The sequence below is a fragment of the Cupressus sempervirens genome, chromosome 9 (genome assembly GCF_028749045.1).
Source record: "Cupressus sempervirens isolate cs-2001-9-10 chromosome 9, ASM2874904v1, whole genome shotgun sequence".
Lineage (NCBI taxonomy): Eukaryota > Viridiplantae > Streptophyta > Pinopsida > Cupressales > Cupressaceae > Cupressus > Cupressus sempervirens.
In genome coordinates this window covers 48,010,423-48,082,511 of record NC_143126.1, presented here as the reverse complement: position 1 = coordinate 48,082,511, position 72,089 = coordinate 48,010,423, and the positions used below count along the sequence as shown (strand labels likewise).

Sequence of the window (72,089 nt, the reverse complement as noted above, 5' to 3'; positions counted from 1 at the left end):
ATATAGTTCTAGCTTATTCAACAATTTTAGAAATTGTTTTCATGCATCCTTTATGTATTTGTTTCAAGAAAGTGAATAAAAGTGCCGCAACAAGTTTTATCTTCAGTCTAAATCTTGTCTTCCATTCATGATGTGTGTAATCTTTTGTGTTTTGTGAACAAAGAGCATGAAACTCAGTTGCTATCTATTATAGGTTGTGTATGTTGATATATTTTGGTTATGATTCAAGGAGTCATGTAAATTCTTATTTTATCATCATAGGGTTGCGTATTTCATGAAGGGATAAGTTGTGTATGAGATTCAGAAGTGACATAGATGTCTAATTCACAAGGTGAATGGATAGATTTGGAAGTCCTAATACATGAAATGTCTCAATGATTTTCAAGGATTTATGTCAATGATTCGTGGAATTTCCCAATAGATAATGTATTGATAGGCTACAAGATTGATGTGTTCTGTTGTTCATATCTTGGTTATGCTGAAATCAATTTTATAATAAAATCCTCTTCCCTTTCTATTTAGGAGTTGAAAAGAGTTACCCCCACTTAACTTGTCAAATTCATGTGTTATGTCATTAGCAATTTCATATCCATGATTATTTGTATAAGTGTTAGAAGATTAATGGTATTATCTTCTTTGCTAGATTCAAGTGAATGCTTTAGCATTGGTACCATATTAATGAATCTGAGGTACACCAACCTAGGTTTTGCAAAGCCTGAAGTAGAAGAAGGGTATCACCTTATAGTTGGCCCTGACGTTTGAACGGGTATGTTGTAGATGGGAATTAGCTGACCCTAGATGTATTTTGTTCCAATCATTGGGTTTTTTAACATGATTTTTTGAAATACCAACAAAAATGGTGACTCTACTAGGGAGAGACACAAGGAAACTACTACAACAGTAAGGAATTGTAAGTTGCTTCTCATATCCCTGCTGGATTTGTGTCTCTCAGTTATACCATATTCTTGATAGTAGTAACTTTGAAGATTAGTGATAAATAATGTTGTAAGGTCACTTGTGAGTTCTCATATTTTAGTCCACGTAAACGCAAAGTGCTGCTATAAATCTAAGAGGCAAGAATATAAGTTTCTTTTACTTTGTCAAGGGTGTGAAATTCCAAGGTTGTTGTGTAAGTTTGTCAAATACCTATTGTAAATTCTAGACCAGCTTGTTGTCTTGTGCAAGCTGGGAAAATAACTGAGTGGCAACTCGAAGTTATATCTCTGTACCAGTGCATTGTGAATTTGAAGGTATTATGAAGGATACAACAGTTGGAATGCAGATTTTAAGAAGTGATCTCAAGCCTTGGGCAATGGTTGAAAAGATTATGTTAGATGCTATGCAAGAGTTACTAAATCAAGACAAGATTTGAATCTGCTATTGTTCACAACATTGAAGAGGTTTGCAAGAATCACACTTAAGGTACTTTTCACTTTCATGAGATTTCTTTTCCATGAAGGTAAGTTATACAAAAGTTTCTCTAGATGTTTTTTAGCACTAAATAGGAGAGTTGTTTAATGCATCTCGACATACTCTATGAAAGATATATTCAACAAATGTGTTTACATTTTGGAGTATGTTAGAGATTAAATTGGTAGATGAGTTTTCAAATCTACTGCAAGTTATAAATTCTAAAAGTTGTTCTATTTCATCTTAGAATGAATTAAATTCAACCATCATGCAACAATTTGGGGAAAGAGTAAGCATCTTTGATTCTTTTTAGAAGTTCTTGAAAATTCAAATCAGGAATGGTGAACTTATTCCTGATTTCAATATCAGATTTTCAAGAGCCTTGGAATGAGATTTCTGAGAAATTTAGACTAGATGATCAAGTGTATTTAGTAGTTTATCTTGATGCATTTGATACAAAAATGAGTTATCAATTTAGGGATAAAGAGCCCGAGACTTTGTATCAGGCATTCATGATAGTAATAGAGATTGAAAATATTGTAAGGTATGGACTAACTAAGAGTCATTTCTCTAGAAATTTTTGCTTGCAAGATGAAGTTAAGAAGAAAAACTAGTGTCATGTTGAGTGTTCAAATCCAAATTAGCATTTAGGTTCCCCTACTATTGTAAATAATCTTGTTAAAAATTTAGAATTAGAAATATGTGAAGATGGAGTCCCTTTGCTGCAAAGGAGAGTTGATCCTATTCTTATTGAACAGAGTGCATATGTTTGTAGTATTTCAGCAGTAGATGATAAATTTTATTCACTTGATAAGTTATATAAGCAAGATTTAATCTCAGTCTTTCCTTCTCCTATTGATGATGTGCCTTATGTTAAGAATCTTACCAATCCTGAATCTAAAAGACATTCATCGTAGTTGTATAAGGATAAAGAGGTTTGAAGTTCTATTTCAAGTGATGAGAACAATGTTGTTGATCCAGTGTATTATGAAGAAGCATCATATGAAGCATATGATGAGAGTGGTTACTTGATTCAAAGCAAAGACAATGATGATACATATTCATCTTCATATGAGTTTGATGCAAATTGGGAAGAAGAGAGCAATGATGGAAGTGAGTGTTTGATGCACCGCAAGGCCAAAGAATCCCCAAAGGAGATATCCTTGCCTCTAGCAAATAACCACATAGAAAAAACATAATAACAATACAAGATCTAATACCAAATTACAATAATTTATTCATAAAATAAATCTTACATGCAATGTGTCTTATTGTAAGGCCTTCCTGGTTACAACCAGATACAAAGAGCAATTAAAAAATGCAAGATCCCTTAAGATCCAACCCAAACACTATCCCAGCTAGCCTTGATCTATAACGTAATAGCAATCTGGAAGAAGCCACCAAGGAAATCTCAACTTGTGCCTGCAAGCCCACAAAGCAATCTCCTTGTTTTCCAGTCGCAGCCCTAGCTCTACTCGCACTTTATCCAAGATCTAAGTGTAAACTACCTCACATTCAATGCTCTATCCACACACTCATAACTCCATCATAATTCTGTTGTAAACTGCCTCACATTCGACGCTCTATCCATAGACTCAAGAAAACTTGCCCTTTAGTTGCTCCCACATTCACTCCTCCTCCTCTGAATGAATCACTCCATCATGAATGAATAACAACTTCACCACAACCCATAATTATACCAATCTAAGCCACAAGTCAGCATAGAATGCCAAAAACTAACATTAAATACTTGAAGAGCCACAAGTCGGCCTGCAACAGAAATTAAATGTCCAAAAATTGATACCCGAGCAAAATCATGATATCTCCTAGCCCCAATTGAATTAGAATTTGTGCTTTGAATTGAAGGTAGAAATATAGGTTCTCTACAACCCTTGAAATGCACAAAGGCTGATTCATCAAGGATATCTATGCATCCATCCTTAAAGCCATGCACAGAAACCTATCGCTCAAACTGCCATAAATCGATACTCCATGAGAATTGCCATATCTCCTAACTTATAAAGAAATAGAACCTGTGTCTTTGAAAAAAGGAAGTACTTTAGGCCCTCTTAAATCTTTTGAATACAAATCCTCTATTTGTTCTACAAAATTAGTTACATGGCCTGTAACAGGCACCCAGAAACCAGAAAACATAGTTCTAGCAGTAAGGCAAAAATAACTCAAACTTCAACTCAATCCATCCAATCTCTATGCAATCATGAGGAAAGGTTCTCCAATGTGTATCCAAGACATCCCTAACTATGAAAAGCATAATTGCATCAAAATCCAAGCTCAATGCTTCTATATCAGACTCCCTAGGTAAATAGAAAAGTATGTCCCATACTTTGATGCCCAAAGAAAGATCTACAACCAACTTCATCTTTACCAAAGGCTTCCACTTCATCAAGGTCAATAAAATAAATATGAAAATCAACCATCTATGCTTCATCCACTGAAACATCAAAATCAAATATATATCAGCACCTCAATCAACATGATCACACCCAAGAACAAACTAAACATAATGCTTCAACAACAAACCCTCAACCACATCAACAGCTAGCGAATCCACACCAATAGCAACAAACTCCATATTAGCAACAACATGTAGATCTCCATCAACACATGCCAAACTCACAACACCAGTAATCTGATTTCTCACAACAAGATGCTCTACAACATAAAACTCATCGCCAACAACAACTGAATTATCCATGACCAAGTGCTTTGCAATTTCTATGTCAGTCACAACCGACTAATCATGAAAACCAATGTCTACCCTAGCATCAACAAGGTTAGGAATATCTTTAGAAACAACCTCTAGCTTCTCTGCAAGTTTTGTATTAGACTTCACAAACTTATCAACAAAACCAACCTCTTCCACCTCGACCTTGTCATGTCATCTTCTCTCACAAATAAGTGTCTTAACCGGCCAAACAACTCTATTCCATATCGGTAGACTCTAACTCCACAAATATCTATGAAATTCCTTCCTCATCCTTTCCTTATCTTGATCAGCCCAACTAATTTCAAATTGAGCAACCACCTTCTTAGTTCAATCAACTAAACTAGCTTGAACCCGAGCAAACATCTCAGAAAACCTCCTTTCTGGCACATCATAGAGATTTGCAATCATCTTAGGGTAAGATCTTCGCAAACTCTCTAAAATAAATCACCAATAAATCAATCTTTTTGAAGAAGATCAACCTTCCATCTTCACAACCATAGATCCATATGCAAGCCCTCTACAATTGCAAGTTAGAGCCACAATCTACCACCTTGAAACCATGAGATCTAGGACTCTAGAAAGAAAATCCACCACCATATCAAGATCAACTCAGGTCTACTTCTCCAACCCATGTCATGGTTCAAACTACCTCAACTTCAGCTATCTCTCTACACACTCAAGAACAACCTTAGCTCTGATACCACCTGATGCAGTGCAAAGTCAAAGCATCCCTAAAAGAGATGTCCTAGCCCCCAAAAAATAACCATACAATGGAAATAGAATAACAATGCAAGATCTGATACCAAATTACAATAATTTATTCATAAAATAATTGTTACATGTATTGTACCAGTTTGTAAGTCCTTCTTGGTTACGGCCAAATACAAACAACAATTACAAAATGCAAGATCCCTCAAGATCCAACCCAAACACTATCCCAACTAGCCCAGATCTGTAACATAACAGCAATTTAGAAGAAACCACCAAGGAAATCTCAACTTGTGTTCGCAAGCCCACCAAGCAATCTCCTTGTTTTCCAGTCACATCCCTAGCTCTACTTGCACTTTATCCAAGATTCAAGTGTAAACTACCACACATTCAATGCTTTGTCCACACACTCACAACTCCATCATGATCTTGTTGTAAATTGCCTCACATTTGGTGCTCTATCCACAAACTTAGGAAAACTCACCCTTCAGTTGCTCCCACACTCACTCCTCCTCTGAATGAATGAATCACTCCATCATGAATGAATAATGATTTCACCAAAACCCCTACTTAAACCAATCTAAGCCACAAGTCGGCCTAGAATGCCAAAAACTAACATTAAATACTTGAAGAGCCACAAGTCAACCTCCAACATAAATTAAATGTCCAAAAAAATATACCCGAGAAAAATTGCGATATCTCCTAGCCCCAATTGAATTAGAACTTGTTCTTTGAATTTAAGGTACTACTTTAGGTCCTCTACAACCCCTAAAATGTGCAAAGGTTGATTCATCAAGGATATCTACACATCCATCCTGAAAGTTATGCATAGAAACCTGTCGTGCAAATTGCCAAAAATTGATACTCCAGGAGAGTTGCCATATCTCCCAATTTATAAAGAATTAGAACTTACACCTTTGAAAAAAGGAAGTAATCTAGGCCCTCTTCAATCTTTGAAATAAAAATCCTCTCATTCATTGCACAAAATTAGTTACATGGCTTGCAATAGGAACCTAGAAACCAGAAAACACAGTTCAAGCAGCAAGGTAAAAACAACTCAAACTTCAACTCAATCCATCCAATCTCTATGCAATCATGAGGAAAGGTTCTCCAATATGTCTCCAACACATCCCTAACCATGAAAATCATAACTCCACCGAAATCCAAGCTTGATGCTCCTACATCAGTGTTCTTATTCAAGTGAAGGTATGGCTCTTTCTTCTAAATCTAAAAATAATATTTCATCTTTGATTTGTATGAATCAACATGTAGTTGAAAGATTTGAAGAGGAATTATCTATACAATATGAGGATAAGGAGATTATTTACAAAGATGAATTACCTAGTTGTGTAGATAAATGCCATGAGACTGCAAGTAGTTGAAATCATCAATATGCAAGTAATTCTAAGGTTACTACATCAACACCTATTGATAAAATAAAAGATGATTGGTGATCCAATCATATGAATCATCTTAGAGAAGACAATGCAAGTAATATTGATTTAGAATCCATATGCTTCATTAATAATGTGGATGATGTGTCTTCATGTATTGATGATTCTGATTTTTCCTCTTCACATGCCAAAAGTATTCCTGAAAATGATGTTAGAAATGGTTTCAAGGTTTTCACTAATCTGTTGTATGGTGAAGAGTTTGATGTTGATCAACACATCACTTGTTGTAACATTTACAAGGGAGCTCTGCATCGAATTATCAACCCACTTTTTGAAGAGCACATGGAATGTTCAGATTTGGTTAAGGCTGAGCTTGATGGTGATAAATTATCTTACTATTGTAAGAAATCATATTGTTCTTCTTCTAGGTGTGACAATGATTGTAATGATGATGTTGCATTTTGTGATGATGATAGTGAGGTGTTAGATGAAGTTGTTATTGAAGATCAGCTTGCACCTTGCAAGGAATTTCATGATGAATGCTCTAATACGATGACTAATTCATTTGCTAATTGTGAAGAATCATTGGAGAGCCCTGGATTAGTTTCAGATATTGACATGGATGACATTTGTGAGTATAAATGTATTTTATAATTGGAGTACCATTCAGTTATACATGAAGATACACAATTTCAAGGTATGTGTTTTTTTCCCCAAGTTGAATATGAGTCTTTCATAGTCAGAATTGATAGCATGCATAATTGATCTAATGAAGAGGAGTTTTAGTTTAATTTTGATATATTTGGGCATGTTGATCCACTTTTTCATACTAAGTATTATGTTAAGAATGTTCCTAATATGCACTATGAAAGTGAAGAGAGTTATTTTGTTTTGCCAACTATGCTAATGAAGAATTATGATGTGTGTGGTGAACTAATGGAAGTGATAATGGTAGGTTACCTCATGAAAATGGGAATGAAAATCATGTGTTTGACAAAGATGAGAAGTTTTGAGAAGTTTTGATGGCTCGGGGCCTTTGCCTTGTATAATTAAAATAGGTTTCCCTATTTTCAATAAGTTGTTCAAGAGAAATTTTTTTGAGTGGTCTACTTCCTCTAGAGATCTGAATCCTTGCCATGCCCACAAGGGGCATGCATCCCCAGACAAAGCCACTGATAGCCCTTATTTTCACTGTGCCAAAATTTTTAAAATTCATTGTGAAAATATTTTAAACTAAGTTATATTATTAGGGTTATATGTTTCATTTATTTTTAGTTTCCAGAAAAACCCTAACTTGGTCATTTTTTTCCTATCCCAGAGCTGAAGATCTTTCCCTAAGTGGAATAATGTGATATCCTAATGTTGTGTCTTCACCCTTGTCATGAAAAATTTCATTAAAGTTTGCAATCTCTTTACCCTTACCCTAGGTTTTGTTCTAAGTAGGAGATTATATGTCATTCAAATCATGAGACAAGATCTTACGACCAAGGGTTTAGGCATCTAATCATAAGCTTAAAATATCCCTCTCCCAATGTTATGGTATAAGGGTTAGTAGAGGATTACAGGGGTAAAGTTTAAAACTCCCAATCTTAAGATATGATATATGGTAGTAGCATCACAAGTGTTCAAATTGAAGTCTCTGATCTTATGATTCCTCTTGTGTCATGTCATCTTAAGTATTTGATGGAAAGGTTTTAAAACCAAAGCGTATGATGTTACAAAAAATAGGTGATCATGGGATCATAAAAATATACATGGAGGCTCATGACCATGCAATAAAGTGGTGAGTGTAAGATCACATTGGATATAAAAGTTCAAAAGGTTAAGTAAGTCTCGATCTTACAACAAAGGGAGAATCAAGGATTCATGAAGGTTTTCAAGAAGACTTCCGAAGATACAAAAAGGTCATGATTGTAGGATCGTGAAAGGAAATTTTAGGATGTTCAATCACGTGATAATAAGACGATCATAAGATCGTAAGGATCAAATGATAAAGTAAGGTGGGGCTAGGAGCATTTGCGTGAATTTTTAAGACATGTGGCAAGTCATATCTTCTAATGTTACGACAAGCAGTAGATTGTAAGATCTCAAGGGAAAATTCAAAGCTTTATGAAGCTACAAAGCAATGCTATATTCTGAGGTCGTGAAGATGAAAGTTGATGCTTCCAAGGCTACGATAAAGAAAGGGTAACCATCGTCATGTGGTCGTAGGTCAATGATAGCTTCTTAAGGTAACCTCTAATGCTACGAAGTTAGTTTAGCGAATGTGGCCGAGAGGTCATAAGTAACAAAAAATGAAGACACTGCGTTAGACCAATGTTGTGCTTGTAACATCGTAAGGGTTTGAGGTGTAATTATCGAAGTTATAAAATGGTCAACTAAACCACAATCGTAAGATCATGAGACAAAGGAAAGCAAGATAAGATGCTACACCAATGTGTCTAAACTGTGTCTTGTGAGATTGTAAGAGACTTAAAGGTAGGCTCGGATGTCATGGTAATAGTGTATCGTGAGATTGTAAACCTTAGTTTGACATGAAAAAGTGAACTCTACTTTTTTGAGCTAGACACAAAAGAAACAAAGTTGAGAGATGAGTTGATGCTCAAGCTTCACAGCCTTAATGGCGATTAGATTTTTAGGTGGAGTAAAGCTAAAGGGAAAATTAGATAAAATCATATTCATGGAGTGGCAACCAAGAAAGAAGTAAATATTTTGAGTGTAGTTGCATGTAATAAGACTATATCGGCGGGAGACGTTTGAGGAATTTCATGATTATAAGGCAGTAGAAGATAAATTGAATTAAGTTGAGGACTCCTACAATAAGTGCCTATTGCTAGATTTGCAACTACTTCTCTGAGTTTTTTCTAAGTGTGGAGAATGTTTGTAATGTAACAATGTAGAAATATCTTAGTAGTTTTGTTTCTAGTCAATTTTTGACATGTTTCCTCCTCTCATTTGTAGCTTGTCACAATCCTTCTCTATATAAGGATTTCCAGGTTGAGAAGGAAAGGAGTCCAATTTTTTGGTCAAGAGTCTCCCCACCTGTTGTGATACTGAATGAGGTTCTAGTTTTTACTATTGCGATCACAAGGATGACTCCAATTTTATGGCTATGATTCCACTATTCTTCAACATTTCCCTCATGTAATGAACAACCAGTTAATAACAATATAGATAGTTCTAGTTTATTCAGCAATTTCAAAAGTTTTTTTAATGCATCCTTTATGTATTTGTTTCAAGAAAATGAATAGAAGTGAAACAACAAGTTTTATCTTCAGTTTGAATCTTGTCTTCCATTCGTGATGTGTGTAATCTTTTGTGTTTTGTGAACAAAGAGCATGAAACTCAGTTGCAATATGTTCTAGATTGTATATGTTGATATGTTTTTCTTGTGGTTCAAGGAGTTGTGTAAATGCTTAGTTTATCATCATAGGGTTGTAGATTCCATGAAGGGATAAGTCAAGTATGAGATTTAGAAGTGATGCAAATGTCTGATTCACAAGGTGAATGGATAGATCTAGAAGTCCTAATACATGAAATGTCTCAATGATTTCCAAGGATCTATATCAGTAATTTGTGGATTTTCCCAATAGATAAGGCATTGATTAGCTATAGGATTGATGTGTTATGTTGTTCATATCTTGGTTATGTTGAAATCAATTTTATAATCAAATCCTTTTGGCTTTCTATTTAGGAGCTAAAAAGAGTTGCCCCCACTTAGCTTGTCAACTTCATGTGTTATATCATTAGCTATTTCATATCCATGATTGTTTGTATAAGTTTTAGAAGATTAAGGGTATTATCTAGTTTGATAGATTCAAGTGTATGCTTTATCATTGGTATCATATGCATGAATCTGAGGTACACTGCCTAGGTTTTGCAAATCCTGAAGTAGAAGAAGGGTATTACCTTATAGTTGGCCCCGATTTCTAAATAGGTATGTTGTAGATGTGAATTAGCTACCCCTAGATGTATTTTGTTCTCATCATTGGGTTTCTGAAACATGACATTTTGAAACACTAACATGGTCAACAAAGTAGAATTGGTTAACTCAAAGATAATTAAACATTCAAAATTTTAAATTCTTCCATTGAAGGTGGATAAAAAGTTCATGGAAGGAGCATTGTCATTATTGCCACCAAACATCCTACTTATAGAGAATATAAGTGCATACTAAAAGTTAAGAAGTGAGGAACTTGGTGATAAAAGTATTCACAATCTGACATAAGGAGGGCAAGAAGAACTAGGGCCAAAGGCACACCCAGCAATCCAAACCAACCTTGCAGAGTTAACACAATGAAAGCAAACACACAAAGAGAACATTACCACCCACACACACACACACACACACACACACACACACAGAACAATATTCTTTTATTAAATCATCAAATGATCAGCATACATGCCCAATTGTAAGGCCTTCTGGATTAAGGTCAGATATAATATACATTCAAGATCCAAGATCCATCTTTAAATTCACACTTCTAGACACATATGCAACAAATTTTTTCAAACCTCTTAGTTTTTCCCTAACTCTAAGCCTAAACACCCTATTTATGCTTACCAAAATGACTTACAAAAGATTCTAAACCATTACAAAACATAAAGGCCATCGCTAAAATGGTCTACACACATCTCAAGACAAGATCTTATCATAAACATCATGATCAGAATTAATTTGCAAGTTGGCTCCCATCAAAAATGTAGAAAACTCATCAAAAATGTTGACACTTGACATCAACAGGAACACTCAACACATGAAGGATCACTCAGCACACACTACAAAGTGAGATGGGATAACACACTAACCTAAGTATTAACATGATGTGGGATAACTTCAACTTGGATTATACTACAAAATTACTAGCACTCGACAATTGTTGGAACTCAGTAATGACTACAACTGGCAGAATGAACACAGATTAGCAGGATAAGACATCAACCTAGGATGCTCTTACATCTAACAACCAATGTAGAAAGAAATGATTCCCCTAAATCATTGAGATGTCATAACCTGAGTTGAATCTAACTCAGATTGAGAAATCCACATAGCATCTTCAACTGGTTCATTCTTCCACTTTACCAAATATTCATAGTACTCTTTTCCTCTTGTGCTTTTACCAACGCTCTAATACAATATCTATTCAACATCTTCAATCTACTTCTTAGGATAATCACTATGTACAACAACTTCATCATCTGACTCATGATACTTATACAGATAAGCAACATTGAATATAGGAGATATATACATGTCATCAAGTAACTCAACTTCATAAGTATTTCTATTGTCAAACTTCCTCAAGATCTTACAAGGTCCAAACTTTTTCATCTTCAACTTACTATATGTTCCAACTGGAAATCTTCCTTTCTTCAAATGAACTATCACCTCATCACCAACTTCAAAAACATGATGTCTTCTAGACTTATCAACATTCTCCTTATACTTCTGATTACTTTGTTCCAACTTTGGCTTCACTTCCTTATGTAAAGACTATATAGAATCAACAAATTCTTCTCTTGCAACACTTTTCTTCTCTTCACAAGCAACATCCTTTAAATTTGATACTCCTCTAGGCTTCATTCTAGTAACAATCTCAAAATGTTTCTTCCCTCTACTTCTATTCATAGAAATATTATATGCAAACTCAACTTGTGTTAATACCAACTCCCAATTATGTGGTTCATTTCCAACTAAACATCTCAACAAATTACCCAAGCTTCTATTCACAACCTCTATCTATCCATCAGTCTATGGATGAAATGTAGAACTAAACTTCAACTCAATACCCATCTTCTTCCACAAAATTCTCCAAAAATAACCAACAAACTTATTATCTCTATCAGAAATAATACTTCTTGGTAATCGATGCAATCTAACAATCTTTTTAAAGAAAAGTTTAGTAACATGCTCAACATCTGATGTCTTCTTACATGGTATAAAATGAGCCATTTTAGAAAATTTATCCACAACAACAAATATAGAATCATACCCCTTTTGGTTTTGGGAAATCTAGGAACAAAATCCATACTAATGCCACTCCAAGGTTTCTCAAGAATAAAAATAGGTGTATACAATCTAGTATTCTGACTTACTCCTTTTGCAACTTGACGAACTCCACAACTCTTCACAAATTTTTGAACATCCTTATACATCTATGGCCAATAATACTTTTCCTTTAGCAAACTCAATGTCTTATCAATTCCAAAATGTCCAACCAATCCACCACTATGCTTTTCCTTAATCGGATCAACTCTCATAAAACTTCTAGGAATACACAACTGAATACCTTTAAATAACATACCTTCTTGAGTAAAATATTCATCATACTTACTGATGCAATCTGTTAGATTTAGTTCTTTACACTCTGTTAGATTTGGTGCTCTGCACTCTCTCATTCAACAAAGGATGCCTTCTACTGAATGCATCAACAACTTTGTTAGTAACTCCACTCTTATGCTTAATCACAAATGTAAAACTCTGCAAATACTCAACCCACTTCATATGTCTTTGATTCAATTTATGTTTACTTCCCAAGTACTATAAAGCTTTATGATCAATATACAACACAAACTCCTTAGGAATCAAATAATGTCTCCACTTCTTTAATGCTTGAATAATAGCATAAAACTCTTGATCATACATAGAATACTTCCTTTTTGCATCATTCAACTTCTTGCTAAAGAAAGTAACAGGTTTACCTTCTTGGCTCAATACAGCTCCTATTGCACTACCACTTGCATCACATTCAACTATAAATACCTTATTGAAATCAAGCAAAGCTAATACAGGTAACTCAACAACCCTTTGTTTTAAAGTCTCAAAACTGTCATTAGCTCCATGTGTCCATTTGAATTCCTTTTTATCTCCTCTCATTGTCCCAGTCATAGCATTACAAATAGCACTGAAATTCTTTATAAACTTCCTGTTGAAACTAGCCAAACCATGAAATGCTCTTACCTCAGCCACATTCTTAAGTGTAGGCCAACCCAAAATTGCTTTAACCTTCTCAAGATCCATTCTCAAACCATTAGATGAAATCACAAATCCCAAATATACAATATCTTCCTACATAAAAGAACACTTTTTCATATTAATCATCAACTTCTCCTCTTTCAATCTCTGCAATACTTGTCTAACATGCTCAAAATGTTCTTCCTTAGTCTTACTGAATATCAAAATATCATCCAAATAAACAATCACAAACTTATCCAAAAATCTTTTGAGAACTTCATTCATCAACCTCATGAAAGTACTAGGTGCATTAGTCAAACCGAAAGGCATAACCAACCATTCATAAAAACCATTTTTTGTCTTGAAAGTAGTCTTCCATTCATCACCTTCTCTAATTCTGATCTAATGATAGCCACTCTTCAAATCAATCTTGGTAAAATACTTTGCTCCACTTAAACAATCCACAATGTCATCCATTATCGGCATAGGAAACCTATATTTCACTATGATCTTGTTAATAGCTCTGGAATTAGTACACATTCTCCATTCTCCATTCTTCTTAGGTGTTAATACAATAGGTACAACACATGGACTCAAACTTCCTCTGATTAATCCTTTCTGCAGAAATTCATGCATGTGTGTGTTAAGTTCTTCATTCTTTGTAGGTGTCAATCTATATGGTGCTTTGTTTGGCAAACTAGCTCGAGAAATTAGATCCATACAATGACTTATACTTCTTACTAGAGGTAAACCACCAAGAATATCCTTAGCAACAATATCCTTGTATTCATTCAGCAATTTTGTAATTTCTTCTAGTACTCGGCTACCACTATCTGTTGTCAGTCAGGCATTACCAGCTTCTACTGTCACTTGGTCATTACTACCCAAACTTGGTCCTCTAGGAATTATGACAAAATAGACTTGATTATTCTTTACTTCTTTTTCAAATTCTTTCCCATTAACTGTGCAAACTCTCATAGTAGTTAACTTAACCTAGTCTAGATTTTCAGTCAAAGGCAACAATATTTGCTTCTTCTTATTTACCCAAATAGTATATTGATTCAATCTTCCATTATGTATAGTATATGTATCATATTGCCAAGGTCTACGAAACAAAATATGACAACAATCCATAGAAATAATATCACATAGCACTTCATCAAAATAATGTCTAATCTTGAAATTCACAATGCATTGCTCACTTACCAATATCTTATGCTCATCATTGATCCATGAAACATGATAGGGTTTAGGATGCTTTAGCCTCTACAATTGTAACTTTGTAACTAGCTCTTTTGATGCCAAATTTTTAGAACTTCCGCTATCAATAATCACCTTGTAGCATTTTCGAGCCATCTTACATCTAGTTTTGAAAAGGCTTCTTCTAAGAACAGGTTCCTCATCACTTCCCTTATTACATAAGGCTCTTTTCACCATTAGTTTTTCTCCAACCTCAGGTCCACCCAGTGAACTCTCAATGTCTCCTTAAATAGCAACATTTTTATTACTTTGCCCACTTTTAGAGGATCTACATTCAAAAGATCTATGCCCTTCTTTACCACATTTGAAACAATTACCACAAAACCCACCTCTAGAATACGAATGACCCCATCCTTGATAAGAACCAGTACCTCCTCGATAAGAACTACCACCTTTCCACTCAATCTTGTCTTTGCCATGATTCTTCCATTCAGATTTGCCTTTATCTTGTACAAAATTGTCAAATCTACCACCTTCACCATAAGATCTACCTTTGCCTCTCTAGAATCTACCACTTCTACCTCTTTGTCTTTGTCCATGCTTCTTTGTCAAGATCTCCTCATCTTTCAAGGCATATTGATATGCTTCTTCCATATTTTCCAATTTCACAAATCTTATCTCATCTTGAATTCCAAATCTCAATCCATTTAGATATCTTGCAATTTTCTCAACATCATCATCCACATGTCCAGATCTGATGTCCAATCTATATAATTCCTCAGTATACTCTTTCACAATCATGTCTCTATGTCTCAAATTTTCATATTTCTTGACAAGATAACTTGGTAATCAATAGGAAGGAATTTGTTCTTTACCTTGTTCACCATCTTTGGCCAAGTCTTGATCTTCTCCTTTCCTCTCCTTTGTTTATCAATTTGCAAATGCTCCCACCACAGTGAAGCATGACCTTTCAACCTAGTAACTGCAAGTTTCACCTTCCTATTATCAGGAGTGTTTTCATACTCAAATAACCTCCATATCAAAGATCCAATCCAACACAACATTGGTGTCTAATTTCCCATCATAAGGAACAACTTCTACAATAGGCTTAGAATGTGCCCTAGATAATACTCTCAGCAATCTTTCCTCATCTTGATCTTCTTTAGGTTCTAGATTAGGGTTGGTGCTACCGCTTCATCATCACTCACATCCTCAAGATGCACTGCTGTCCTCTGGGCTATCTCCACAGCATCTAATTTGGTTGCAGTTTGTCTCAATGTATCCAATATGGCATTTTTGACATTTCCTCTACCATGAACCATCTTTACAAATCAGGTTCCTGCAAGATTCTGAACCTCTGCAAGTTATAGGTCAAATCTGCAGATCTGCAACCGTACAACCAAATCCACTTAGGTTTCTACATGATCTAATCTCCACAAGGATGAACCTTGAGCTCTAATACAACCTGACACAAGGAGGGAGAGAAGAACTAGGGCCAAAGGCACACCCATCGATCCAAACCAACCTTGCAGAGTTAACACAATGGAAGCAAACACACAAAGAGAACATCACCAGAGAGAGAGAGAGAGAGAGAGAGCGTAATATTATTTTATTAAATCATCAAATGATCAGCATACATGCCCAGCTGTAAGGCCTTCTGGGTTACAACCAAATACAATATACATTCAAGATCCAAGATCTAGCTTTAAATTCATGCTTCCAAACACATATGCAACCAACTTTTTCAAACCTCCAATTTTTGCCCTAACTCTAAGCCTAAACACCCTATTTATGCTTGCTAAAACAACTTACAAAAGATTCTAGAACATTACAAAACATAAAGGTCAACCCTAAAATGGTATGCACACATCCCAAGACAATATTTTATCATAAAGATCGCGATTGGAATTAATCTCGCAAGTCAGCTCCCATCAAAAACCTAGAAAACTCATCCAAAATGCTGACACTTGGCACAAGAAGGATCACTCGACACACACTATGGAACTCAACACATGCTATAGAGTGAGATGGGATAACACACTAACCTGAGTGTTAACATGACATAGGATACTTTCAACTTAGCTTATACTAAAAAATTACTAGCTCTTGGCAATTGTTGCAACTTGGCAATCACTGCAACTCGGCAACAACTGGTAGAATAAACACAAATGAGCAGGATAACACATCAACCTAGGATGCTCCTGCATCACAATCTATTTGTAACATCTTACAAAAAATGACATTTTGAAGGCACAACATGTGCATGTAGAAAAGACCACATTGCATCGCATTGTGGGTATTCTTGAATTCTTCCATGAAGATTGGTTACATTTGTACTGAGTGTAGTACATGACTAGTTTATGTAGCTAGATTGACCATAAAAGACCACTAAGGATGTGATCTAGAAGGGTTATATGTTTTAGTGGCACTAAGAGAACTTACCATAAAAAAATTTCCTAATTCCTAAAGTAGTAAAGCTAATTGGAGGTTAGTGCACTATAAATGGCACTCCCTATCTAGAGATTAAATTTGTAGGGATAATGATCACTTATCGGATCTACTACTCAAAGTAGAGAGAACAGTGTACCAAGTGGTGTTGCATATGACACTTACTAGGTCATTTAAAACCATGCCACACTTGACCCAAGTGGGTGGCTTTACTAATAATCAATGACCAATTTGCATAAGATCAAGAAGAATTTTAAGATACATATTTTGAAATATGGATCCATACTAGTAAGCATGTTCTTTTATTTTATAAGAGAATTTCTTGAGTACCCAACCTTCAAATGGGACAATGAAATACCCATGACAACACATATTAGTAAAATATATAGGAAAATGAGTGACCAAGGAAGTGACATCTTATGGTCATATTTTAAGAAATTCCAGTAAGACATGCACAAGAGGGAGAGGATTCCCTTTATCCTTGTTGAAGAACACAAGAAGGAGTTGTGCTTTCTTGCAAGCACAAACTATTGAATGGTGGAGGTTGTTGAACTACATACTCACTAGTTAATAGCGTTCTAGTATGAACTGATAGAGGAAGTGGAAAGGCCACACATTGATATGTTATAGGCTATACTAGCAGACTCAAAATTGCCCGGGTTTGGAAAAAGCATTGTAATAAAGAGTACATTTATCAAACAGAAGGGGAGTGCAAAAACAACCAAGAAGAATGAAATAAAATCTAATAGGAAGAGGAGCACCAAAGAAACTGAGGAAAAAGAAACTGAAGAAATGATTATTGAGGAAGAACTTGAGCTCACTAGTGAATCCCATAAAGCCCTCAAACATAGGTGAATGTTGAAGAGAAGTTGGAAACAGATCAAGATTCATCACCTAACATTGAAAGTATTGCTAAGGACACTAGGAAGGTGTTGGAAACATCCACCTAGCTAGATATGATCAAGACATAAAAGAGGAAGGGGAGTGAAAAAGAAAAATGAAAAGAAGAAATCATCCTCGATAAACTACAAAGACATAGAGTCAGCCTAATCTAAACTAGAAGTGGAGCTAAGAAAGATGATGAAGAGAGGTAAACAATAATTTGCTTCACTCTAAATTGATGATATCATAAATGACATTGTACATAATGAAAGCTATAAAATATTGAGAAAAAGATTTTCATAACTTAATGAGGAACATAAGAAAAACGTAATTAGTGTTCTACTAAGTATGAGGACATACAATAGGATTCATACTAAGATACGAAATAAATCACTCCAAGAAATAGCAACAATTATACATAAAAAAGAAGGAAGATTAGGCCAAGACACAACAACCTACACAATCTAATCCAAAAGGAAAAATACATTGCAACTAGAAAAGAAAATGAATATAAAAGTGATTAGATCTAGCAAAGATGAAGATGAAGAGGAAGAGGGATACATAAAAGAGATATTGGAAGTACCAACCAATTTTAACCCTCTTACATCACCAAGGAGATAAGTAAACAAAATTTCCCAATGTGTGTAGAGCTCATAGAGAGAGGGGTTACTAGAATTGATTAATCATCCAAATGATTCAACCAAGGAGAAACTAAAGACAATAATAGAAGAAAAGTCCCATAAAAGGGAAGGTAAGGAGAAGGATAGAGAAAGTAAGGAGGGGGAAATGAAGGAAGCCTCACTAGTTAGATCAGTCTCACCAATAAGGTTAGACTCTCAAGTAATAGCTCATCCATCAAGGAGACTCAACAAGAAGAAGTAAACATTGTTGAACAAATAGAAATGGTTAAGGAAAATGGTGTGGAAGAAACATAGTAGAAAAAGAAAACCCAAGAGCAAGAAGTACAAATAAAGAAAGCACCCAAGGTGGGAGAGAAAAATGAAGACTCCCAACAAGTAATTGAATAAGAGAAGGAGTCAACATAATTAAAGGAAATAGGTAACACAAAAATACAGGTTGTAAAGGGAACTCAAGGTGAAGATGCTCATGTGCCAACAAGAGAGAAGAAACCTAAGAAGATAGATAAGACTATTGAGACTACAAGAACCATCTTGAATTAAAATGAACCATAAAGGGAGAAGATCCTCATTAAGGAGAAAACTCATTCACAATAAGAGATACTAATACAAGAGGCAAAGAAAGAACATTGTTATAAATTTTACTATAGATTGTCATGTAATAAAGGAAAGACTGGTATATTTGTAAATGAGTTTCAAACTTACTACTATGTGTAAACACTCATTAATATTGATTTAACCACTTACCATTTATGTGTTCCTTGTTACCACAACATGGGAGAAGAGACTATGTGTCATGAAGTGCATACAAGAGATCTCATTTATACAAAGTTGGTGTATTAGGGTAATATATATTTCTAGACTAACCATATTTCCTACTTGAAATATGCAGAGTACACATGACTTGTTGCATAGTACTATCCTAGTAGGGAGGAAGATTCTATATCTTGTGTAGGGAGCAAGGGAGGCCATATAACATGTGGAATAAACTCAGCTTAAACCTACTCACACTTCCTTGTCCATGGTTTCACATGGAAGCTAAATGCACAAATTATATAACCAAAGAGAACACAAGGCCAGATGCAACGTATTCATAGGTGTAATGATTTAACTTCACATACAAAATAATAATATGCTCGACTCTAAGGCCTTCTAGGTTACAGCCTTAGAAAAACATAAGAAGTACAATTTCAGAGTCGTAACTTGCATCTCTTTCTTGTTATTCCTCTAAGCATTGCCCCTTTTCCTACATCTAACCAACCATCTTATATAGCCAGCTAAGCTACAAGTCAGCCAATCAGGAATTTAATTATAATATAGGTGCAGTCTTGGAAGAGTAAACCAAAACCCAAGCAAAGGACAATATAAAATCACACATACTTAAAGGTAGGTCCACACGTGTGTTAGGGCTCATCTTGTTGGAAACTTACATTTGGAACAATTGTTGTTATCTCATTTATGTCAAATCTATTGATGAGACATATTTCTATCTAATCTAGATGTCATATCTATTTGACTAATGAAGAGGATTTGAGAGATTGCTCATAACAAAAATGCCTAAAGGAAAGGTTGAGTTATGGAAAGGAAGCTACAATGGACATTTGATTAGTTAGACTTTGACATGATAAGTAATTGTTTATATCAAGAATGTAAAGCTAAGCTAAGTAATAGAGTAAAAGATTAAGGAATTTTGTGTGATGCTAGTGTCAACTAAGTGTCAGTATCGACCAAGCAAGTTAGTTGATGCTGAGCCAAGAAGTTCTAAATTGATAGAGTGATTACTGATGACTGAGTGTTAGAACTTAGTGATTCTCGAGTGATAATATGTTAAATATATTTTAGGAATCGTGATTTCCAGCTGTCTTAGTTGATTTCTTGGGATATGTAAACTGTGTTGAAGATAAGATTGATGACTTAGGTCATTAAATTCAAGGAGAGGATTAGGTAAAGACCCAATAGATAGATTTCAAAAAAAAAATTGAGGATGATCAAGAAGGTGGATAGATACAATGAATATGATGAACTAGATCTTAAACCCTGAGATCTATGGTGATTATGGAAAATGACAAAGAAAGAATTACCTATTTAAAGAGGTATAGAGCCAAACTTTATATGTATGCACACAGAGAAAGGTGGAACAAAAATGCACAAGGGTGAACACAAGTGTGAGTGTGAGGATAAAGCAAAAGGATTGCTTACACATATGTTGTTGATGTTGATAAGTAAATATGAGCAAAAGGCTTAAGTTTTGATGTGAAGGGGAACAACTGCTTGAAGAGTTGTTGAGTGAGTTAAGAGACTGAGTTGACAAGGGAACTTATCAGTGAACCAAGACATGAACTGAAGAGTGATCTAAACCTACAAAAGTGAGTTGTAATCATATAGATCAAAATCATACTTTTTTCTCTCTAAACATTGTAAAAAAATTATATTGTAATCCTTTTAACCAAAGGTTGAACTAACAATCATTTGAAGTACTTAACGATCTATGTAAATCCTTTAGCAAGGTGACATTCTAAATGGAATGATCAAATTAATATGAAAAGGCCACTCTTAATAGGGTGATTATATCCTCTAACTAGGTCACATTTAATAGTGTGTATTGTAACCTTTAACAGGGTTGGCTCCTAACAAAGCTCACTTTGAAAGAGTGAAAAAGTGGTGACATGTTGTCAGTGGTTTTTCCCAAATTAGGTTTCCATGTACAATCCTAGTGTCAAACTTGTGTTGAACATTTTATATGTTTTACATTTTCCATTTGATGAAGTTTACATTCAATAAAGTATGTTATGTTTAGAACAATAATTTTGTTTACCGGTACAATAGAGACCGAGCAATAGTAGGATAAGCAGAACTATGAATGTTTGATGTTTAGTTGTTCAAATGGTACTTATGGACCTTGAGTAATTGATTCACCCTCCCTTCTCAGTTATTCTAAATATTTCTAACATTTGGTATCGGGGATGAGTGCTTACAAAGAAAAGTTTTAAGGTACTTGAAGCTAAAGATCGTGACTCACAAAAGAGAGGTACCAATGCTCAACAAGGAAAACTTTCCATGGAAAACTTTGATGAGACTGTACATATCCAATATCAGTGATGTTATTATCAACTTTGTGGAAAATGATTATGTGAAATTAACAACTACTCCTCTGATAACTGAACAACTGAAGCAAAAGCAAGAGCACAATCAAGAAATGTTGGAGATTGCCTTAGCCCTAAGTTATTTCAAGTTTGATGATATAAAAGAATGTGACAGTGCAAAGAAAATGTGGGACAAATTGAAGACCATATATGGAGGGGATGACAATGTTTTGAGAGCCAGATCAGAGAGCTTGAGAGGTAACTTTGATGACATGAGAATGATGGAAGGTGAGAACATAGTGCAATACTGCATAAGATTCAAAGAACTTGTTAATGTTATTCATGTTGCAAATGGAGAAATCAAAGATGAAACAATCATAAGTAAGGTATTGAGGACCCTACTCCCTATATATATTCTATTAGAGTATCTACAAGTCAAGAAGTGAGATGCACACTAGGTAACGCTTTGACCTTGGAAGGTGTAATTGGAAAACTTACGGTTAATATAAAGGTAAACTACCTATTATTTGTTTTTCATGCAACAAGTTTGGTGATATTGTTGCTAGGTGTCCTGGCATATAAGATAAGGATGAAAGAAAGGAAAGAAAGTACAAAGGAAGAATAGATGACTAAGAATACAAGAGAAACAATGATGACAAAGGTAAGAAATCTTATTATATTTCTAAAGAAGATACTAACAATGAATCTGAAAGTAATGATGATGAAGTTGTCTATGTTTCTATGAAAGAAGATTCTGATGAAGATGACAAAACTGTGTTAATTTCATATGTAAACAAAAGTGATAGATGGATAATTGATAGTGGTTGCTCTAATAATATGACTAGTGATAGAGATAAATTTGAGGATATTGGTCTATACAAAGGTGGATGTGTAAAATTTGGTAATGATATACCATGTGTTGCAAAAGGTAAATGGACTATTCAATTGATTGACAAGAAGAATATGGTATGTAAACTGAACAAAGCTCTTTATGGATTGAAACAAGCCCCAAAAGCATGGTATGAAAGATTGCATCATTATTTGGTGAAGATTGGTTTTGAAAGGACAAATGATAACAACAAACTACATTTGAAGATTGGTAAGAAGAATGAAGTCTATTATCTAAATTCATTGTTGTTGACATTATATTTGGAGGAAAAGAAGCATTATGCAAATCATTTACTGATGAAATGAAGAAGGAATTTGAAATGTCTATGTTTGGTGAAATCCAATTCTTTGTTGGATTGCAAGTATATCAAATGAAGTTTGGTATTTTCATTACTTAGTCAAAATACATCAAGGAGATACGAAAGACTTTTGGAATGGAATATTAAAGACCACTGAGTACACCTATGTCTATAGGACATAAGTTATCTAAGAATGATGAATCTACTAATGTAAACCAGGCATTATACGTATCCATAATTAGAAAATTGCAATATGTTGTTCATAGTAGACCTGATATTGCATTAGCAGTTGGGATAATTGCTATTTTGTCAACAAATCCTATAAAAAATCGCATGATTATAGTGAAAAGGATATAAAGATATCGGAAAGGTATAGAAGACTATGGATTGTATTACAATAGAAGTGATAGGTTTGAACTAAAGGTTTTCATTGACTCTGATTGGGCAAGAAATATTGATACAAAAAAAAACAATAGTGGAGATGCATTCTTTCTAGGAAAGAGATTGGTGTTGAGGACAAGCAAGAAACAAAATTGCATTTCCCAATCAATAGTTGAAGCCAAGTATGTGGAAGTTTTAGTGATCTATTCAAACATTGTGTGGATCAAGAAGTTACTGAAAGGAATGAACGAAGAGATTACAGATCCAATGGTTGTCTATTGTGCTAAGACAAGTGCTATTAACATTTCAAAGATTCCAGTGATGCACACAAAATCAAAGCACATTGATATCAAGTATCATTACTTGAGAGAAATAGTTCAAGACAAAGAAGTGAAGTTAGAATATGTGCACACCAAAGAACACATTGCTGACATATTCACTAAAGCCTTACCTAAAGATGGTCATGAATATCTTAGAGGTAAATTAGGGGTGATTCCCCTAAGTAAAGCTACTCAAAGAGAAAAGGTGCACTGCATCAAATGTGCTACTTAGAATATCCTACACATTGATGAAACCAACTCTACTTTGGGAGATGCCTAAGGTAGAAAGTGAAGATCAGTACAATAGATCACTCATAATTAGATGAAATAGAATTCAGCCAAACATGCATATATCTACATAATTTAGATGTATGAAGGGATTAAAGTCATGAATGCTAAATGCTTTCGATATTGTTGTCAAAGAGGGAGAGATATAAGAATACAAAAGAGGAGGATATAAGACTACAAAAGAGGGGAGATACATATACTACTGAAGGAGAAATGAACTAAGAGAAAAAGGGGGAGAGATGTACGAAAGAGGGAGATATGATAAAGGAAACTTCTAAACTTGCAGAGATGAGAATCATAATGAAAATAAGGATATTGATCACTCATGATAGTGAAATATTTTGGGTTGCATGGTAACAAAGAAGGAGATTGTTGTAAGCATATCAATCTTAAGATATATTGAGGTGTTGCCATCAATGCCAAAGAGGGAGTTTGTTGGAAACTTACAATTGGAACAATTGTTGTTTTATCATTAATGTCAAATCTATTGTTGAGACATATTTCTATCCAATCTAAATGTCATATCTATTTGATTGATGAAGAGGGTTTTAGAGATTGCTAATAACAAAAGAACCTAGAGGAAAGATTGAGTTATGGAAATGAAGCTACAATGGACATTTGATTAGTTCGAATTTGATAGGACAAAGTGATTGTTTATATCAAGAATATAAGGCTAACCCGAGCAATAGAGTAAAAGATTAAGAAATGTCGAGTGATGCTAGTGTTAACTGAGCCACAATAAGTGCTAAGAAAATCTAGTGTTGATCAAGTCTTAGTATCAACTGAGCAAGTTAGTTGATGTCAAGCCAAGAAGTTCTACAACAACTAAGTGATTAGTCATGAACGAGTGTTGGAACTTAGTGAATGTCGAGTGACAGTATTTTGAATATATTTGAGAAATCATGATTTCCAACCAACTTAGTTTATTTCTTGGGGTATGCAAACCCTGTTGAAGATAAGATTGAAGAGTTGGGTCATTAAATTTAAGGATAGGATTAGGTAAAGACCTAATAGATGAATTCCATAGAAGGTTTTAGAGGATGATCAAGAAGGTGGATAGATACAATGAATTTGATGAACCATATCTCAAACCCTAAGATCTACGGTGATTATGGAAAATGACAAAGCAAGAATTACCTATTTAAGGAGATATATAGTCATAATTTGTATGTATGCACATAGAGTAAGGTGGAATAGAGATGCATACGGGTGAACACAAGTGTGAGTGTGAGGATGAAGGAAAAGGAATTGCTTGTGCATATGCTACTGATGTTTATAAGTAAATCTAAGAAGAAGACTTAAGTTTTGATGTGAAGGGGGATAACTGCTTGAAGAGTTGTCAAGCAAGTTAAAAGATAGAGTTGACAAGGGAACTTATCAGTGAATCAACACATGAACTGAACAATGATCTAAACCTACAAAAGTGAGTTGTAATCATATAGATCAAAATCCTATTGTTTTCTTTCTAATCATTGTAAACAATTTGTATTGAAATCCTTTTAATCAAAGGTTGACTTAACAATGATTTGAAGGACTTAACATTCTATGTAAATCCTTTAGCAAGGTGACATTCTAAATGGAATAATCAAAGTCCTCTAACAAGGACACTCCTAACAAGGTGATTAAATCCTCTAAGTAGGTCACATTGAATAGTGTGTATTGTAACCTTTAATAGTGTTGGCTCCTAACATAGCTCACTTCAAAAGAGTGAAAAAGTGGTGACATGTTACTGGTGGTTTTTTCCAAAATGGGTTTCCATATAAAATGCTAGTGTCAAACTTGTGTTGAATGTTTTACATGTCTTATATTTGATGAAGTTTACATTCAACAAAGTATGTTATGTTTAGAACAATAATTTTGTTTATCAGTACAATAGCGACCGAGCAAGAATAGGATAAGAAGAACATTGAATGTTATATGTTTAATTTTTCAAATGATACTTATGGACCTTGGGTACCTGATTCATCTTCCCCTGAGTTATTCTAAATATTTTTAACATTGCATCTCCCATCTGCGCAAGATGCCACGTAAGCATAGGAAACCACGCGAATCAAAACAACATGCTTTATTGGATAAAAACAATAGGAAATATGTATCACAAAGAATGACACAAAACTTGAGAAATATGGAACATTATAACTTGTGCACTTAGGACAAGGATAATGATTAGGTCCTTGACATGCTATCAATAGCACACAACAAGAAACCAAAAGCAGCACCGATTACTTCACAAACAATAGACTAATATATAAAATTAGAAATATTTTTGGTTGATGCAAGATTTCTCAAAGATCCAAGATGCTCCTGCATCAATATTATTTCAATGAAAATTTAAGGAATTGTTGTCCTTCATTTATTTAATTCTAAGTCTACTAGTTTTGTCATTTGAAAACATATTAAAGGAACCAAAAGAGGCCATGGAAGAGTGTAACGTGTCAGATCCTCCTTAAAAAAAAGAGTTACCATTATGAGCCAATTTCTATGGATATGGTAGACCATAGCTCTTTTTTCTATTAGTTATGGATTGAAAACATGCATAATACCACTATTAATTCATAGTTTAGATTGTCCATTTGTTAGTTATAACCCCATATAAATACAAGTGTAAATATTAAAAAATTACATCTCATCAAATATTGAAAATAGGCATAGTACCTCTATTAATTCACAGTTTAGATTATCTAGTTGGTAGTTACAACCCAATTTTAATTGATCAAAATATAAGTGTCAATGTCAATAAATTACAAGATCTCATCATTTTTTTAATATAGTAAATTTCCATCCTTTATCAATAGAGGGTGGCCAACTAACCATTAGTGCATTGAATATCCCTCCATATGGGTCCTCTAGAGGTAATGCATTGAGCACAATTTAGGGTTAACTACATCCTGCATTGTCCCCATAGGTTTATTTAGCATAGGGGGTTGCCAATTATTTAGATACCATTGTATACATAATATTAGACATATCAAGAGAAACCATGTAAGAAGAAACTGAAGTAAACTAGAAGCAAGTGAAGGGGGAAACAAGATTATCAATCATAATTGACTTCTTAGATCTTTTTCCATCTGACTGTCTTGTGGGAACAATCACATCAACATCAAATAATCCAAGTTTGCCTACCAAAATATGAGTATGAGTATGGGTATTACCTTTATTGATTGATCCTTTCCATTTACCTTTTTTCTTTGATAGTTTCATGAAATTTGTTAGGGAAATTTCATACTCATCTCTTTCTTTAATAGTGGTATAGCCATATGCAACCTCCTTCCTACAAATTTTTTCCTTTCCTTCCCTAAACAACTTGATAAATTTGTCTTATTTCAATTTAAGAATGTTTGTGACCTTTATAAAAATGTTAGAATATATGAGTCTCCATAGAGACTCTATAAGGTACCTAGTCTTCCCACTAAAAATATCATTATTCCTAATTTTATAGATATTCAAAGGCAATAGAGTAAAATACGTAGACTAAAAGGTATTACTAAACTTATTGCTACTCAGAATTATTCCAGAAATCACATGTTCAAGATGAAAATTGTTGTTTTACATCATGCCAAAAGTATGCTAGACCTCTTTGGACACATTCGAAGAAAACATGGTAGACAAATTCACAATGTTTACAAACAAATCAAGTATTTGGTTCCCCATTACGTTTCTTAAAAGGTGATTAGAAGGTGTCATAAAAAATAACATATATTGTGTTTAATGAGTTGATGCCACAAGTTAGAAAAATGCTTTCTCCAAGAGGGTTGGTAAAGATTAATGTTCCACTTAGTATTAAGGTTATCAATGGTATCAAGATTATGGGTGTGAAGGGAATACACATATTTGGCTTTGACCAAATGGAGGGGGAGTTATATGGCCATTTAATGAGGAATGAGCAATCAGAAGGCTTATAAGAGTATTTAGTGAGGTTAAGACGAGATCAAACCTCTCTCAACAATGTAAGTTCTCTATTGAGTGATAGGGATATCAAACTTGATGCTAGTTCCTCTCAATTAATAAGAAAATTATTTTGAATAACATCATGGAAGCAATTGATGTTGGAATAAACTACATTATCATGATTGACCATGAAAAATGGTGATCAGAGAACTCAAGCATTGAGTAAGTGTTGAAGTGTTGTTATTGATTGACAACTGGTTAACAAGAGGATTGAAGTGTTACAATCACAACCATTGCAACTATTGTAAGCCTTTGACAAGGTAGACTTGTAATAAGTCTTTGAAATCCTCTAGCAAGGTATCTCTCGAAAAGAGATCAAAATCCTCTAGCAAGATAGTCTTAATAGGTTGTTATAATCCTAACAAATTATATGAATTTCTTATAGGATAAGTTCTCGTAAGGAACATATGTAAGTGTTTAACAATGGACCCTTTTATTTGCAAGAAAATGCTAATCGGTATATTACTCCCACCATGGTTTTCTTCCTCATACTGGGGGTTTCCATGTAGAAATAATTTTGTCATTGATGTATGCATCCTTTTGTAATTTTGTATTATTTTATTGCATTAATTCATCATTATCTTAAAAATAAAATTGTTAGTAACAAGGTGTGTATTTAAACTAGCTGCATTAATAGGTAAAATTAGTAGAATTGGGCTTACTAATTCACCCCCACTCTCAATATGAGTTGGGATCAATAATTTGTATCAAATCTTAGACCCTAATAGCTACAAGCCTAATAACTTGAGGGGGGATTATATGGTACTGTTAGCATGAATGATGATTTTATTCCTATGGGGGAGTATATTAGCATTATTGGAGATATGATTCAGAGCTTATGTGTTGCATTCATGACAATGTTTGTAATTGATGTCAACATACTAGTTATTCTATGACGACTGGAAGAGCAACATAGAGAGACTGACTTAGTGTAGTTCAAGGATTGAAGATCAAACTATGCACACTTGGGATTATGTTCTAGGGTATGTCTAGAAGCTATAGTTAAGAGCACATACACAAATATGAAGACTAGACATAATTATGCACATTTTGGTAAAGGCAGCTTTCATAAAGTGTTTCAAGAAAGAGAATATTGTTGTTTGGACTTTATCTCCTAACAAAGATGGAATCTAGTTGAGCAAGGTAAGATAGAGGTTGAAGACATGTTGAAGATGACTTGGTTAAGTTGGCATGATTAGATGTTCATTGCATGAAAATTTATGAAGACTATGAACCAACAGATTGATTGTGTCTTTCTCAACTCTAGCCAGATACCAGTTGAAACTTTGAAAAGCTTCAGATTTATCCTTCAAGTACATTAATTTTATCATCCTAGAATAATCATCGACAAACAAAATGAAGAATTTATCTCCAGTGTAGCTCTTTGTACCTATTGGTGCATAAAGATTTGTATGAACTAGTTCTAGGATTTCTTCAGTATTGAAATTCTTACTTTTGAAGCTAGTTTTACCCATCTTTCCAATCTGACATTGTTTGCATATGGAAATTTCGAGTTTCTTCAAATTTGGAATACCTCTTACTCTTTTGTTATTGCTTATAGTAACCAAATTATCAAAGTTTATATGGAACATCCTTTTATGTCATTACCAACTTTCCTCTACATGTGCTAAGAAGCATGAACTATCAGAGAGATCAATATAGAATAGATTACATTTTGTCTGATTGCCAGTTCCAACTAGGTTTCCTTTACCATCCAGAAGCCTAGCCTTCCCATTCATGAATTCTACCTTAAATCCAATGTTGTTCAATTGTGCCACACTTAGAAGATTGTGTCTCAGTCCTTTAACCCAGTAGGCATTATCACATATGCTTCCATTGATTCAATGCAACCTTTTCCCTTCACATAACATGGTTCATTATTTCCAAATTTAACACTTCCACCATCATAGTGCTCCAATTGTTCAAACTTAATTTTATCACCAATCATGTGATGAGAACAACCACTCTCTATTATCCATGTGTCATTATTGCTAACACGAGAAATAAGTGTCATATTTTCATTATCCTCATCATCCTCATCATCTTTAATAGAAATAAATACCATTTCATCTCCATTATCATTGTTAGAGTCTTTGGTAATATAAAAAGATTTCTTACCTCTGTCTTTGTAGCTTTTAAAATCTTTGTTGCCTTTGAACTTGTTGGATTTTCTGTCATCTTTATGTTCCTTGTTTGGACACCTTGCAACAATGTGACCAACTTCTTCGCAAGAAAAATAAATCAATGGAATTTTGACTTTATATTTACCTTTGTCTTTTGGCAACCTTCTTACAATTAGGGCTTCAATGGATTCAAGATCATCATCAGATTCTTCTTCATCATCTGATCAAATTGACCTCTTAGACTTTTTTCTTTGGCTCTCCTTGCATTGTCATCTCCTCCATAGATCTTTTGCAGCTTGTTCCATATTTCACGAGCAATAGGACAACCTTTGACTTCATTAAATAATTGAGAGCAGAAGCAATGTCAATCATCATTGTGTTGTGACTCTTTTTATCTCCCATATGATCCATAGTCAAAGGATCAAGAGGTGACACATATTAGTTCTCAAGGAATTTTAGGCTCGTGTCTCTAATGGTTCCCAAATGCATCCTCATGAGTTCCTATCATGCTCTGAAGTTATCTCTGTTCAACTTGGGAATCTCTCTTATGTAAGACATCTTGATCTTTAGCTTAGGTCCTTGAAACCTTTTCTGTAAGCACCAATAGCTCTGATACCAATTGTTCGAAATATAATAGGAGTAACTGAGAGGGGAGGGGTAAACCTATTATCATGAAAAAATTCCAAATTCCTTAGATGTCAATACAAACTTCTTCTAAACTCACCGCTCAGTTAGAACTAGATATTCGTTGTAACTCGGTCAACAAAGCAATATGATATATTAATGTCTATTAACCTTTAGTAACTTAGTTGTAGAAAGATAAAGCAGTAATCAAATAACATGAACACACAAGACACCAAGATTTAACGTGGAAATCCAATTTGGAAAAATCACTAATGCAACTAGTTACAACTTTTCACTCTTATGAAGTGAGCCCTATTAGGAGCCAAACCTGTTAAAGGTTACAATACACACTATTAGGTGTGACCCCATTAAAGGATTTAAATCACCCTATTAGGAGTGGCCTTGTTAGAGGTCTTTAAGACACTTCAATCTAGAAATGCCACCTAGTTAGAAGATTCATGAAATGATTGTTAAGTCAACTCTATTAATTGATTTCTTCACTACTACAATTGTTAGAGAGTAACAATGATTGACTTGATTTATGAAGAAACTAGATTGCAAATTTAGATAGTTGTTTTGGCTTATCCTCTGGATCCTCCTTGATCATAATATTCTCTGTAGCTCCTTGGATACTCTGCTCTTAATTAGATATCCTTCTCTATTCACATCTTATCTTCTTCACCTCTTGTTCTCATTATTCAATCCACATTTTGACCTTTCATATATATGAAATCTAAAGTCAAGTAAGCTTGAATACCCTTTCAAACAAACAAATAACATCCACTGAGTTGACTTGCATAAACCAAGAAATGGATAAAACTAATATGTTGAAGGTCAGCTAAAACTGGGTCACTCGGTTACCACTAAGTTCCTTGGTAACCAACTTGACTCGGTTTACACTGAACTCCTTTGGTGACCTGACTTGGTTTACATAGGAATTCCTGAACTTCTCTTCTTTTGAACTTTTTCTCAGTGAATACTAGAGTCATTTGAGCTTAGTTCCAACTGGTAGCATTTGGTTACAATATAACATTTGTGTAACATCAATGACAATATATAATTAAACAATTATTATCAACAAGAAAGGTGGCACTATTAAGAGGAAATCCAAAATTTGTCATCAACTATCAAAGCCATAAAACCTCCTGACTAGCTAACATAATTGCCATGTATTTTGCCTCTATAGATGATAATGCGTGAGCATGCTGCTTCTTGCAAGATCATGTGATTGGACCATAACCAAGACATAAAAAAAAACCAAAAGTAGACTTCTGATCATCAATATCACCAACCCAATCTAAGTCTATATAACCAACAATGTGAGGATCTATTGATGTATAGTGAATGTCATAACATATAGTACCTTGAATGTACCTCAAAATGCATTTGGCAACTTTCCAATGACTCTAATGAGGATCATGTGAGAATCGAGAGACAAGTCCAACCACAAAGGAAAGATTAGGACGTGTGTGTGTCAGGTACAACAGACTACCCACAAGCTGTCTATATAAGGTAGAATCCATTGTAGGAGTAGAACAAGTGGTAGATAAAATAACACCCAACTGAAAAGGTGTGGGAGTAGGCTTGTAATCAAGCATGTTGAATCTTTGAAGCATATCAAGAGCATACTTCTGTTGGAGTATGGATATCCCATCTGAAGATTGAACAACATGTAGGCCTAAAAAATAATGTAGAAGTCTAAGGTTTGTCATCTCAAATTGCTCTCTCAAAGTTCATTGAACATTCTAAATCACAAAGGGTGAGCTACCTATAATAATGAGATCATCAACATATAGAACAAGTATCAATAGATCAACCCCATGATGTTGAATGTACAATGTAGGATCGTAATGACAGTGTGTGAAGTGTGATGTATGTAAGAAGGAATCCATCTTCTCATACCAAGCCCAAGGGGTTTGAGACCATAAAAGGACCTCCAAACTTTATACACCATAGAAGAGTTCTGCACAAAACCTTGAGGTTGCTCCACATAGAGATCCTCATGTAGGTTTCCATGCAAAAAGACAATCTTCACATCCATCTAAAAAATTGTCAATCCCTAAGAAGTTGCAAGAGAGAGTACAAGGAGATTAGAATTCATCTTAGAGACAAGAGAAAAGGTCTTAGAATAATCAATACCCTCCACCTATGAAAATCCCTTCGCAACAAGATGTGCCTTGTACCTATCAATAAAACCATCTGCAACATACTTGGTACAATACACCCACCTCCATCAAACCAACTCTTTTCCTTTTGAAAGAGGACAAAGATCCCAATTATGGTTCTTCATCAAAGAAGAGTACTCCTCATCCATAACCCTGTCCCAATTTGAGTGTCCCATCATTTGTTAAAAAACTCTATGGATCATCTGAATGACATGACTCAAAAGTCCAATACCAATTGTCTGAGCACAAGTACAATGAGAATCTAAAGGATCTCCTACCATAGCTCTAGCTGCATCAACATTATCATGAACCCACTTAGGTAATCACAAAACATCAAGGGGAGGAGAGGAAGGTGGACCATCATCAAAATCTTCCAAGGATAAAGAATCATGCAGAGAAGAGAAGGAAGCACTAGGTAGTGCGAGAGAAGTTGGTGATGGAGCCTCCATCGGAGGATAACACTCATCAAACTTGACATCTCGCTGAAACAAGACCTCTCTAGAATCAAGATCAAATAAGTTGTATGCTTTCACATCCTCATAGTAGCCAACAAATATGAGTGGTCAACTCTTCCTCTCCATGGCTTTTTGTTGTGCATTTGGAATAAATGCTCAAGCCTCACTACCAAAAATATGGAATGTAGAAACATTGGGCTTGACATGAGTTCAAGCCTCCTTAGGAGTCAAATATCACAATGTCTTATGAAGCATCTAATTCTGAATATAGTTGGCACAATTGATAGCCTCAACCTAAAAGGAAGGACTCATATCTCGAGATTGTATCATACAATTAGCCATCTCTTGTAATGTTGTGTTCTTTCTCTCAACAACCCCATTCTGCTAAGGCATACATGGAACTATAAACTGATGTGGCAAACCATGCTCAGTGCAACAACCTTTAAAAGATCGATTTGCATACTCCCTACCATTGTCAGTGCATATACACCTGATAAAAAGACTAGACTGCTTCTCCATAAATGTCTTAAAGATTAAAAAAAAAATCAAGGACATTAGACTTGTACTTTAAAAAGTACATCCATGTGTGTCTAGAGAAGTCATCTATGAAGGCAAGTACATAGCAAGAACTAGAAAAAGATGGAGTGGGGAATGACATAAGATCACTATGTATCAACTCCAATGGTGCCTTAGCATGTGTGGATCTACCTATCAAAAAAGGATCTTTGTGATGTTTTCCAAGTGCACAACCTTGACAAACACTGTTAGTACAAGAGATCTAAGTTAGCCCAGTCATTAGCTCCCGTGTACGCATTTGTTGTAGATATTTGTAGTTGACATGGCCAAAATGTTCATGCAAAAGTTTGCTCACTATGTCTACATGAGCAACAAGAGAAACACATGTAGAATCATATCTCTCAAAACCATCAAACGGATATAAGTGAGTCTGTAAATCAACACTCCCAATATCAACAACCAAATCAAGATCATGGAGGTCTTGAATAATCACATCATGCGGTGAGAACGCAACTGTCTTACTAGAGCCAAAATGACAAATTTGATAGACAAACAAGAGCTTCGTAGAAATGACTAGATTTAATAGAACATCCTGTAGGGAACCACCCTCTAAAGAGATAGTGCTAGAACTTGAAACTAAAAGTTGGGGAGAGTCACCAACTATAATATGTCATTGCCACCTGAATTTGTTTTGGGCTTCAGTTTCTACTTTGGCTTCCCCATAGATGTCTGAGCAACCAATGTTTAGTTCTTTGATCCTATTAGAGAGTCCAACTGTGTAAGCTTAACCTGCACTCTAGTCAACTAATTACAGAATACCTCAAATGTGGGCATGGTGAATTTGGGACCTAAAGCATCCATAGTGGAATGGAAGGTATAAGAGAACATCTGAAAGTTTCCTCAGAGCTTTGACAAAAAAAGATAAATGCACTCCTTATTAGTCTTTACTTTTACACAACCGTGTAACAAAGTTCTCTACTATTTAAATTTCATCATAAAGTCCTCAATTGAAGAAAAAACATCAGGTAGAAGTGATGTAAGCTCTACCTCAATTTGAAGTGTCCTTGACTCATTCACTATATCAAATATGCCCTCTAGCTTAGTCCACATATCTCGAGGAGTAGTGCACCCATCAAGATGAAACTATGAACTCTCGAATACCTACAAAGAAATCAGCCCCATGGCCTCATCCATCTTGTTCTTATGTTGCATGACCTTAAAGGCCCTTTATAAAACTGGCTACACATCATCTAAACAAGACCACAATCCTTTTGAACAGAGAAGTCCCGTCATCAAGGACTTCTATGTGTGATAGTTATGTGGGGTTAGAAGTGCCAGATAATAAGAGTCTCGACCATTTGTTTAGAAGGTGTTTGTTTTAATATAGTTCTGGTTTACTAAAGTAAATGACAAAAACAAGCATATAAAACACCCCCACAATGCAAAAAATTGAACCCCAACAACTAGTAGGAAAGCTTATACAATGAGAAGAGCAAAAGATCTTCAAATGAGAATCATATATACCTTTGAAAACATATGATGAAAATAGAAGAGAAACTAGAAACAACTCAAAGAGACCTTTTTTGACACTTCTTTTAGATCAAAAAATATAGCAAAAATGAACAAGTTATGCCTCCCAAGAATAAAAAAATAATCATCTAATTTTGACTACAAAAACAAGTACCTTACTAGAAAATTTCACTAGTAAAACCTATACCATTGTGTTTGACTTAGAATCAGCTTTCCAACGATATCTTGTTTGCCCAATTTTGATGCAGTATGCTCTTGCTAGAGCCAAAAAACCAACAGGTACTTTAGAGGCCAAAAAAAACCTTGGGCCAAAAAAAAGCCCCTCGAGCTATCCACATGACCAACCACTTGCAACAGGGTCTCAGTGGCCCGATGGTGGTGCGATAATGATGTCTGTTGGGGGTGGTGGTGTTTGGGTGGTGTGGGGGCTAGGCGGAGGCCATAGTAGCGACAAGGCTAAGAAATGAAGGTCGGTGAAATCTTTTGCAATAAGGGCTGTATAATTTAAAAAAATCAAAATTTGATTTTTAAAATATTTTTTTTGCTATTTTTTAAATTTTTACCTCATTTTGCATGCCAGGGCTATATGATTGGTAGATAATTTATTTTTGCCTTAGAATTGCCCAGACTCCAAAATAGACGCATTTAATATGGAAATAGGGATTTTGACTTCCTTTGAATCCAACCGTGAGGTTTGCTTGGACTCAAAGTGCTCCAAATTTTGGAAGTCCCTTTATTTTGACCAAAAAAAAAAACAAAAATTGCCAGATCTGTTCTGTCAAACCCTTGTTCCTCTTTTCCTCCAAATAAAAACAAACTATAACAGATCTAACTCTAATACCACAAAGAATTTAATGAGAACAAATCCACAGATCCAGTAGAACACATGCATGCAAGAACTTGTCACAGAGAAGAAAAATACGAGAAGGCAAGGGTTTCACTTTGAAAATATGCAAGAATGAATTGAAATATACAATTGATCAATCCTTATAGGAGGAGATCATAAAACCTAAAAGGGGAACCCTAAGAGGTAAAAGACATTTAATAATTAATATTTAATTATTAAATGAGAATGTATGTGCATAAAAGAAAATCTAAAGAAGGGGGTAAAGGTAATTTAATAAAATGAAATGAAATTAATCCTTTACTCTGATAGTTTTGTTATGTTTCCCTTAAATTTATTTAGAAAATACTCTCTTTTAATTTTGTAGGGTTAGATTCTTGGGCTTTCTGTTGTTCCCAATGACGAATACAAGAAAACGTTAGGTGGATTCTTTAATTAAAAGATTGGTTTTGTTAGGGTGATTTTTGAGTGGAGAGTAGACATAGTCATCTTAAGAAGTTTTAGTCACAATCTACTACAACCATGGCTTCGAAAGAAGCAAATCATTCACTAATATTGTTTTGGTATGAGAATTCTACAGAATCCACCATGGCCCTTAAGGTAAGGAAGTTGATATTCTCACGCTTCTACAAAAGCCACTTGAGGGCCACCTGCATTGGGTTTGGGTGCTAAAATGACTATTGATATTCTAGACTGCAGTGACATAGGAGATGGAGAAAGGGAGCCAGAGTGATGAAAATGATAATCATGCTGCTTGCATAAGACAATGGAGAATGGAAAGTTATGGAAAGAAGGAAAAGTAGAAAGTTCCACACTATATTTTTATTATTATTTATAAGTTGAAAAACAATTCAACTCCCAAAAAGAAAATTACTCTCAATCAATAAGAAAAGATAAATTAAATTTTAAAAAATAAATTTTAAATTAACACAACTCAAATCTTAATATCTTAGATTTTTAAGATTTTTCAAATCACTATAGAAACATAAGTTCCCTACCTTACAAAGTCAAAAACTAATGATTAATCTCTAAATAACTCTCATGAATAATTATAATCATTCATAATCCATTTAAGAAATTGATGAAGAGTCACTTTTATTTTTTTCCTTTTGAAATAGATATTTATGTTCCACCAAACAAAGGACAATCTCGGAGAGAACCACTCAAACTTGGATTCCTTCACTACCGGAAAAAGAATAAAAAAAGAATAGATGCATCTTTTATTAGGATTGTATTGCACCCTTTTTCTAGATGGTGAAAGGTGTCACATTTCTCCCTCTACCACCATGGGCCATAAATTCAAGCACAGGTGTCCACCATGTATTTAGTGATGATGCTTCTCAGAACGTAGTGTTTGCTCGGTCTAGACAGGCCCCTAGTCCAGCTTAAATTAGTATTAGGTGGGATACCTTAATCGTAAGGAATAAATAATCTATTTCACCCTTTTGGGAGACAGAAGACCAACTTTACAAAAAATTAAATAAAAAGAATATACTAAAATAGATTCACTGCCACGAAGCCACGAAATCTTATCTATGTAAATACTTCAACGGAAACCTACACGGAACATGAAAACGCGACAAAGATTAATTTTTTTTTTCGGGGTCTGACTATTGAAAATCAAAGTGAAAAAATAACAATTAATAAATAATAATAATAAAAACTACAAATTTAAAGCTCCATAAGCTTTACACGATACCCTCGTTTCCTTCCCATTAGTTCTTTTCCGCAGCGGTTTCAGGAGCTCGGCATGAATGTAAATGTAAGTACTTTTTCTCGCGATTTTGTCCTTGCTTGTCAGTAATGGCGTGAGGGCTTTAGAATGAGCTTTTCCGCGGAAAAAATGGTATTGAATTAGTTAAATTGCTTGCAGTTTGCAGCACAAACCCTTAGTGATTTTGTTTTCAGCGGAGTTTTACTCGTAATCACTTGAAATTACCCTTCTCCGGTAAGTATTTAGCATTTTAGATCACTTAAGTATTTTAGCTTTTAAATGCTGGATGCCTGAAATTGGAGAGGCCTTGATTAAGTATTGTGGCAGGTGGGTGATTGAGAATTGTGTTGTTGGGGTTTATAGCGTCTGATCTGAATTTTGATTTTTCTTATAGTATTGTGTAATGTTACGTGGATTGTTTTACAGGGAATGACGTAATATGTTTTTCTGAGAGTGCATGGCAGCGTGTGAGGGTTGTTTTGCGTAATTCGGAGGGTTACACAGGATTTATTAGAGGGTTACGGAATTTATAAGAAAAAACGTGTGCACTTGTAAAGGAGGTTGGAGAATGCAGAATCGGCATGTTAATAAGGGTAATTTTTTGTGTTTTTGTTGTTATCGTTTTCGTTAATTGGACTGTTCTGGCGATAACATGCATCTGAACATCCAATAAAAAAAGCAGCTGCAGCAAGATTGATTAATTAGTGTGTGCTTTTCAAGGGGTCTCTCTAAACTTTCCGTGCCTGGGTTGTTTAAAATTTTGGATGTTCTTTTCTTTTATTTTTCAAGGGGCGTGTCATAAATTTCTTTTGTTATTTCCTATTTCTTACTTGTCACATAAAATTTATATGGAAATTTGTAGATCAAATCTACATGGAAAATATAAAGAAAAATCTGGAGAGAAGATGCAGCTTTCAGCGAAATGGCAAAAAATTCACAAGTAGTGGCTACATAATTTCAAGCCCCGCTTTTTCTATGGCTGGAATTGTCTGGCTCTGACCTTTATAGGAGCAGTTCCTATTTTTGAGGAGAACAATTTACCGCGGGGATGTGTAAAGAAATATGCACAGGATCTCCTTTTCGTGAAAATTACAAGCACTAGCTTAAGCACGGGACCATGCTTTAGTTCCTTGGAAGGATGTTTGATCAATTTTGTCAGTAGCCCCCCAGAAAGGAAATTTAGGAGCCAAATGCAGAAGTAGGGCCCCATAGAACAGAGTAGATGTGCTGCAACCGTTTGTTGGAGAACTGCATGAGGAAAACTGTTAACTGTTATTAGAAAATAATAAAATATAGAAATAGAGTAACAACTAGTGCTACTTTTTGACAAAATAACTGCTAAAGTATCATTGCAAAGTTCTAATACTCCATCAGAAGAAGTAGTTTGTATTTTAAAATCTTCTTCGTAAAGAATATCATCTCCACATATTCAGGTATAGATTGTAAACTTTTCAGTTTTAGATACGTGAATTCCACAAGATTACCGACTTGATAGAGATAGGAACAGCTACCCTTTACATTGTACCCAACTTGTAGTATTTATTAAAAAGTATGCATGGGATTGCATTTACCTCAAAATAGAGGCAGTAGTCCAAGCACGGGACAGTTCTCCAGTCTCATGGAAGGGTGCTTGAGCATTTTTCTTAGTAGGTTTCAGGGAGGAAACTGAGGAGTTAAATGCAGATCGAGGGCCCTGTAGTACAGAATATTTTCATGTCTCTGCTGTTTGTCGAAGAACCGGACAATGATAGCTATTGTTTAGCTGTTGTAGAAAATCTATTTCAAAATCACCAACAGGACGCTGGCAGTTGTCAAAAAGAAGTGCTTAAATATCTCTGCAGGAATTGCAGTGCTTTATCCCCTCACTGCAATTAATAGGTTAAATTCTTCTTTCCAAAGCTACCCACACTACATTTTCAGGTGTACATTCTAAACTTTGCAGTTTTAAATAAATGAATTCTGTGAGACCGCTGACAAATAGAAATAGGAGCTGCAAGTCTTGCCATGGAGCCCGATTACTAGAATCTTATTGATTCAAACTCTTGAAGGGCAGAAAATTATTTTTTTGGTATATTTAATGATAATGTGTCCGAGATAGGCAATGTTGTTATTGTCATCTCACACTTTTTACCATTTAAAAGTAACCTGTTCTCCTTCAGCACTTTTTCTGTTGTATGTTATACTGAAAGCCAATATAGCATCCAGATAGACAATTGCACGAGAATCAATGTGGCATAACTACCTTGTCTATTAATCTCATGAAGATGGTTGGAGTATTTCACATTCCAAACAGTTGTATGAACCACTTGTGCAATCTTTGCTTTGTCTTAACTTTGTTTTCCATGTATCCTCTTCTTTTATTTGAACTCATTGATACCTTGATTTTAAAGCTAAGTTTGTAAACTACTTTGCATGTTGAAGTTGATCTAAGAGATGATCAATAGGGGTTGGCAGAAACCTCTTTTTGGTCATAATTTTGTTCAATGCTCTACACTCAACAATGAACACACATTTTCCAACTCTCGTCTTTCTTTGGCACAATAATGATAGAACCGTAAGGTGAACTACTATGTCTGATCACACCTTGCTTAATGACTGCCTTTGGTTGCAACTTAACCTCATTAGTCTCAACCACACTTAGATGCTATGGCCCACTGTTTGGAAATGGGTGATTGGGCAACAATTGTACTCATCCAGCTTGCCTAGCGGAAAGACCGCTGGCTTTAAGAATAGCACAGAGAATTGGTTTGACAGATTTCCTATTTCTTGCCATTCTTGATATGAGTAGGCACCCCATTTAATGTCTTTATCTTAGTCCTCATGCTTTTCTTTCCTAGGTAGTTACAAAATAGAAAAAAATCTTTCTACTTGCATTGATAAGCCTCTGAGCATAGGAAACCTGAAGCATGGATATTTTGGATCTTCCAACATAGGATTATAAGGTGAAGTCTTCACTATTCAAACAAATTCTACACTGATCTTTTCTTTTTGAGTAGATTTTATCTTTCATATAGAGATAGGGAATCCCAAAAATGACACCACAAACATCTAAATGTATCAAATCAATTAGAAGCTTATCCTTAAACCTTGAATCAGGCCCAAATGACAACATACATTGTTTTGTGCTTGAGATATCTAATTGTTTTAGCCTTCTTGAATGGAATGGATGAGGATGGTCCATGGTCTTCAACCCAAGCTTGCCAATTAGTTGCGGAAAGATTAGGCATCAATCTTCTTTCCCTTGATTTGAATCTTGATGTCGAAGAGTTCAAAGAGTTCTTCATCTCAAGTTTCATCATCCATTACACATTCTCATTTACAAACTATGGCAAGATAATCATTCATCCACCTTAGAGATGGATTCAATCCATTGGCCTTTTCTTACACTCATGACATTCTTGCAAATTTTTTTTAATTTCCAAGAATTCACTAACTTGAGATGCAACTTTCAATATCTTTTTGTTGAATGCCCCATCCATGTTACACTGAGAAAAAATGGAAGTTTTTCTTTGCCCACGTCCTCAGTAATTATTATTAATTGTTGGGGATCACCTTGTGCTGTAGTAGTGTTGTGGTTGCACTGTTAATGGTGCAACCAAGGTTGTAATCCCCGCTTGGCCCAAAAGTGGTGTTAATGTTGGTTGGGCCCACCTCGGTTGTTGTGCTTGTGGAGATAAGGACAATGCTAATGTTGGTGGATTGGTGCACGTGTAAGGAGATGGAGATTACGGTGTTCATGCCGAACAACGTTCAAGCCGATAGAGATGGAGATAACGATGTTCAACTCTCAAGATCGTCGCTGGGCTAGTAGTGCTCGCGGACCATGTGTCGGACCTACATTGGGAGTGTTGGTTGTGCCCCTTGGGCTTGGAGTCCTTGTTGGGCTTTCATGCTCGTAGGTCTTGGGTGTTTGATTTGGGGATGAGGTCCCACAAATTTGTGGCCTCATTGGTTTGTAGTTCCAATCAAAAGTGAAACATTAACGATCAAAAACAAAATTATTATTAATTATTATATTTTCCTTTGATCTTATTGTTGTTTTTTATCTCCACCATGCTGCTCCTCTTTACCTTGCCATTTTTGCTGTAAGAAGAGTTCCTCTTTGTGTCTAGCTTTTGCAAATGCACTCCATCAATGCCTCAGGGTTGGCTCATTAGAACATGTCTCTTTATATGTTCAAACAACCCACATATGTACTTTGCAAGCATCTCATAGTCCAAAGTATTTTTCACGAGTTGTAACAATTGCTTCTTGAACCTCATTGGTATATTTTTGATTGATGTCCTTTTCTTTTTCTAAAGCACTAAACCTTCTTTTTCATGGCGAATTGGATAAAATTGCTTATTGATCAACCTTTAAAATTAATGAACTTGGATATGGGTGTATATTTCGATTTTCCAAAGAAAAGAGGGTAGCTTTCATACCATGTGAGAGATCTCCAAGTAGCTTATGTCCTGTAAATGCAATTTGCTGATGATGTGGAGATGGTGTTATAAAACTTGTTGAGCCAACTTCTCAACTCTCTCATCTTATAATCAATAGTTTGCTATCAACCGTAGCTTCAACTTTGAAGAATCCTTCATGAGATGTTCTCTTTGTTCATTTTGTAAATTAGCATTTAAACTTTTAATGTTTTCTTAGTTCTATGCATAAAATGTGTATGATTTAATCTTTTCTAGGAAAGCACTAAAGATAACCTACTTTCCTACCTACAAAGTATATCTACCCAAGAGGCTATGTTCATTACCTCGACAAATATACTAAAGTTGTTAAACTTCTAACATCAATACTCATACTGGTCTGATTGTGCAGACTGCACATTACTCTTCTCTCTTAGAATACCATTTTGAAGGCGTTTAAATACATTACTATTGGCTAAAGAATGAGTGGCGATCCTTGGCAATGATTTTTTGTTATGCACTAACAATAACTATTTAGTTATGTTGGTTAACTATTAGTCATCTCCTTTGAGCGCTGATTTCAACAAGGTAGTGTGGGCCGACCTAGAAAGGGTCATGTCCCTTTAGGGGACATGCCCTTTGGTTATGGTATAAGAGGTGGGTGTGGTTGAAGTTTAAGGACACACAAGAAACACAAGTCTGCTCCTTAATCAATAATGCCCTAAGACGACTTGCAGAAATTAAAAAGAATTTCCAGAATTATATTTTCTCCATTCATTTAAGACTGTATATTGAAGATCATCTACAACAAGCATAAAAGGTACAATTTAAGTTTGATTCTTAACAGAATTTTGCAGAAACTATACATGGTATCAGAGCTCTGGTAGTCGAACCTAGGCTCTGCAAATCAAATAATCAGACTTGATATATATCTAGCATCATTCTTCTATGCAATGACATACACAATCAGACCTGAGGACAGGTTTAATGGGAAAGAACACTTTGATGCTTGGAAATTCAGAATCATGATGATTCTTGAAGAAAATGATGTAAAACAATTTGTTGATTCAGCATCCAGACAACCTACCATTGAACCTCATAAAACTATCTAGAGTAAAGGAAATAGAAAAGCCATTCAGATCATATTAGATGGAGTGAAAAATGATATAGTACCCATGCTAACGAAACATCAAACAACATTTGATATGATGAATGAATTACTAAATGCATATGAGGTTAACAATGCAACTGGAGTTCTCGCACTAAATAGGCAACTAAATCACATACAAATAAAGAAGGGAGAATCGATGAATTCTTACTTCCTAAGGTTTGCCAGCCTAAGAGGTGAACTTGGGAACTATCATTAATGATACAGAACTAACACTAATGGCTATAGATGGATTACCAAATTCATGGGAAACATTCGCACAAGGAAGTAAGTGCCAGAGATAATCTTCTTGACTTCAATAGACTTAAGGGAGATTGTCTTCAGGAAGAATCCAGAAAACTTAAGAAAGGAGGAAAATTGAAAACGGAAGATGAAGAACTTCATGTTCTTAATACAAATTCCTATAAAGGCAAGAAGAAGCATTTCAAGAAGAAAAGGGGTAATCAAAAGAATGACAACCTAAAAAAGATCTATCCAAAGTCAAATGCTTTAGATGCGAAAAGTTTGGACACTACAGATCTAATTGCCCTAAGAATTCTAAACAACAAGTGAATTGTACAAACATTACTAGGGAAGAAGATAACTATGATCTTGAGAATCGTGTATTGTATTTGACACTATCAAATGAAGTCTCAAGTAAAGCATGGGTGATTGATAGTGGATCATCTCGACATATTATAGGATACAAAGAAGCACTAGACTCTATATCAGAAAAGGTTAATGGCGAAGTCACCATTGGTGATAATTTAGCACATTCTGTTAAAGGAATTGGAAATTGCACCTTGAAACTAAAATCGAGTAGTTCTCTTCTTTTCAAATGAGTGCTTTATGTACCAGGAATAAAAAGGAATCTAATCTCGGTTACAACACTTGAAGATGCACATAATGTTGCATTCATGGACGGTAAGGTCATAACCTGGGCTAAGAACTCCTCATTTAAGAAAGCAAAATTGATTGGTCAAAGAAAAGGGTATTTGTATGAATTAAATTCAGAACCTAGTGGACCTATTCAAGTCTTAATTCATGAAGTTGTTGATATTAACGAACTATGGCACAAAAGGTTAGGACATCTAAATTTCAAAACCTTATCAACTATAGAGAAGATGGTTACTGGTTTGCCTAAACTGAATAAAGATCACTCAAGCATATGCAAAGGATGTGCTCTGGGTAAGAGCAGCAAAAGTCCATTTCATGACAGCACTAGAAAAACTAACAATGTTTTGGAATTAATCTACTCAAATTTATGTGGACCTATGTCGGTTTCTTCTCTTGGAGGATTCTGGTACTATATACTTTTTATAAATGACTTCTCTAGGAAAACATGGATTTACTTCTTCAAATGCAAAGAATCAGAAGAAATCCTAAAGAGATTTAAAAAATTTAAAACCTTAACTGAAAACTTATTAGGACATAAAATTAAAACTCTTAGGACTGATAATGGAGGGGAATACACCTCAGATTTGTTTAAAAGGTTTTGTAAAGAAACAAGAATTAAGGAGTATACCATTCCTTATAACTTGCAACAAAACAGGGTAGCAGAAAGGAAGAATAGAACAATTATAGAAGCTGCAAGAGCTATGATATTTGATCAAAATTTAGAATATTATCTTTGGGCAAAAGGCTCTTGTACTGCTCTCTATATTCAAAACAGAAGTCCTCACTCCTACCTTAGAGATGAAACTCCTAAAGAAGTCTTTACTAAGATTAAACCCAATATAAGTCCTTAGTTTTTTTAGGTGCCCAGTATATATCCATGTTCCAAAAGAAAAGAGAACTAAGTTAGAACCCTTTGGGAGGAAAGGTATTTTTTTAGGGTATAGGATTTTCATAACTAGTCAGAAAAATATTGAACTTAGTAGGGATGTAATTATTTGAAGAAGATTTAGCATTCAAAAGAGCCCTAAGTTCTGAATAACCCTCTACATTACCTAGTTCTGAAAGAAATACTAAATTTGAGTCTCAGAGGGAGAACATTGAAGAAATTGAAGATGAAATTCAAAATCTTAATTTTGAAGAAACTCAAAATTCTAAGAAAAGACCACTTTGGGCTATTAAGACAATAGAGGAAGCACAAGACTTCGCTGCACCATACGGAACAATTAGAGAAAGCAAAAGACCCAAAAGATTTTCTAGCTATACAACAAAGTTGAATGATTTGTCTAAATCAGAACCAACTAATGTTTTAGATGCTATTAAACATACAACTTGGAAGGGTGCTATGACGGAAGAATACCAATCCATTATGAAGAATGATGTTTGGGAAATTGTTCCTAGACCTGAAGGAAAATCTATTGTCTCTTCCAAGTGGATATTTAAAATAAAGCATGTTGCTGATGGATTCTCTCAGAAAGAAGGGATTGATTGTGAAGAAACCTGTGCTCCTGTTGCCAGATACACCTCTATAAGAGCAGTCCTAGCTATTGCAGCATCGAAGGGATGGAAAGTACATCAGATGGATGTAAAAACAACATTCCTGAATGGAAATATTACAAAAGAGGTATGTTTGGAACAACCTGAAGGATTTGAAACTCATGATTCTAAAGTTTTTGTTCACAAGCTCAAGAAAGCTCTCTATGGGCTTAAAAAGGCTCCAAGGGCTTGGTATGAAAGAATTGATAAGTATCTCACCGGCTTAGGATTCTCCAAAAATGAAGTCGATCCAAATCTATATTATAAAAAGGATAAAGATGATATGGTAATTTTGATACTGTATGTTGATGATCTACTAATAACAGGTGAACTCATCTAGATCTAACAATAGTTCAAGATCATTTGTGACATAGACATACTTTATCTTGTGTTCTTGTAGATCTTAACTCAGGATCAAGTTGTGATATAGGATTGCTAGTACCTATGAGTCACAACCTGGAGAAATGAAGAATTTAATTATTCGTCGGATTTTATCTTGTGATGCAATACTGACATCACTAGTATAAGTGATGAGTCATATCACAAGACGGTTATATGACGTAGTATCATGTGTTCCATGATACCACTCGCTCAGAAGATTCAAATAGATATAGAGTATTAGTCTATGCTTATTCATCGTAATTGATGATGCTAGATATGTTATCTCTTAGTATGATTATCAAGTTAAGAGGGAGTGTCAAACTTCTAACATCGATACTCATATTGGTCTGATTGTGTAGACTGGACATTACTCTTCTCTCTTAGAATACCATTCTAAAGGCATTTAAATTCAATACTCTTGGCTAAAGAATGAGTGGTGATCCTTGGCAATGATTTTTTGTTATGCACTAACAATAATTATTTAGTTATGTTGGTTAACCATAAGTCATCTCCTTTGAGCGTCGATTTCAACAAGGTAGTGTGGGCCGACCTAGAGAGGGTCATCCCTTTAGGAGACATGCCCTTTGGTTATGGTATAAGAGGTAGGTGTGGTTGAAGTTTAAGGACACACAAGAACACAAGGCTGCTCCTTAATCAGTACTGACCTAAGACAACTTGCAGAAATTAAAAAGAATTTCCAGAATTATATTTTCTCCATTCATTCAAGATTGTATATTGAAGATCATCTACAACAAGCATAAAAGGTACAATTTAATTCTGATTCTTAACAGAATTTTGCAGAAACTTTACAAAAGTTGGGTTTTATATAAACTACTAAAAGATTAACTATGCTATAGAAATGGAAAAAGTTGTTAACAAGAGCATCCTTGATTATTTGGTTGAAATATAAGGTGAGTTGATGCAATGAAATATTGGAATGTTGAAGTATAAAAGATCAGGAGCAAGTTTCGAATAGGAAATTGTTAGTTAAGGTGTTGTTTTACAATGAGTGGTTATAACCATACTATCATGGTAGCAGTTGGGTACAAGCATATTGGAGGTAAAAGAACAAGACATTTGGCTGCTTGACATTTGGTGGTACAATTGTTGTGGTAATCATACTAGAACACTTATAGCCTTGACATTTTGGGTTTTAAAATGGTCACAAGTTGTGTGAGTTCCTCTATACTTATTGCTAGGCTTGTTGATTTTGGAGATGGTGTTCTATGATGCTTTTTGGATAAACATTGGAATGGTGTTTTAACACTATATATAATTGTTAAATCAAATAGGCACACACCATGTTGTCTTCTAGATTTTCATTTCAAGGTTCTTGTTGCATTTAGTTTCCTAATAACACACACCTTAAATTTTTAGACTATGTATGCACCTTGTAGTTTTTTAAATTTATCATTTCAAGGTTCACGTTGCATTTTATTTCCTAATAGCTCACTCCTTAAAGTTATAGACCAACTATCTATGCTTTGCGGAGCTTTTGGAATAGGGACATTTTAGGGGACAGAGACATGTTTTTAATACATGCACGATTCGAAGCCAAAATTTAGGGTACATGACCTTAGGGGACAACGATTAAAAGCATAAGGATTTTTTTATATATAGAGACAAAAAATTTCAAATGTGCATATCATAACATTGATAAACCATTTGTAATAAACATTTTCGAAGCTCAATACATGTAACATAACAAATTGAAACGAACAAAATTCAAATGCTAAGTACTTTCATTGTAATATATATGGCATACATGTAGCAAATATGCCCAAGGACCTAAGTATCATGCATGAAATCAAAATGACATAAACAGTAGTCCAACTAAAATACTAAAAGTAAACAATAAACAATAACATAGAAGTTAAGTTCCAACTCCACAATTAGATGTCCATACTCCTCAATAATCAAAATCAATAATGTATTTGCAAATAGTATATGCCAAATATATGGCTATCCTCTGAGTCACTAATAGGGGTAGGCAGAGGGTCCTCATCTAATGGAACCCCAAGCAATCCTAGAGGTGTCTCATCCTCCTCAACTTGCACAGCATCCTCGAGATTAACATCCCAACGTAATGTTGAAGCCTAACAATATTGAGGAGTCTGGTGAACTTGTGGCTGCAATAAATTGTGAACAACCACTAACTTCTCTGATCGTTTAGAGGTAAGGTTTTTCCTCTTTGCTGATTGGATGAAGCTATATGTGGACTGATTCCTTTTTGTAGCAAAGGAACTCACAACTTTTGAAATAAGATGAATGACAAAAACTCTCATCTCAAGTGTATCTTTACCATGCCATGTCTACCATCCAATAGGGTCCCCTTTAGTCTATTGGTCTTAGCCTTTGGCCTACTAGAGGTTGGACTACAAAGATTGACAAAGTCAAGCCACTGCTCCTCAAAGAGTACCAACATCTGTATCATTGTAAGGGCCTTGAAGAAGCTCTCCTTCACCTGAGTTGAACGAATAAAAAAGTTAAAACATAATAATTAGCAAATGTCAAATAATGATTGACGATCGTTGAAGATTGAAGAGATCTATTTTGAAGCTTGCTATTTCACATTTAAATTGAAAAATAAAACATGAGGTTTTGAGTTGAGACTCACCTCCTCATCCCTAGAATTGACAACATAGGCTGCCATGTGAAGCGGGGTGTTCATAATGTCTCACCTTCGCCTCACAATGGGCTTAATATTTTCCTTATAAAACCCCAAATTAAGATCGATGGCATGAATAACTTGCTTGATCTGCTCAAGCATGCTATCAAAAGTCTTATAAATCTCTCGAAGGCTAGGAGAGTCAATATCAACGTATCTAATGATCCACACAATAGGGTCAATGAAGGAGCAAATGTAACTGCAAATTTAAGCAAGTTACAAGTGAGAAACATCATAAATTTCAATATTGTTAATTCTAAAATAATAAAATCAGCAAATGCTAAAATCAGAAATTTTGTCAAATTAGCAATAACAATTATTTAAGTTTTTTGCCTCATTGTGGTCTACCAATTATCATCTAGGATTCTTTGTTTTACACTTATTCCATCTGGGGTGCTTGATTCATGCCATCTATTCCACTATGCATTGACCACCATGGATTATAAGGGCTCTTGACTGCAAGCATCCTCTCCAACAAATAGATTAGCTAGCATATCTAGTCACTACGAGTTCGAGGAATGCTTTCTTGGAAAATATCCTAAATAATGCAAGAGATGTGTGATGATTGGTAATAAACATTTGCATCATTAGCCTCAAATACCATAGCTTTTATCCAATCAATATTTCCAATGTGCTTCAAGGTGTTATTCAATGCATGTGCATGACATGGGGTCCAAAATGTGTCTCTATAAGTACTCTCCATCATCATTCCAGCTGACTTACACACCTGAGCTGAATCAACGACTACTGGCACAACATTTGAAGGTCCAATTTTTTTTGTAGCATCCTTCAAAATTTGAAAATGGAAGGATGTATCCTCCCTTTCCCTGTACAATCAGCAGCTTGAAGGAAATAAGAGCTCGTTGTGCTAGTGACTATAAGATTGATGAGTGGCCAATGTTTGATATCGGTCCACCCATCCATGATCCATCAGTCATCCATGTTTGTCTCATATCCTCCATCAAAATGCTTACTTTTGTATACTCTTTATCAAGGGCAATGGTGCATAGTTTTGTATCTCTCGGGTGTACAAATGAGGGGCCAACAATATATTTATCTTTGCACATTTGTTTATATAATGAGGAACGTGACACATGGAATGGCACGAAACCTACCAATAGATTCTTTAGTCTTCTCTTTTGCAGTCACATTAAACAAATCAGCAACATTTGTTTCTCTTTTGATCGTCTTTCCCTTTTCTCTACTAGTAGTGGTTGTGCTTGTGGAGGTTGTGCCACTCATATGCATATTGGCTTGCACATTCTCTATTAGATTCCCTAGTTTTAATCTCCCCCCCTCCATGTGCAATCTAGTGGCCTCATTTTTCTTTCTTGTGTAATCATTTTGATAAGTTTGCTCCTCACCCATCTATCAATAAAAGATGGCAATACAGTCTAGTGTATCTCCCACAAAAATGTTTGTTAAATATATGACATTCCCAGTCCCTCCTACCCCCCAAATGTTTTTCTTCTTATTCTTCTCTACTCTTGAGGCAAATTGTAGGAGAGGTTTCTTTGGGTTGAGTGGGCCTTTGCCATATTTTTTGAGGATATGGGAAGGGCACTCAAAGGGATTTGAGGTTGCTGCTTCTTCTCTGTGAACATCCACATTAGTTGAAGACCCCCTATGGCTGCTGTAGAACTAGGTTTTTTTCTGATATTTGAGTTTCTTGCATAGCAACATTTGTGCTATCACTACTTTCGTCATAGTCACTCTCACTGCTGCTCATGTTTTCAGATTTTGCAATGTACTGTAGTCCTGCAAGTTATTAAAAAAGATATTTCAATGTTTCATTCAAAATGCCCTCTCTATGAGAACAAAAATGAAAAATGGCAACAAATTGCGATAAAGTTTGAGACAAACAAAAGGAAATTGAAACACATACCTGGAATGAAGAAGATATGAATGCAAAACCTCCTTTTGCAACTTCAAAATGCAATCTTTCCTCACTGTTATTGCTGCTCTATGTTTTCGTCTTCTTCTTAGCAACTTTGATAAAAACAAATGAGAAGAAACTTACATTTCTAGTGTTTTGATAGTCAAAATAGGGTTTACAGTATTTTATGATAACCTAGAAGCTATTTGGGGCCTGTGCGGTTAAGAAATTAAAAAAAAAAAAGTGTTATTTTGCCTTTGATGCTGTCCATGCACCAGCTGGAAAAAAGGGGATGGCCCTCAGTCCAGGGGACAGTTGAAGGATGACCTTGGTGTCCTTGGGACTGATTGTTGTACTCTCGTTTCTTGGCATGCAAATTTCATGTTTCGGGGATGGTCTCCAATTTGATCAATTTGGGAATGGCATGGGGGACGGGGAAAAAAATGTCCCTGTGTCCCTGTTTTGTCCCCGCTACAAGAACGGATCAAAACACCCAGAGGATGAGTCCACGTGAAGCATAGCTAACATATTCATTTCAAGGTTCATGTTACATTTTGTGTCCTGAGAGCACACATCTTTTGTCACAATGAAAATAATATAAGTGTGTGGTAGGGCACGGCAGGAATTTGCTTACAATTAAAAATGCAGTTCTTTCAACATTAATAGCCAGCAAATTGATTAATTTGTGAACATTATTCAATTGATTAACTTTTTCAATTTTTACTTGGTTCTATCCAGTGTACCTTGACTACTTTTCCCTTGGGTCTTTCCTAAAGTCTACGCATTTTTATGATCGTTTTGTCATGCTCAAAACTTGACCTTTTGAACTTGTGTAACTAGTTTAACTGTAGAACCCTATTCATTTTATTTGCTTTGTATGTACATTTCCATTTGCAGTTTCTCAAGGTTCATGGAAGTATGGCTGGAATGCAATACGTAGCTTCCTTATTATTGTAGATTTATCTGTAGAACCCTATTCATTTTATTTGCTTTGTATGTACATTTCCATTTGCAGTTTCTCAAGGTTCATGGAAGTATGGCTGGAATGCAATACGTAGCTTCCTTATTATTGTAGATTTATGAGTTCTCACGATAGATACTGATTTTCTTGGTTTGTAGCCATTGATGACAATGAACCAGTTGAGAAACAACAGAAGCACCACCAACACCAGCTCGAACGTGGTCAGAAACTGCAGCAGCAACATCAGACCTCAATTGGCATACCACCACCAACTGGAGAATTCATTACAGCACATACCCAACTTGATCAGTCCATGGTACTATTCTACCTTATGGCTAAAATTTCACTTTGGGTACAATTTGTTTTCAATTAACACCAGATCAATTGATCTCTTTAGAGGGGAGAGTTAATATCATCCCAAGGAATATGATGGAGCACAACCTGTACAATTGTTTTAGTAAACTGTATTTGCAATCATTGGATGTCTTGGGATGGATGTAAAAATGTCTTCAGCTTTAATAAAGGCAGAGAAGGCTAAGAAGAAAAACCTGTTTGTTGTCTAATTCTGCAAATATCTGACAAGTTGATTTTATATTGAAGGGGGTAGATGCACCAAGGCAAGCCCCTACTGGATATCCTTTCTTTGGAAACATGGTTGCATATGGTCCGCAACCTATGGTATTTAAAATTCCTTTTTCCAACCTTGAACTTCTGCATTTCAATTGAACTATTTGTTTAACATTTGATTTACAAGGAGTAACTAATGTTCGAGGGTACAGATACATCCGTATATGGTTGGTCTGACACAAAGTGGCCTTCCATTGCCATCGGATACTGTTGAAGGGCCTGTTTATGTAAATGCTAAACAATATCGTGGAATTTTGCGACGCCGTCAAATACGGGCAAAAGCAGAATCTGAGAATAGATTGATTAAATCGAGAAAGGTAAATAATCTAGTACTGCCCATGAACTTGTTTACATGATACAAAGTTATTCCAAAGCATTGTCTGCACAGTCCTGATGTGTCAAGTAGAATAACATGAATAGTTTATTTAAAAGCCATATAAACAGAAAATGCTGAAATCAATTTACTTACAAGATCAGTGCAGGAAACTAGAAGACATCGTATAGTTTATAATTGCCAGGAATGATCATCTTGATATGCATAGAATTTGAGCTTTTGAACACTTTCATTTTAACATACAAAGTTGTTTAGCTTGTTTATGTGTTTCATTGCAAATTGTCTAGATTGTGAGGCTTGGACAGAATGAATGGAATTGACAAAAAGAAACTCGATCAGTGTTTTAGGTCTTCCTCCAGCTAGAGGTACATCTATGTTATGTCACAGGGTTTGCTGAATTTTATGTATAAATTTTGAAATTTGGTGAAATCCTATAAATTCTAGGAATTTCTTCTGACTCGCCCTAAAGTTCATATGGAACAAGGCTTGGCCGTTTTTAATAAGTGAGGGAGACATTTTGAAAAGAAATGAAGGGCGTCATAAGGGTCAGGTGGGGTGATGAATGATAAGGATATGACTTGCACCTTGTTCCTGGCACAGTAGGCAGAACCATTGGACAAAGAACTTAAAGAGTACTGATCGTTGATAGCAAGTCCTGCTGTTCTTATTTGGATCCATTTCCAACAAAATAGGTCCTGAAGTGAAGGAAGCTCCTTAATTGTACGGCAAGCATAGTGGAACCAGCACGCTCATTTGGTCTCATAAGAGTTTGTGGAAAAAGTGATCCATTTGTAGCTGCTCTGGCAGATAGCAAGAGGAGAGCGATCCCCTTCCAACTTTAAAGATGATATTCTACTGGCGAAAAACTGCTATTGTAGCTTTTATCAATGTTTCCTTGTTGAATTAAAATATTGTTATTTGTCTTTTAAAGCATTGTAATGGATAATTTAAAACATTTAGATTGAATTTTTAATTTTTTATTACTAAACTTTAATATCAGGTCCAACAACTTCATATTCATTTTAATTAAATAATCTGTTAATGTTTGAAATACTAAATGCTAGTTGTCGATATTTGCATTTAAAAAAAAATGAAATTAATGTTGGCAATCACAACCAACCTAGCAGTCCAAACTCTATGAACTTGCCTGTGTCCATTAAATGCTTTGTCGAGCCCAGAGGCCATAATTGAAAATTTCTTGCCAAATTTTATCATTGCTGAACACAAACACAAATCTTGTGACATAGCTTGCATGAAAGCAAAAGTGAATCAAGTTACTTGTTTAATCATGGTGAAAGCATTTGTATCTACAGACATGGTAAAGTATTCTGTACTTCAATATCCATTGTGCTCGTACAACCAGTACATCTGTGGTAGAATAGTTAGGTCAAGTTATAGGAACAATACCTACAGAGCATTACAAATTGTTACAAGTTAGGATAACTCGAGGTGAGTTTCAGTTGAAGATGGAAACAATGTAGAAGATTTTCTGAAATCAAAGAAGTTCGTTCATTCCCTAGAAAGTAAACATCAGAACGAGTGATACCGTTTGACCAGAAATTGGGATTTAATATGGATTTCACATGATTTTCTGTGCTTATAAAATTCATTTTTTAATTAGATCAAAGGAGTTTAAAAACAATGAACAACAAAGCATGAGGAAGGAAATTTTAGCATCCTAAAATCATAAAAACCTAGAGAAGATCACTAGAGCACCGAAAGAGGGAAGGCTACATTTTTTTCTTCAAATCCATGCTGCAGTCAAGATTGGGGGGTCTTATCAAACTACTTTTAACTGGTAATCTATACAATTGAACAATACAAAGAAATAAAACCTGTTAATCTACGTGTAAAATCTTCTTTGCTTCCTTCTTTGCTTAACTTCTGAAATTAATTACATGGTAGCAGAGCTAATTAGTTGAACAAATCACCGAATTGGGTGCCATAGTAGGAGTTTATTACGCAAGGTGTCTCTCTTTACCCATATGTTAGAGAGTTAAAGGAGGAAAGTATTGCTGCATTATTCAATGCTATAATGATATCACGCATTACCTGAACAAGATTAAAAGTGCAACTAGGGTGTCTCTTCTAATGCATTTTGAGATGGTGTCTCTTCTAATGCATTTTGAGATGCATCATACATTGGAGTTCTTCACAAAAATCTGGATTGAGGTTACCCATTGAGAGTTGCATCTTATTGTCGGATCACAAAAGGTATCGATATTCTTGGGATCATTTGACCCTTTCTAAGGCAACACATCTTTCTTCAACAATAGCTGGAATACTAGAAAACTATTGAAAACTCTCGTTTTTCTCTCAATTTCTTTGTTTTTTGCAGCATATTTATGAATCCCTAGACTCCTTAGGAGTACTTACCTAGCCGACCAGCCTCTGCTCCTCTTGAAAGCTCAAAGAAATGAGTGATGACACAGTGTTGACTTTTGGTGAGACGCTAAGATTGTTTTTGGCAAATGTTAGATGCTGCTGCAAATGACATTGACCACCTTCTGCATATACACATGCCTGTTAAAGCTGAAGTTGAGTAAGAAGTAGATCTGCATGAAATTTTTGAACCTCCAACGTTCTTATCCTTGCCTACTTCCAATTTGGAAACAAGAAGATTGATAGAGGGAGAGGTGGAGTAAAGATCTCGATTAGGAAACAAGTAGAACTTGACTGCTGAAGAAAGTAGGCTGCAATGGTTAGAAAGTAGGCTGAAAGTAGGAATTCCACTTCAATGCGCGCATTTTGCTATTTTGAAGGATAAAAGCAAGACACGTGATTGTGAACATAGATAGGATGGTCCTATTTAATCTTACCCATCTTATTTGATCTTACCCCTCTTACTAGTCTCAATTAGGTTCATCTTGATGTGCCTTGTTTAGTGAAGAATCATTGTCGATATCAAGATAAGCTCATCTTGATTTTGCAAGCAAATCCACAAAACGATGTAGGGGAAGTCTTGTGGAGTCTACCGTGCCATGTACAACTCATCATAGATGTTGCAATAGTTGATGGTTCCTTTGAAGTAAGTGTACAAATCTTTTGTTTTTCTCCCATATCTTTGTTTTTATTGTTGTTTATAATGCATGTAGAGCTCTATGTTAAAAGTGTTTTATTTATTTTAGTTTTCAAAGTCTAGTTTTTTATTTTGAATCTTTTAAGATGTACTACTAGTTTTTATAGAGATTTTTTTATTAGTTTCTAGTTTCATAGTCGAGTAATATTGTTTAGAATAGGTTTTATTGTTGTGTCAAAATATAAAAGTGGCAAAAAATAATAGTAATTTTTCCCCGTTTTGATAGGAGCGCATGATTGGTGGTACTTGTAACTCCTCTCAACTTTTTATATATTATAGATTGTTTACAAACCTTGTGCTCATTCAAGCAACACCAGGAGACCATTACAAGCTTGCTCAATTGTCAAACTAAGAGAAATATGAGCTTCTTGCAAGCAACCACACTAGAAACAACAATTGAAAGACCAAGAGTCACAACTTAAAATTCCACAAAGATGTCCCTCCATAGTGAGAATTCATTGCTTTAACCAACTAAGGTAAAACTCTTGGACAAAAACTCCTCAAAAATTCACGAGGGGGGAAGATATATTCTTTCTTCACTATTGATGAAATGAGTTTGACTCGGACTTGAAGTTGTCAATGGTGCGGAACATTAAGGTTTTGCTGCTACCAGAGTCACATAAATTGAAATTGGACAAACTACAATGTTTGGAGTCATAAGATCCCAACATTTCTGTGAGTACATGAACCTCACAAAGATACATAGTGGACTACTTCATCAGAGGAGGACATTATGAGCAATTTCATACATCGATTAAGGAAGAAGTTCTGATCAGCAATGAGGCAATCAAACAAACAACAGAAGTAATTTATATGCAGCAAGCTGATCTATGTTATAACCTCCAAAAATTGTTGTGGTATGAAGGAATAGTTATGCATATGAATTTATGTAAGCTAGATAGATGTGAATACATATACTCACACCAAATTATATTGAGTCAATGAATGCTGAATCTAACACAAATGTCTATCAATTTATTGATATGAGTCTGCTTGTGATAATCAATCATGTTAGAGTGTAGGGAGTGCAAGGGGGGCAAATGGTGATGGATCTTCTACTGGGTACACCATCGCATGAAGATGGTTGGGGACTGCATGAGGCCAAAGGGGGCATCGTTTTCACTATTGGGCCTAGGGTTGGGGGTCATTTTAAGGGCACCCTATTGCAATCTCCACTACCAACCCCATATCAAGCAATTGTTGAAGCGAATGAGAAGGGATCCTCAATGAGAAGAGGAAAATAGGGTGGCGTGATAGTGGAAAATGATGTATAGGCCTCACTAGGTATGCCACCTCATAAGAATGGTTGAGGACCACATGAGAGTAAGGGGTATAGAGTTTTCACCCCATGGCCTAGGGTAGAGGATATTTGGTGCACCTCAAGATGTCTTCTATATTCACCCTTGTTATTGGTTAAACTCATATTTATATTTGTTATATAAATATATTTATTTCTTAACCCTAGGAATGGATTTATCTCTTGAATTATATTTGGATTATTATGTAACTTGGTTGTAGGGTATAGACTTATCTTATTCTTAATTGCATTATGCTCTGTATCTTGTTTGGGTCTGGGCTTTAGGGTACACGCATTACAATGTGGTTTATTGGATCGATCCCTAGAACTAAGTATTCAACCCCAAGGGATGGGAATTGGTCATAGGTGGACATTGTTGCCTCTTGTGGGCAAAGAGACGAATTGATTACCTCAAGAAATGGAATTGGTCATAGTTGGACTTTCTTGCCTCTTGTGGGATATCCCAAGGAATGAAATGGGTTGTAGTTGGACATTCCTATTACCTATGGGATAAGGGGCACGTTGTTGTGATGTGAATGTTGTAGGTTCTTGAGCTTAGTTGGGATGGGCATTTACTGGAATAAATCTATTTCAGTTTTGCCACCATGAAAGATATCCTTGTATCATAAACATGGAAGGTTGTCTAAATTATTTTCTCCAAAAGTGTCCATACATTTTGATTCGGGTCTCTAGATATCATTTTTCTTTGGTGAGAGGTATTCATCTTAGATTAGCATAGTGGAATGATAGAGCCATAACCTTGAGATTGATATGCAATCTTGGTATTGTGTTTTAGTATACACGTGCAAAAGGTAGATGATTTGATGTGCCAACTGCTCAAGGACAAGCAATTTTGGAACAAGATTGTAATGATCCCAGTATGTATCTTGGGAGATCGTTTTTCTTTGGTGAGAGATGTTCATCTTAGATTAGCATAGTGGAATGGTGGAACCATAATGATGAGGCCAACAATTCAAGCTTAGTGCTCCTCCTACTATTAGTTGAGGTCCCTGATAAGATGTTTTATATTGAGCTACTTTTTGGCCCCCCTACTAATATATGGCTCCCTGGTGAACTCAGTTTAGGGCATGGTGATTAGTTCTAGCTATAACTGCACCTCCAAAGGATGCTGAGGATTGCCAAGGGAAGTGGGAAAGCATTTCTCATGAGCTGACTATGCCCCACCAAAAAATTCTATAGATATTATAGTTCCCGATTAAGGCTGGCCAACCCCACTGAAGGATTGGTCCATAGTGCATCCCAAGAAAGTTCTTGAACACAACTTCCAAAAGAAAGCACAATAGTCTACTTCGTTCTCACATCTCTCTGAAAGAAAGCATTGAGATGGCGTGACTCTACCTAATGAATAATAGCTTGTTTACACCTCTCTCATCAACGACTTCTTTCCTTCCCTCCGAACAATCCTTTTGGTGCATTGAAGCTAGACTAGTTACAATCGGTTGCTTGATTAGAGTTGTTACCTCCACCTAGATCTGTAACAATGTTCCATAATCTGAAAGGGGACTCGTACCGCCTACTATTGTGCCAAAATAATTTAATAATAGGGGGTGAAGGGTAAATTAGTTGGTGTTGAAGGGGTCCCAACTATAGCCTCAATTGATACTTTTATTCTCAGTTGGGCTATTAGTTAGGGCATATTAGTTGGAAGCTAGGCTAGTAGATGGAGATGGGATTATTCGGAAGCTAGACTAGGTGGAGATGGGCATCTAATATTAATTTAATCGAGGGTGTGATTCTCATGTCGAATTTGCCAAGGGGAGCCATCAAGTAGAGCCCCAAAAAGTATTATCCATTGAGAAGGCTAGATAGCAGTTATTCTTTCTCTTCCTCCCATTGCATCGGGAATCAACGTTAGGTGGGTCAATGGGTTCCTTCTGTTAGAACTCATAACTTTTATATTTCGACACTATCCAGTGTCCCTATTGTATCCATAGATAATTAGGGGCCTCCCCAAGTGAGCAAATAAACTATTCTACCACCAACACCCCCGGTTGGAACCACTTGGTCTACCCTCCCTTTCACTTCTTGCCCTTGGAATAGTGCCCCTATTGTATCCATTGACATTTATTGCTTTCAACTTGTTGTTCATCCTTACAACTTTCTAGTAGAGGACCTTCCCATGTTAACTTATATATAGGCACTTGGATCCTGCTCCTCACCTTGATTAAATCTTTTGGCTTCTCTTGCTTGTACTATTTTATGGGTTATATCTAACTCACTTTCCCTCCAACCTCCACCCGTTGTATCTAGTCGATCCAGTTGGGAGGAGAAAGATGGTAACAACATAGTTGGCCCAACCCAATCAAGCCATTGTCACCCTCTATCATAATACTTACCATCCCTCCTTTTTACTTCCTTATCGTTAGTCTCTGCCCCACACCCCCATGTAGGAGTCCATACAATAATTTGCCCATTTTTTTTCTAGGTGGGCCCTTTCAATAGTTGGGGGTAGGGGTAGGACCTTCCCACCCATCCACTACTCTACAACCCCTTCCCCTTCCCCTTCCCTTTCCCCTTGCCCTTTGGCATAGTAGGGTCCCTCCTTTGCTTATTATTGTAGGGCTCCTTCAGTAAGCTATTATTCTAGGAGGAGATTAGTTGGTAGGGCCCACTCCTTGCATTGCATGATTATCTTAAGGGCGTGATCATCGAAAGCTTCCTTCAAAAGATTGATCCAATTAGTGATGGTGATGATGCAAAGGAAACCTAAACTGACTTAGCTTAAATGCACCATATCATATTACGACCACTAGAATCTACTATCGTCTATGGCCTTGGTGACTTCCCACCCTTCCTATATTGCTAAGCATTTGACAAAGCAACACTCTTAGTAGCGACAAAAGAGAGTGGATGTGACTTTCCAACTTTCTTTGTGGTAGGTTCATTTTTTTCACTAGCGCTTGACATACTTACTATTGTTAGGAGAGGTACTTTAAGCAGGTGGAGCTTTCATCGTTGTTATCCTAGATATGCCCCTATATCCTCCCATCCACGCTTAGGCTGACTTCTCCTTCCATCTCCACCCTTACCTTGGAATATTCCTACTTGGCCCCCATGGGACCTTGACTGAAGTTGGATCACCCATAGAATTTTAGGGACAAAACTATCACTCTCTGGGCCTCTAGGGCATTTGCTCGTAGGGGAAATGTTAATCAATCCCAAGAGCTGAAGTTCATGAACCACTTGTAGAGCTGCTGATCCGACAAAGTGTACTTGTTTGGCCTTTGGTCAAGTAAATCCTACAAAGAACTTAGATTTCATGTGTGGGGCCCATATAATTACATGGGAGTGGAGGGCTAAAGGGGGGCAAGCTGATTAATAAATCCCCCAACTATAGGAGGAGGACTAGCTCCCTAATATTTATAAGGGTTAACAAGCTGATTTGTAGAACACTAGGGCACTAATTAACACTAGAGGTAGATTAGTAGCTAGAAAGTTAGTGTGGGGGGTTCCCTACTATTTTAAGGGCTCCCCCCACCCACCCCAACCTTCATACTCTACTAACTCTCCTCATGCCTATAATTCCTTCTACTGCCATACTATGCCTCCCACCCCCTTGGCCAAAATAGTCAAGATGTCAACTACTTATAGAATGACAGGGGGTGAGTGGGAATAGAGAAAGCTCCTGGAACCCCTATCCCCCCTACAATTCTATGGGTGATTCTAACCCGTAGGCTTATTAATGAACGCTAGTCAAATCTTGGAAGCCCTTGCCGGTATATAAAGGGGTATACTGGAAGGGGCCCTTAGAATAGTAGGGATATGTGATTGACTTGAGCTCTACAATTCTGTCAGAGTAGATCCCCCGCTATTCTAAAGGGGTGGGGATTATAGCTTTTCTACTATTGGCCCTACTTTAATGCAAGGCGAATAGAGAGTAGGGCATGTTTCAGCTTCTTGATTGAAGGAATGGAGGGGGAGAAGCAAGAGTCGCTCCACCAACACAGTTCCTTTCCTGTCTCTCACTCTATTGATATCTTGTATCTAACTCCATTAAGATCGTTTTTGACGAATACGACCGATCTAGAGGAGGGGTTCACCAATCAGTTCTGGGGAGGAACATAGAGATTTGATGGGCACACCAACCATTTTCCCATTATGTGCATCAAAACCCCTATCCCTATTCCTAGGCTTGCTGTCAGTGATGAGGTGTGGTGAATGTAATGCTCGAACATTATGTTCTTGCATCATCCAAATGTATGTACTCATTTGTCCTTGCACCACCCATCCGTATGTACTCCTTCCCAGCGGCCCCCACCTAGTGATTGAGGAAGACCCAAGAATAATATCCATCCTGTTTCCTACTGTGCCAGGCCTCACCTCTCTCCGGTCGTTCTCAAAATTTGTTTTGGTGAAAAAGGTTGACTCGTCTAGGATCACCAAGTTCATCATTTCATTGAGTCTATCATTTGTATCATCAGTACCTCCACAATGGTTGCGATTCAGGAATTGGACTACTAGATCATAATCAGCTGTGGCGAATTGGACTACTCTACCAATTCTGATAGGGGAGGTCTACTAATTCTAGTAGGGGAGGGTTCTTTGATTGCCATCCAAGTTTGAAGACATTATTCCTCTTGAGTCATGGCAAGAGGAGTAACCACTAGTAGCTAGCCATGGCGATATAAGTAGTAACCTGACGTAGTGCAAGGAATGTTGTATCTCCAAAGGAGATGACCAAACCCCCAACTAACAATCACACAAGGAAAGCAAAACAATTTCACAGAGATCCCAATCAAATGCAAAAAGTTTCATTGAGCAGAATCAGAAGTTTACATCTAACATGCCGGGTTGCAAGGCCTTCCCGGTTATGGCCAATACTAATAAGAACTAAGTCAATTCTTAGATTTGACCATTTATCTCAGATGCTAACATCCTGCAGGTTGCCTCAGCCTCCGGCTACTATTCTGCCTCATCGATCATCCATCAATCATGCCCTTAGATGATCACAAGCTCTAAATTTATACAAAAGGCACCATAGATTGGCATTGAAAATATGACATACCTAGACAAACGTATTAAGATCGGTTGGCTTGAATTACAACTAATTGCAACTTTCTAGAAGTGATCCAACCACCGAGTCGGCCACACATAAATCCACCTCGAGATCCACACCAATTATCTTCATTGATTGAAACTTCAATCACAACCCACTATTAATAAACCGGTGAATGCTCATAACTGATGAATACGAAATCGGTGACAACACAATAGTCGAACCAGTGAACACTCTGAACTAGCAAATCAATCAACACGAGTCACAAAGAATAACTCTTGAAGAGATGGGATCATAGATGTAGCTTCTATGAGTACAAAAGAACAAACCATTATCATCGCACATGCTTGACACCTCCACACACTGACCACACACAGAATCTCAAAAAACTGCCCAAAACAAGGAACTTCAACAGACCAAAAGGAAATACTCTAAGACACTGCAAATCCTCCATGAACTCAAGATGCTCCTGCGTTAGACACCCAAGGTAGATAGAAAAGTGCGTCTCAAACTTTGAAGCCATAAGTAAATCTGAATAAAATCTCATCTTGACCATCAGTTTCCAAATCCTCAATGGTAGTAGGAAGCCAGTCCTCACAAGCAACCTCGGAATCCTCCAGTAAGATCTCAGAACTTTCGGATCTGCAACAAACCAATCAGCATGCTCACCAACTAGAACAAACTGATTTGCAACCTTATCAGCCAGTATCAAATCAGCCTTCTCTTTCACTAACAAACTCTGCAACTCACCACAAAGCTCATGACTGTCAACCAGCAACTCATCTGTCACCAAGGGTTCAAACTGTTTACTACCTGCTTCCTCGGGTAACATCTGCAGCCCTGCAACACAAGTAACAACATCCAACTGGAACAAACCAGTTTGCAACTCCTTAACAACAACAGGATTATCATCTCCAATGAAAACCTTATAAGTAACAACATTATTAACCTCAACAACATGTAAACTCTCAATAAGATGCAAACTCTCATCAACAAGTTTATCAACACCAACATTCTCCACATCATCTTGAACTAAAGGCAACTCCGCAACATCATCAACAATCTCATTATCAACGACAAGCTGCTCTGCAATTTTTCACATCAGATCCAACCATCTGATTGTGAAAACCAATTAGATCTGCCACTTCACCCTCAGCAAGGTCAGCGTTTACCTCCTTAGCAGTAACCTCAACTTGCTTTCTTCCTCTCTAAACAAGTCTTCTAACCGGCCAGACAACTCTCCTTCTGATCAGTAAATGCCAACTCTCAAACTTACCAGTGATCTCATCCAACTTCTTTTCAAACCAGCTAAAGAATTCAGCTTCCGGCTGATCAAGCTTTTCCATCAGATTCCTCCCAAGGTGCAATTGCTTCATATTGACGATATGATTGCAAGACTCCTGTTGCCTCACAGTCGGTGATTGCAAGACACCAGTTGCCTCACAGTTGGGGATCTATTGAACATTTTTGCAACCTGCCTCGATTCAGCGATCTGTTCACCAACAAAGGAATGTGTCAAGAGTTTCACCTTCTCCGAAGGTTCATAACCGGTAACATCGTCCTTCTGATACATCCTCGTGCTAATACCATGCAATCGTGGGTCAGGTCTACAATCTGCCATCCCTTGACAAACCAATTCAGGATCTCACGAGCTCAGAAACATCTAGCACATTGAATCTGTCAGTCTCTCATCCAGCATAACCACCAAACCTTCAAGCAATTAACCCCTTTCGATCTATGTGCGAGTCTTCTGCAATTGCAAGTCAGAACCACAATCTGCTACCTCACAACAAAGAAATCTAAGGCTCCACAAGTTGATCGATCCACCACATGGCTACTGCAAGGACGGAATATGCTTTGATAAAAACCCACTCTGATAAAAGTCCAGCTCTGATGAAACCTGATGCAGTGGAAACCCTCTGCAATTGTAGGCCAGATCGCAACCTGCCCCCCTTCAACCAAATCAACTAGGGTTTGCAAAGAATGAGCTCTGATATTACCTGACATAGTGCAAGGAATGGTGTATCCCCAAAGGAGATGGCCAAACTGCCAACAAACAAACACTCAATGGAAAGAAAACAATTTTACAGAGATCTGGATCAAATCTCAACAATGAGAAGAATCAAAAGTTTACATCTAACATGCCTGGCTGTATGGCCTTCTCGGTTACGACCAATACAAATAAGAACTAAATTGATTCTTAGATACAACCATCTATCTCAGATGCTATCATCCTGCAGGATGCCTCAGCCTTCTGCCTCATCGATCGTGCCCTTGCATGATTGCAAGCCCTAAATTTATACAAAATCCACCATAGGTTGGCATTCAAAATATCACACTCCTAGAGAAACGTATTAAGACTGGTTTGGCCTAAATTACAATTAATTGCAACAATTTTCTAGAAATGATCCAATCACCAAGTTGGCCAAACATAAATCCACCTTGAGATCTGCACCAATCATCTTCATCGATTGAAACTTCCATTGCAGTCCACTATCAACAAACCAGTGAATGCACAAAACTGATGAACACAGAACTGGTGAAAACACAACACTTGAACCAGTGAACACTTTGAAACGGCAAAACAAACAACAGAACCAGTCACAAAGAATAAATCCTGAAAAGATGTAATCGTAGATGTAGCCTCTATGAACACTAAGGAACACACCCTTTTCATCACACACGTAGGAAACCTCCACAGACATACTACACACTAAATCTCAGAAAACTGCCCAAAATTCAACAGACCAAAAGGAGATTCCTCCAAGACTCTTCAACATGAACCCAATCTGCTCCTGCATCTTAACCACACCCAATGGGATGGGTAGGCTCCCATCGTTCTATAGGCCCCTAAAATTCGATGGGTGGTAGATGTCATTTGTGGTAGGAGATAGTTGTGGTTAGCCATTCCAGTTTGTGCTTCGACCCATGCCCGTTCTTCGCCCGATTTGAGGTACAACCATTCATTTCTCCCATTCACAAGGTCACGAGTCGAGGGGACTACTTCTGAACCGTGTTGCGAGTTGGTACAGAGTGATGATGAAAATGAAAGTGATGCCCTATATCCTCATCACTGTGTGGATAGGGCAAGTGTTGAATAATTGCTCCCTAGTTGTCAATCTACTGCTTCTGTAGGCGTAAACAACCCTTGTGATTCTCAATACCACATGATGATGTTGTGAACTACAATCCCTATTCTTGGTAAACACGTGCCTATAGAATTATAGGCCCTTCACCCCACCTGAGAGGTAGATTATTGTAGGGCATTCATGATTCTGCTTATAGATAGTAGTGCCATAATCTGAATGGCCATACAACCTACCCTATATTAGAATGGGAATAGGAATGGGCAGATTATGGGTGCCTTTTGCTTTTTGTTCTAGTTCTCAATTCATCCATTTCTCTCCCCATAGGTCCACTTTGGATCTCCAACTTGTTGTTCATGTTGTATAGATGCCCCCCCATAGTCCAATCCAGTAAGGGCAGCTATAGTTCTGGTTTTAGTTGGCACTCCCCCGATGGAGGAGACTCGTCTATATGGGTGAATCTCAGACCTTAGTATCGTTCGGTCACTCCCATCTCAATCTATATAGAGGGAGGGAAGGGCCGAACCGGTTCCCATAAAGTCTTACAGTCCAACTATGTGTTATAGGGATTGGGGGGCAACAAAAATATAGGCGAGGGCAGATAGGCAATAGTCTATAGTCCTTGTCCCTACATCTAAGATCACACTTATATATCCATAGAGGGGAGGGGGTCGAGCACCACATCATCCATCATCCGTATGAGTCTACCTATTCATATTTGTAATAGTGCTCGACCAACATTCCTGCTTGGGGGCCACTTGAGGGATTAGTTAGTTTACTCTCCTCCCTGAACTAACTAGAGTGAGTTAGAGGTTCATACTTACATGATCATTCCCTCATTCTTGGCAATTTGACATTCCCCATATAGATAGAGGGGGGTGACAATTTAGGAGGCACTACAACTGATTTAGTAGACACTGCAACCCCTATCTCTATATGTGGTCGCCTACCTATTGTTCAATAGGTGATAGGTTCCAACTCTAGGTGATTTAATAGGTTTCAAAGCTCATTCCAATGATCAACCGGTGCAAAAGAAAGAATCTCTTGGTAGGATGAGGGGACATTCTATACTCTAGTCATGCCCCCAGGGGGGCGATGATATTTATGTATGCTCATTGAGCTTCCATATATAGTCAATCGAATCAACGTGTTCAACCCATCTCCATCGCAGAAGGGAGCCAGAGATATCTTCCATACGAAACAAATGATTGATATCGAATCAACTCCACATGATTGATCCTCTTATCTTACAGTGGCATTAAACTATAGTCAGTTGTCTATAGTCTTCTCTTCTCTTTCGATACAATAGGCATTGAATTATAGAGAGATGGGTTGCTTGAGCCCATTGCATCATTGAGGTGAGGACCAGCCATATGCCCAGCGCATAAATGAAATGCTTCGAGCACCTATGGACCAGACTAGATATGAATAGTAGGTGATGGTAGCCAACTAGAATTGTTGGGCCCCATAAATAGTAGAGAGAGGGGGTCGAGTGCTAGTGTATCTATCGCTTCTATTGAGATGGACCCACAGCTAAGATCAGATCGGATAGGATTAGATAAGATAGTTCAGGGGCTGGGGAGTCCCCCTTATATCCATATAGAGGGAATAGAGTTGGACCCCTATCTATCTTATCTATGGTCCCCACCCCTATACATCTTATCTATACGGCCCCTCCATCCATATATGGAATCCATCCCCACCCAACCATGCCCACCCTTCTCAGCCCTTAGTAAACCTCCCCCCCCCCCTTACCCGGGTGGGTAGATGCTTTAAGCTGGGTATAGAATAGCACACGGCACAGTGAAAAAGGAGAGATGGAAAATAATGGTTGAAGATAGAATGTTGTGCTGGGATCCATCCTTGTTTCCTACTGGAAAAGTTTTTAACTGCCGTTGCTTTTAAGGATCCTGGGTCAACTTTGGAGTTTCACATTTATCAATTTCTAAACTTATCATACTCGGTTACAGTTGTTGAAGGCAAATTTTGAAAAATTCAAAACAGTATAATATTGGAACTAGAGAGTATTTCATAAAGAATCTAGTTCTTGTAAAAATAATATTGATTTTGTGCATAGATGTAGTTTGATTACTGGGTCATATTATGTTATGTATTTTAATCATTTTTCTTGCCATTGCAGAGCTAATGTGTCGACTTAAGTCATTAATGTCATGGAGACTATATTGTTTTTGTATCATATTTTAGCTTTTTGTATATGTAAGCGTAGTCAATGTAAAGATTTACGCAAATAAAATTATATTGGTTTATTTATGTTTTTGTTTGGTAACAAATATCAAAAATTTCATCCCTTCCTAAAACAGAGTACGTGAATAGTGTGTGGAAAGTGATCTTCAACCATCGTTATACAAATCATGATTTTGATTTCATTTTACATGCCTATTTATCATACTAAAACACATTTCAATTTCATGCACAAATTCCAATTTAAAATTTTCAGTTGACAAATTCAGATTTATATTTCTTGCTTGCATTTTATCCATAAAATGTTAAATTTCTTAGAAGCTATTTAAAGCCTTTTGAATTGAATTTTTCTATCATGGAAAATGTGAGGGAGCTACAGTAATATTGTAATTATCAGATTTTCACTAATGAGAATTTTATGCAGCCATATTTGCATGAATCTCGACACTTGCATGCTTTAAAGCGAGCAAGGGGTTGTGGTGGTCGGTTTTTGAATACCAAAAAGGATGATAAGGCTCAAGATGGAATGCCAGTGGAAAAGAGTTTACAGGGTCAAATTGGGCAAGATGTTGAGGCAGGCGTGGCTAATACAGGACAAGTGAGCAGTTTACAAGGAAACACCTACGCTGAACAAACACAAAATATTTGTGATGTCACAAAACTTGAAAACAGTGATGTATCTGCTCAGTCAGGAATAGCATCATCTGGAATGTCGACTGGTCTGTGTCAGAATCATCGTCAGAGTCAACCTCTTCATTCATCTGCATTTCATCTATTTTCAGTTGGCAGTTCTGAAAGTGGACAGGTTGGGAGTATGGTTTCAAAGGGAGGCCACCATACAGCAGTGGCAATTCAGTAAGGCACTTTCAAGGAGCTGTTTTCTGTTTTGTCTAGCTTTACAGTTGCCCTTCTTGTTTATAGCCCGAGAAATGCATTCCAACACGAACTGGTCAATCTAGATTACAAGTTCTGTACAGATCAAAACTCTGGTATAGGTACATGTAAGAATTGTAGGTTGTGTTTCCTTTATATTAAACAGCAAATGTTCTTCTGTTAGCCTGGAGATGTTATATGACGAGTTCCTTGGTTTGCATCTATGTAAAGATGTTCTATACCTCAGGCATTGCACCAAAAAGGTTTGAACAATTGACTTGGAAGTTACAGTTCCTTGATCACTGTTGTGTGGTAGATGATGCAAGACAGGGCAGGATTATTAAATCTACTTCCAAAGTAGACCGAAGGCAATTCATTCTTGGCTTTACCATGCTTCCTTGTGTATTGTGAAATTAATCAAAACTATACTGTAAGACCTTGTGTTTTTCTTTTGAACGCGCGTAATTCCTAAAATTTACTGTAACCTAGTTTTCGGCTTGCATTTCGGTTTGGGTTTCTTACCTTCCTCTTTCTTATTGCTGGTAAGGTGACTTCATTTTGTGCTTGACAAATTTCAATCACAATGAATTTCTCTCCAATTCAGTTCTTAATATAATCTTCACTGGAATTGTTAATCTCTGTTGATATCAATTATGATGGCGTATTGACAAGAATTTGGTGGATGTTGTCTACATGTCATTGGGAAGTCCATCAAACATTATTGATGAGAGTGATTATTCTCTGAAGGCAAGCATGTTTTCTGGGTTAGCCTCAGTTCACCGTCTTTTCTAGTAATTTTCTTGTTAGTGAATGCCATTGATCTTATATAAGGCTAGAATATATGTTAAAAGTGAAAACTACTAAAAGACATTTTATTGTGGCCTTCCTCTGTAAATTCACATCTTTGTTGTTTCTGTTTTTTAATTTCAGTTTAATCACATTATCAACAGATTTCATGGTATGCCCAGATCATTGCATTAATTGCTAAACATGAATCTGACAATATGCATATGGAAGTATCAATTACAAATTTACAACCCTGCACTTAATAGGGATCACACAGATTATGACAATTTTCTTAAAGGCTTTGAAGCTTCAGAAACTAGATGGATTACATTTTATTATCATTTGGATATATGTATGCCTCATTGCGAATGTAAATTTTGAAAACTTTCCTATTAAGTATATATGCTTGTGTCTTGAGTTTTTTGGTTCGTGAATGCTTTGTAGAATTGTACCCATTACTGAAGTCTAATAATCAGTTGATGTACAAGATAGAAATGTCTAAGAAAGCTTACTACAACTTTCAACTTGATATCAATGGGTAAAACAGCTCATCTACTCAAACTTCTAGTAGTGGGGATTGTGCTTTTAACTTAATTTTGCCTAGAAGAATTCACTAGTGTATAAGAGATACAGTTAGACTACCTGTACCTGTTGTCCCTAACGCAATCTAGAACTCTGTGTTGCAGTTGTAATCTTATTTAATCTTATTTAGACAGTGTGTATATGTATTATGTATACAGCCAAACCCATTGTTTTGTAGTCGATTATAAATACACAAAGTGTCATTGCCTACAGGCACACGATTAATGTTTTTTTCTCATTTTTCATGTGTCTGGGGAAAGCTTTAGCCTCATTGATCAGAAGGGCATTTATTCACTAAAACATGGTCTTAGAGCAAACGTGCCTTTATTTGAAGTTGTCTAAATAGTGTTTTCCAAGTAACTCTAAATTTCGAGATTAACAAAAATTCTTGCAAAGCATTGTGAAAAACCTGAATTTCAGCTTTCTATGATTATGTAACATGTTTTATAAGTTATTGAGATTTTTATGTTTTCGACAAATTCACTCTATATGCCACATGTTTTGGATTTTTGGCTTACAGTTTGTAGTCCTCTCATTAATATCCATGTGGTGTATGTGTTTTAAATCTTTTTGATTTCAGGCTGACCCCATTGTGGATTTTTCACCTACAATAAACCATTACAACATGGTGGATTCAAATTTCTGTAATGGATTGAAGATTCAGTATTGACAAGCTTTAGGGCATAAAACATACCTCATTGTAGATCCAAATTGAGTTTGTTAAAAGCGAAGGAGTGTTTTATCTCTCTTTTCAAACACATTCGTGTTGATATATGAGCTATTGGAGGGCAAGATATGATACATCAATCTATTTTCAATTTCAAGAGCTTCGGGTGCAATTTTCATTTGTATCAACTATTCATTTACAAATTCCAGGAGCCCATATAATGATGGATTTGTCAAACATACCTTTATCAATCCTATGCAATTTTTTTTTTGGTGTGCCAGTTTTAATTAATCGATGTTGCTTTCCATTCATGAAGAGAAGACATTCACGTACATGCATCACTTCGCAGGATTGATTATTGGGCATACAACCTTGCTAGACTTTTCAATTTTACTCCTTTTTCATAGGGTTGAATATTGGGCATACAACCCCGCTGAACCATTTGATCCTATCTGTTTTTTTGTGTGATTGACTATAAGGAACACAAACCTGCTAGACTATTCAATTCCACCCCTTTTAGGATTGGCTGCTGAACCTACAACCCTACTAGACTATTTAATCCCATCCCCTTGGCAATTCATAGTGGTTATCTCTGCAATCGTTCTTCATGTGCCCATATTTGTTGCATGTATAACACGTCTTTGAATGGTTTTCTTTGATCTCTAGGTTCAATCTCATCTACTGATTGATTAGGTTCTTGTTCATGTTCATGCTGAACTGTCATCTCGGACTCTTTTGAAGATTCCCCTTCAATGTATCCTATGCTTCATTCTCAACTAACGTAGTAGCCACGTGAATTGTGTCAACATTGTCAAAGTGAGTCACTAGGTGAATGAGTTATTTGGTAATCATTGTGGGTTTATCACCTAGCCATAACATTTGATTGTGTATCTTACTCAAGACAATTCTAATACGTTTGTGTTTTTCAAATTCCTCTTAGTCCACGCATTGAAGAATATTCAGGTTAAGTGTGCAAACTTAGGTTTCAATGACCTTTTATCATTGTGATGTTTATCCAAGTTTGATCCAGGCTTCATCTTCGATTGACTCTAGCTTATACTGGATGCAAGCCCTAATATCCTCCACGTGCAAGATACCTTCCAAGGTTTGCAAAAACACACTAGTAGGGTCATCTTCTATTGATATGTAAAGGCATTTCATGAATTGGTAATGGGGCCTTTCTTTATGATCCTTGAAGGTGGCTTTAACCTCCACATCTTAGATCGTGAGTCTTCTTGAAGGTGGATTTAACCTTCTCTCTTTTGGCAGTGTGCTCTAGCAACGAGTCTTTTTTTCTAATCAACTCCTAACATGGTTGAAACATTTTAGTAGGGGTTTAGTCCTTTAACATGGCTAGATGTACTAAATGTATTTTATCAACTCCTAACAAAGTTAGGTCCTCTAAAAGGGACTTTTCCATATTAGTGCATGATCTTGTTGGTATCAGCTTCACTAGGATTTTTCTTAAGAACAAAAATCCTCGTGTGCAAGGGTGTTGGTTTTCATATTGTTATTGTTGGTGTAATTAAATGTTCACTATGTACACTCAAGCATATTTAGGATGATGCATTGCATGGTAGTTTATCATTGAGACAACTAGGAGTTTTCACCTTAATTAAGAACATGGTGTAGGAGAATTCCACCTTCAAGAAGATAGTGGTGATAGTTGTTATCTCTTTCCACCTTTGGTGCACGTATCACATTATCCTCCTCATCATCGCACATACTTCATTGCATAATAGAAGATGATGCAGCTTTGGTGGAAATATGATTCTACCTTATGTAGGTGTGTACTGTCTTAAACTGGGAGCACTTCAATTTGATGATGGTTTAGATTTCTATTTAATGTGAGATAATCATCTCCTTGCTTCTCTCCTCTTTTCTTCCCCTTTCTTCTTAGTTCTCCTAGGTGGAATTGGGATAATACATAATTGATCCTCTTTAAAGATCCTATTTCCACAGTGTAAAGGTCAAGATAGGATCTAACCACCTAGGTCCTCCTTTTCCCTCACGCAATCACTTAGAATCTATTTTTTGCACTATAATGGTCATATCTCGCAAATTATACTGGATTTTTGGGATTTGGGACCCTGAAGGAGTCCCTAGGGTTTTGGGCCTTGGTTGGTAGGGCA

The 72,089-nt window shown here is 36.1% G+C and overlaps 1 protein-coding gene across 3 annotated transcripts; it reads left to right on the top strand.

Moving 5' to 3' along the window:
* Positions 1-37,527: 37,527 nt before the first annotated feature.
* On the top strand, positions 37,528-68,424 carry LOC149537552 (nuclear transcription factor Y subunit A-3-like). 3 transcript variants are annotated; one of them, XM_089798955.1, is made up of 7 exons: positions 37,528-37,592; positions 37,704-37,778; positions 38,009-38,137; positions 51,566-51,723; positions 52,008-52,085; positions 52,187-52,351; positions 67,474-68,424. In XM_089798955.1, the coding sequence occupies exons 3-7, from the start codon at positions 38,113-38,115 to the stop codon at positions 67,906-67,908; spliced, it is 861 nt and encodes a 286-aa protein (XP_089655081.1). In that variant the 5' UTR covers positions 37,528-37,592; positions 37,704-37,778; positions 38,009-38,112; the 3' UTR covers positions 67,909-68,424. The 3 variants fall into 3 exon arrangements, with proteins under 3 accessions (XP_089655081.1, XP_089655079.1, XP_089655080.1); XM_089798953.1 differs by having other exon boundaries at positions 37,971-38,137; XM_089798954.1 differs by lacking the exon at positions 37,704-37,778 and having other exon boundaries at positions 37,971-38,137.
* Positions 68,425-72,089: the final 3,665 nt, after the last annotated feature.

What these genes read in the sequence shown, in the direction of transcription:
- LOC149537552 (XM_089798954.1), top strand. Translation starts at nt 38,113, where the DNA reads ATGCAGAATCGGCATGTTAATAAGG. An exon ending in GAATCGGCATGTTAATAAGG is followed by an intron (nt 38,138 to 51,565) that starts GTAATTTTTTGT and finishes CTTGGTTTGTAG; the next exon opens with CCATTGATGACAATGAACCA. An exon ending in CCCAACTTGATCAGTCCATG is followed by an intron (nt 51,724 to 52,007) that starts GTACTATTCTAC and finishes TTTATATTGAAG; the next exon opens with GGGGTAGATGCACCAAGGCA.